Here is a 72,089-nt window from a genome sequence, read left to right as displayed (position 1 = left end):
ACAACATAAACTGTATTGTAACAGTCATTTTGAAACATAATATAAACTGTAATGTAACAGTTGGATGAAACATAATATAAACTGTACTGTAATAGTCATTTTGAAACATAATATAAACTGTAATGTAACAGTCCGTTTGAAACATAATATAAACTGTAATGTAACAGTTGGATGAAACATAATATAAACTGTACTGTAATAGTCATTTTGAAACACAGTATCAACTGTATTGTAACAGTTACTTTGAAACATAATATAAACTGTATTTTAACAGTAGGTTTGAAACACAATATAAACTGTATTGTAACGTAGCAGTCGGTTTGAAACACAATATAAACTGTATTGTAACAGTCGGTTTGAAACATAATATGAACTGTATTGTATCAGTCGGTTTGAAACATAATATGAACTGTTTTGTAACAGTCGGTTTGAAACATAATAAATACTGTATTGTAACAGTCATTTTGAAACATAATATAAACTGTATTGTAACAGTCATTTTGAAACATAATATAAACTGTATTGTGACAGTCATTTTGAAACATAATATAAACTGTATTGTGACAGTCGGTTTGAAACACATATAAACTGAATTGTTTGACTGGTGGCATAGCAGTTCAGACGTCTTTTGTCCTCGTCTTGTCGTGTCCTGTATATATATATATTTACAACTTTTTTCACATACATTTTATTTTTATTTTCCATCAAATCATCTTCAAAACACTCTCCTGCAACCCGCCTCACCAATTTATATTTATAAAAAAGTATTATTTACCTCAAATCTGTAATCCTCCAAGAAGCTAGCCAGAAACTCCAAGAAGCTAGCCTGAAACTAGCCAGAAGCTAATCCAGAAGCTAATCAGAAGCTAGTTCAGAAGCTAGTTAGCTTCTTTACTGGCAAATCGTTAGTATTCAGCTAACCACGGTTTGTGGTCATCAGCTATCCTTTAGCTCGAAAATCTATCGCCAGTTCTGTACGGCGCAGCGCGGCTCGGAACGGAACATACCGGACCAATTTTTCTCTCCATGTCCCTGGATTTCGACTGCTCTCTGGACATTCATACCCGGATCTCACAGCTAGCTAGCTGCTATCCGTGTGACTATCGGCCTTCATCGATTCCGGAGCAAACATCTATTATTCCGGAGCTAGCCAGCTCCGTCAATCACTCCTGAGTTCCATCAATCACTCCTGGGCTGCAGTCACCTATCCGGACCCGTTTTACTGCCTACGCGGAGCCCCACCGGGCCTTCACAACTGGACTGCCGACGTTATCTACCCGAAGGAGATCCGGCTGGCTCCTCCGTCGCGACGTTACCTGAACGCCCATCTGCGGCCTGCTAACCGTTAGCTGTCTTACCGGCTGCTATCTGAATAGACAATCGGACAATTTATTTATTTTTATTATGATCATGTTTTCTTCTTGGGCCTCTATAACTATATCTATTGTTTTTATTTTTGTTGTTGTTGTGTGATTTGGATTAATCCCCTCTACCACACGGAACCCCACTAATCTACTGACGGAACGCAAGAGGTGGCTAACAACAGACCTCCATCCTATGCTAGCTTGCTACCGATGGCCTGGCTAGCTGTCTAAATCGCCGTGACCCCCAACCAACCACTCCACTCACTGGACCCTTTTGATCACTCGACTAAGCATGCCTCTCCTTAATGTCAATATGTCTTGTCCATTGCTGTTCTGGTTAGTGTTTATTGGCTTATTTCACTGTAGAGCCTCTAGTCCTGCTCACTATACCTTATCCAACCTATTAGTTCCACCACCCACACATGCAATGACATCTCCTGGTTTCAATTATGTTTCTAGAGACAATATCTCTCTCTTCATCACTCAATACCTAGGTTTACCTCCACTGTATTCACATACTACCATACCTTTGTCTGTACATTATACCTTGATGCTATTTTACCGCCCCCAGAAACCTCCTTTTACTCTATGTTCCAGACGTTCTAGACGACCAATTCTCATAGCTCTTAGCCGTACCCTTATTCTACTCCTCCTATGTTCCTCTGGTGATGTAGAGGTGAATCCAGGCCCTGCAGTGCCTAGCTCCACTCCTATTCCCCAGGCGCTCTCTTTTGATGACTTCTGTAACTGTAATAGCCTTGGTTTCATGCATGTTAACATTAGAAGCCTCCTCCCTAAGTTTGTTCTATTCACTGCTTTAGCACACTCTGCCAACCCGGATGTTCTAGCTGTGTCTGAATCCTGGCTTAGGAAGACCACCAAAAATTCAGAAATTTTAATTCCAAACAACAACATTTTCAGACAAGATAGAACTGCCAAAGGGGGCGGTGTTGCAATCTACTGCAAAGATAGCCTGCAGAGTTCTGTCCTACTATCCAGGTCTGTACCCAAACAATTTGAACTTCTACTTTTAAAAATCCACCTCTCTAAAAACAAGTCTCTCACCGTTGCCGCCTGCTATAGACCACCCTCTGCCCCCAGCTGTGCTCTGGACACCATATGTGAACTGATTGCCCCCATCTATCTTCAGAGTTCGTGCTGCTAGGCGACCTAAACTGGAACATGCTTAACACCCCAGCCATCCTACAATCTAAACTTGATGCCCTCAATCTCACACAAATTATCAATGAACCTACCAGGTACCTCCACAAAGCTTTAAACACGGGCACCCTCATAGATATCATCCTAACCAACTTCCCCTCTAAATACACCTCTGCTGTCTTCAACCAAGATCTCAGCGATCACTGCCTCATTGCCTGCATCTGTAATGGGTCAGCGGTCAAACGACCTCCACTCATCACTGTAAAACGCTCCCTGAAACACTTCTGCGAGCAGGCCTTTCTAATCGACCTGGCGGGGTATCCTGGAAGGATATTGATCTCATCCCGTCAGTAGAGGATGCCTGGATATTTTTTTTAAATGCCTTCCTAACCATCTTAAATAAACATTCCCCATTCAAGAAATTTAGAACCAGGAACAGATATAGCCCTTGGTTCTCCCCAGACCTGACTGCCCTTAACCAACACAAAAACATCCTATGGCGTTCTGCATTAGCATCGAACAGCCCCCGTGATATGCAGCTGTTCAGGGAAGCTAGAAACCATTATACACAGGCAGTTAGAAAAGCCAAGGCTAGCTTTTTCAAGCAGAAATTTGCTTCCTGCAACACAAACTCAAAAAAGTTCTGGGACACTGTAAAGTCCATGGTGAATAAGAACACCTCCTCCCAGCTGTCCACTGCACTGAAGATAGGAAACACTGTCACCACTGATAAATCCACCATAATTGAGAATTTCAATAAGCATTTTTCTACGGCTGGCCATGCTTTCCACCTGGCTACTCCTACCCCGGTCAACATCACTGCACCCCCAACAGCAACTCGACCAAGCCTTCCCCATTTCTCCTTCTCCCAAATCCATTCAGCTGATGTTCTGAAAGAGCTGCAAAATCTGGACCCCTACAAATCAGCCGGGCTAGACAATCTGGACCCTTTCTTTCTAAAATTATCTGCCGAAATTGTTGCCACCCCTATTACTAGCCTGTTCAACCTCTCTTTCGTGTCGTCTGAGATTCCCAAAGATTGGAAAGCAGCTGCGGTCATCCCCCTCTTCAAAGGGGGGACACTCTTGACCCAAACTGCTACAGACCTATATCTATCCTACCGTGCCTTTCTAAGGTCTTCGAAAGCCAAGTCAACAAACAGATTACCGACCATTTCGAATCTCACCATACCTTCTCTGCTATGCAATCTGGTTTCAGAGCTGGTCATGGGTGCACCTCAGCCACGCTCAAGGTCCTAAATGATATCGTAACCGCCATCGATAAGAAACATTACTGTGCAGCCGTATTCATTGATCTGGCCAAGGCTTTCGACTCTGTCAATCACCACATCCTCATCGGCAGACTCGACAGCCTTGGTTTCTCAAATGATTGCCTCGCCTGGTACACCAACTACTTCTCTGATAGAGTTCAGTGTGTCAAATCGGAGGGTCTGCTGTCCGGACCTCTGGCAGTCTCTATGGGGGTGCCACAGGGTTCAATTCTTGGACCGACTCTCTTCTCTGTATACATCAATGAGGTCGCTCTTGCTGCTGGTGCGTCTCTGATCCACCTCTACGCAGACGACACCATTCTGTACACTTCCGGCCCTTCTTTGGACACTGTGTTAACAACCCTCCAGGCAAGCTTCAATGCCATACAACTCTCCTTCCGTGGCCTCCAATTGCTCTTAAATACAAGTAAAACTAAATGCATGCTCTTCAACCGATCGCTACCTGCACCTACCCGCCTGTCCAACATCACTACTCTGGACGGCTCTGACTTAGAATACGTGGACAACTACAAATACTTAGGTGTCTGGTTAGACTGTAAACTCTCCTTCCAGACCCATATCAAACATCTCCAATCCAAAGTTAAATCTAGAATTGGCTTCCTATTTCGCAACAAAGTATCCTTCACTCATGCTGCCAAACATACCCTTGTAAAACTGACCATCCTACCAATCCTCGACTTTGGCGATGTCATTTACAAAATAGCCTCCAATACCCTACTCAACAAATTGGATGCAGTCTATTACAGTGCAATCCATTTTGTCACCAAAGCCCCATATACTACCCACCATTGCGACCTGTACTCTCTCGTTGGCTGGCCCTCGCTTCATACTCGTCGCCAAACCCACTGGCTCCATGTCATCTACAAGACCCTGCTAGGTAAAGTCCCCCCTTATCTCAGCTCGCTGGTCACCATAGCATCTCCCACCTGTAGCACACGCTCCAGCAGGTATATCTCTCTAGTCACCCCCAAAACCAATTCTTTCTTTGGCCGCCTCTCCTTCCAGTTCTCTGCTGCCAATGACTGGAACGAACTACAAAAATCTCTGAAACTGGAAACACTTATCTCCCTCACTAGCTTTAAGCACCAACTGTCAGAGCGGCTCACAGATTACTGCACCTGTACATAGCCCACCTATAATTTAGCCCAAACAACTACCTCTTTCCCAACTGTATTGAATTTTTATTTATTTATTTATTTTGCTCCTTTGCACCCCATTATTTGTATTTCTACTTTGCACATTCTTCCATTACAAAACTACCATTCCAGTGTTTTACTTGCTATATTGTATTTACTTTGCCACCATGGCCTTTTTTGCCTTTACCTCCCTTCTCACCTCATTTGCTCACATTGTATATAGACTTGTTTATACTGTATTATTGACTGTATGTTTGTTTTACTCCATGTGTAACTCTGTGTCGTTGTATCTGTCGAACTGCTTTGCTTTATCTTGGCCAGGTCGCAATTGTAAATGAGAACTTGTTCTCAACTTGCCTACCTGGTTAAATAAAGGTAAAATAAAAAATAAAATAAAAATCTTACTACATTTGCACACACTGTATATTGATTTTTCTATTGACTGTATGTTTGTTTATCCCATGTGTAACTCTATTGTTTGTGTCTCACTGCTTTGCTCCATCTTGGCCTGCTCACATTTGTAAATGAGAACTTGTTCTCAACTTGCCTACCTGGTTAAATAAAGGTAAAATTAAAATAAATAAAAAAACATAATATATACTGTATTGTAACAGTCATTTTGAAACATAACATAAACTGTATTGTAACAGTTATTTTGAAACACAATATCATATCAACTGTATTGTAACAGTCAGATGAAACACAATATAAACTATATTGTAACAGTCAGTTTGAAATACAATATAAACTGTATTGTAACAGTCGGTTTGAAATACAATATAAACTGTATTGTAACAGTCATTTTGAAACACAATATAAACTGTATTGTAGCAGTCGGTTTGAAACACAATATAAACTGTATTGTAACAGTCAGATGGAACATAATATAAACTGTATTGTAACAGTCATTTTGAAACACAATATAAACTGTATTGTAGCAGTCGGTTTGAAACACAATATAAACTGTATTGTAACAGTCATTTTGAAACATATTATGAACTGTATTGTAATGTAACAGTCGGTTTGATACATAATACAAACTGTATTGTATCAGTCGGTATGAAACACAATATAAACTGTATTATAACAGTCGTTTTGAAACACAATATAAACTGTATTGTAATAGTCGGTTTGAAACATAATATCAAGATCGACAAGTACCAAGTCAAGTCTCAAGTCCTAAACTTTGAGTTTTGAGTCCTAAACAAGTCATGTGCTCTTATCCAAATGTAATTCCATTTCATATTTTTAACAAGAGTAATAGTTTGTATATTACATTAAAGCGAATCATGAATGCTTTTAATAATATCTACATATTTATTACTTTCCAAATAAACTTGATATTTCCATGGAAATACATGGGTAGGCATGAGAAAGACCCCCCCCCCAATAGTGATCGACTATCGAGGATCGCTATGGGGCGCAATCGGGCGATCTAGGCTTGTACACAATTGCCCGACCTTAACACACACACACACACACGCACACACACACACACACACACGCACGCGCGCACACACACACACACACAGACACTGTCTCTCTCTCTCTCTCTCTCTCTCTCTCTCTCTCTCTCTCTCTCTCTCTCTCTGTGTGTGTGTGGTGTGTGTGGTTACAGTAGGCTAATGTATGTCAAAGGTTTTAGGAGCAGCAGTAACATCAGGCAGGATTTAGGCTTCCAACTGCTTGGCCAGTTGTAGCTCAATCTTGGGTGCAATGATCACGTTCCCGCACTGACTGACTGTGTGGAGGCTCATTGATTTAACATTACGTTAGTCTACATGCTACTAGCAAAGTTATACATTTTATAGCTGTCTGCTATATTAGCCATGACATACCGTTCTTTGTGCAGCTTCAAATGTCGAACAAAGTTGTAAATTGTTGCGCCTCCGTCTGTAATTTTCTTTCCGTATGTTTTGCAAGTTGCAATCCGTTTTTGTTGATACGGCATCGTCTTTATATCCGAAAATAATACATTTGGGTATCATTTTTCCAAGGGCTCCATCTGAATTCATACATCGACGTTCCTCTGCACTGCCACTCACAACTTTTTCTCAGCTGGCACAATTTGATTGGCTGCTGTCTGATTCAAACTCTAATCTGTTATTAAATGAAGAGTTGATGCGCTGCACACTTTGAAAAAAAACATAATTTTTAATATTTGGGCTATCAAGTCAGGTCGAGTCAAAAGGCTCAAGTCCAAGTTAAGTCACGAGTCATTGGTGTTAAAGTCAAAGTTGAGTTGCAAGTCATCATATTTGTGACTTGAGTCTGACTCGAGTCCAAGTCATGTGACTCGAGTCCACACCGCTGTAAACTGTATTGTAACAGTCGGTTTGAAACACAATATAAACTGTTTTGTAAAAGTCTGTTTGAAACACAATATAAACTGTATTGTATAATACACACAAGCTGACTGAAAGGAAATTCATAGCCTTGGGTGTGACAACGGCAAGGTAGCCTAGTGGTTAGAGCGTTGGACTAGTAACCGGAAGGTTGTGAGTTCAAACTCCTGAGCTGACAAGGTACAAATCTGTCGTTCTGCCCATGAACAGGCAGTTAACCCACTGTTCCTAGGCTGTCATTGTAAATAAGAATGTGTTCTTAACTGACTTGCCTGGTTAAATAAAGGTGAAATTTAAAAAAAACAACAATGCCCCTCCAAGTTCACCCAAGACACAATAGTTGAACATGTACAGCATCATCATTTGGACAGAGATGATATTGTTTAACTAATAGTCTCTGCTTGTCTCTTCCAGATGGAGCATCTATCTGCGTGACCCTTTACTGTTGTCTCTAGTGGGGCTCGAGACATGGGCTTCGAACACCACCTGAACATCAACATGCACAACCATCAAGATACAGTACGCTGAGAAGACAGATACAGAACTCTACTATTTATAATCAGCATGCATATATCTGTTCTAGATACACAGAAACCACCAAATACACACTAACATCCTTTGAATCAAGTCAGTTTTTTGTATCATTGTGATTTAAATCTGTAAGTTGTAAAACTGTTTACCATGTCTACTCACTGGGATGTAGAAGTACAACATTATTTATTCTGAATTGTAAAAGTCTGTATTGGTGTATTGGATTTTGAATTAACCTGTCCTTAGAATACAGCATAACATCTGAAGGGAACCCGCAGGACACATTGTCTTTATCTGACATTGACTGAATTTATAGAAAAAGTAAACATCAAAGGGAATATTTTTGTACTTTCTCAAATCATTGTATTTTCTCAATGAACAGAATAAAATATATTCAAGAATATTTTGTTTCTGAGTTTTTTACAGTATGTCTACAGTACTGTATATACCTTTGACATGACTAGATCCTCTGTGGGATCAATGTGAATTGGGTGCTGATCAAAATAAAACAACATGGCTGACATGGCTGTAGCAGTTCCTGATTGACCCTGACATTGCTGAGAATCAAACATACAGTTTGCATACAGTACAAATAAACTACATACATGTTACATTTACCTTGTCAATGTGTTACCATATTATGTCAAATTAGATACAACTGTAAAATCTAAAATGGAAAAGATACTAGCTATGCTCACTACCTGAAGCACCTTGACAACCAGGGCAAGCTTTGTAGCCTTCTACACATTTTGCGTTTGTGTTTGCTAGCAGAATGCATCTTCTACTTTTTCCCTTCTCTGTCACAATGTTTGCCTTAATTTTGTTGTTTTGTTCTACGTGAAGAAGGTTCAAAGTTTTCATTCCCACTTCCTCTGTTACCTGCCTGTCTCTTTCCTTCTCCTGACAAATAATATCTCTCCTCACCTGTCTCCCAACCCCCACTTCCTCTGTTACTGGCCTGTCTCACTTCTTCTCCTGACAAAATGTTTCTCTCCTCACTTTTCTCCCTTCCCTCTGTCTCACTCATCATATATCCTTCTCCTCCACTCTCTCTACTTTTTCTCTCTCCTTCTCAATCCCATTAAACCTTTCCCTCCCTCCCTCCCTCCCTCCCTCCCTCCCTCCCTCCCTCCCTCCCTCCCTCCCTCCCTCCCTCCCTCCCTCCCTCCCTCCCCTCCCTCCCTCCCTCCCTCTCTTTCTCCTCTGTCACCCTCTCCCCATGTTAATTTCCCTTACCAACCCTTCCTCTCTTTCTTTCTCTCTCTCTCCCTCCTTCCCCTCTTTTCACTCTTTCTCAGATGTCAGATCAGAGTCTAGTCTTCCATTCACCCTGTCATCACATTTTTCACACAGTACTATCCCTTAATTGGGCCTGTATCATCATATCGTGTAGAGTACCTGGACGCTGTAGAAGATGAAAGATGGCCTCTATCTTTTCCTTACACACACACACACACATTTATGCACACACAATAGTGTGTACTAACCACACTAACCCCGCTAAAGGGGACCTGGCATAAGCTATCGTCACACACATACACACATGCACGCACACACACAGAAATACGCATACACACCTGGAGTGGTCAGATGAACATAATAGGGGAGACATGGGATCTTTGTGTTATACCCTGAACACTGTAACACCTTCAGTTTTGACATAAAGTGCAGTTGGTGTGATTGTAAGAGCATGACAGGTGAGTGAGGAATCTGAGTTTTTCCAATATCATTTGTTTCATCTTTCACTGGTTCTGTGAAGAGACATAGGATGACCTGCAAGCTAGTGTCATACTCTGTTTTTAAACACTCTTCTCAGATCAGGATCTTAAAGATTGTGGAGGTTATGTTTGTTCAGATGCTTATTCTATATAGTCTGTTTCTTTGTGAGTGTACAGATATGACACATTAACAGTCTAAGATGCACTCTCTACCGAGTTCCAAACTGCCTCTGGAAGCAACGTCAGCACAAGAACTGTTAGTCGGGAGCTTCATGAAATGGGTTTCCATGGCCGAGCAGCCGCACACAAGCCTACGATCACCATACACAATGCCAAGCGTCGACTGGAGTGGTGTAAAGCTTGTCGCCATTGGACTCAGTGGTTACGGGTTCTCTGGAGTGATGAATCATGTTTCACCATCTGGCAGTCTGACGGACAAATATGGGTTTGGTGGATGCCAGGAGAACGCAACCTGCCCTGAATGCATAGTGCCAACTGTAAAGTTTGGTGGAGGAGGAATAATGGTCTGGGGCTGTTTTTCATGGTTGGGGCTAGGACCCTTAGTTCCAGGGAAGGTAAATCTTAATGCTGCAGCATACAATGACATTCTAGACACTTCTGTGCTTCCAACTTTGTGGAAACAGTTTGGTGAAGGCCCTTTCCTGTTTCAGCATAACAATGCCCCCGTGCACAAAACGAGGACCATAGAGAAATGGTTTGTTGAGATCAGTGTGGAAGAACATGACTGGCCTGCACAGAGCCCTAACCTCAACCCCATCGAACACCTTTGGGATGAATTGGAACGCTGACTGCGAGCCAGGCCTAATCGCCCAACATCAGTGCCCAACCTAAAGCTTTTGTGGCTGAATGGAAGCAAGTCCCTGCAGCAATGTTCCAACATCTAGCGGAAAGCCTTCCCAGAAGATTAGAGGCTGTTATAGCAGCCAAATGGGGGATCAACTCCATATTAATGGCAATGATTTCGGAATGAGATGTTCAACGAACAGGTGTCCACATAATTTTGGTCATTTAGTGTATATATACAGTACCAGTCAAAAGTTTTGACCCAGTTACTAATTCAAGGGGTTTTCTTTATTTGTACAAGTTTCTACATTGTAGAATAATTGTGAAGACATCAAAACTATACAATAACACTTATGGAATCATGTAGTAACCAAATGAGTGTTAAACAAATACAAATATATTTTATATTTTAGATTCTTCAAAGTAGCCACCCTTTGCCTTGATGACAGGTTTGCACACGCTTGTCATACTGTAGAACGGTAGAGAGGTAAAAAGACAGTATGGCGCATAGGGGAGAGTGGGGTAAGTTGAGCCATTTTTTACATTTAGCATTACTCCATCAGGGGAAGTATAGTATTCTTTCTGGCGAAGATATCATCTACATATAGTTCAGGATGTTATGTATCCCTGGAAATAATCAGAATGAATGTAACCATTACAGTTTTGAAAACATAACTTGTCCAAAAAAAGTGGTCTCTTGGCTTTACACAGGGTATAGGATAAGCTGAGCGGCGGGCCAAAGTTAATAAGCCGCCTACAAATTTCTGTAATGAATTAAATATTACCACTACCTTTTAAAACCAGGTCTATCTTTATTTCCCAAACACATTTCAACACAATCACAATCGCTTTTTGGTCTTTTAATCCCTTTAAGCATCTTTTAACACACGTTTAAAGTGTTTTTCTTCAGCCAATCATGGATTTCCTTTTCTTCCTTTATCACCAGGAGAAAAACACCTGAGTCAATCAGGAGAGACCCAGAAGGAGAGACCCAGAAGGAGAGACCCAGAAGGAGAGACCCAGAAGGAGAGACCCAGAAGGAGAGACCCAGAAGGAGAGACCCAGAAGGAGAGACCCAGAAGGAGAGACCCAGAAGGAGAGACCCAGAAGGAGAGACCCAGAAGGAGAGACCCAGAAGGAGAGATCCAGAACATATTCAGTAACATATCATCACAGACATTCTGTGAAATCCAGTATCCAGTATGAATCGTCACCATGTGTATTTGGGGCAATTCAGGTTATTTTAATTTAGTGATACCAATTTGTGCCTAAATCGCATGCTGCCTCTTTATCATGTAGATATATTATTAAATAGATTTTTTCCAACATTTCTTGATGATCTTTATTTATTATATTTTTTTAATGATCATTTATTTTGTGTACCTGTTTGACATTTTATTGCATTGATAGGAGCTAGTAACATAAGGATTTCACTGCACCCTGCTGTATGCAACCAATCAACTTTGATTTGGGCTGCAGGTAGCCTAGTGGTTAAGAGCATTGGGCCAATACCTGAAAGATTGCTGGTTTGAATCCCAGAGACGACTAGGTGAAACCCTAATTGCTTATGTAAGTCGCTCTGGGTAAGAGTGTCTGCTAAATGACTCAAATGTATTAAAAAAAAGATTTGATTTGAAGTGAAGTGATGCATATTTATCCTGATGGTCTATTTTGAGCAAATAAACCAAGACTGAGACCATGCCAACTGAATAGCTGAATGTTGTGCTGTTGGTCGCTCTGACCTGATAATTGTCACTAGGATGATGGTAACAAAACAGAGGCTATGTTTCTTGCTGCTTGGTGTCACGTCACCAGCCCCTGGGGCCCGCTTTGTTTTCCCATCATGCCCCTGTGGCCTGCTGGTTGGTTTAAACAAGAACTGTTCTTTTCTGCCTTTCAATTAAACCGCACCCCGCGGCACCCACCGACACTGTCTCGCTGCATAGAGCAAGAAAGAGGGCGAGAGCGAGAAAGAGATCCGTTTGTTGGTGGTGTGCTTTGCTCTCTTGGGTTTTCAGGTCCTTGTAAGCAAACATGATCTCACTGAGTTGTTCACTGACCAATAACATCAGCAGTGGGTTGCTTGTACCTGTGAGGTTACAGTTATCCAGATGGTCAGTTTTCAACTGTGGAAGAATGTTATTGTTGGAAGTAAAAGGTCAAATAACAGTATGACATACTTTGTAAAATTAGCTTGGTTTGAATCTTTGAAGCCTCTTATCATAATACACATGAAACATTTAAATTAATGAGGCCAATATCAACTTAGCAGATAGTAAAATGGAAAACATGTTCATCGTAACTGTATAATTGTCCAGCGGTTTATCTGTTGGCCATTCAAATTGAGAGAGAAATAAAAACATGCACTACCTCCTGTGTATTTACTATACTCTCTCTGCTTCTCTCTCTGCTCTCTCTCTCTGCCTCTCTCTGTCTTTCTCTCTCTGCCCATCTCTCTCTCTGCCTCTTTCTCTCTCTCTGCCTCTTTCTCTCTCTCTGCCTCTCTCTCTCTCTCTGCCTCTTCCTCTCTCTCTGCCCCTCTCTCTCTTTTCTTCTCTCACTGTCTCTGCCTCTCGCTCTCTTGCTCTGCCTCTCGCTCTGTCTCCCTCTCTCCTACCCCAGTATCCCATGGTGACTAGGCACAGGTCAGGCTCTTCCTTTCAGAGAGGAGGACATGGGGGTTGAGACCAGGCACAAAGGCAAAGCGTCTAGACGTCGTCCCACGATCCTGACCCCAGATTTAGACCCCGGGCCCCAAGGTCCCAAAAGACTATTGTCCTCTTATTTACAGATACTATTTCCTGCCTGACTGACACCACGACAAACACAGTTACTTCCTAACTTCAGGATGCTTTTCAACTTGGACTCCGGGCATGTGTCATAGGAGAAATAAGAATTATTACAAAGGACCTAGAATATTGGCAAATATATGAATTTTCAACATAATATTACTGTCATGCCAATTGCATTCAGTTATTTCCAAATTCACTAGAACAGTTAAAATTGTAGATTTAAACTGAAAAGCATTTGGTTGGTGTTCAAAAAGTTTAGAATTCTAATTGTGATATGAATTTTAAGATTTTGTTGGTGACTGTTGTTAAGGTTTGCTGTGGTACGGGTGGGTGCCTGCCTGGTGTGTCTAGAGGTGGGGGTGGGGATGTGTCTGGGATCAGAGTATGGTAGGGGTATTATAAGAGTATGTATACGTTGACAATGGATTGGTATTGGGTGCTAGCTTGTATGTGTGTCTGGCGTTAGGGTTGGGGGTGCAATGATTTAGGGACAGGAAATCATCTGCAGCATAATAGATTAGCATACAGCCTCAGACAGGCTTGGGATAGAGGCGTTGGACAGGCATTAATAGATGAGACAAGAGCAGGCCACTTCTTTTCAGTGTCCCACATGGGAACGTGGAGCCAATGCACCTCCTTCTAGTGTCTGTGCTATCCTACAGGCCCCTCTGCATGGCTGACTAGTATGAAAATCCCATCACTGTCTGGAGGTCTTGCATAGGAGGAAATAGCATGTGCAGAGGCCTTAATCATTTTTAAATATTAAAACTAGACAATAATAAGTTGATATCTGATTCAGACCCCTTGACTTTTTCCACATTTTGTTACGTTACAGCCTTATTCTGAAATGGATTATATTTAATCTACTCTAAAATTGATTAAATTGCTGGATGGGGAGCATTGCTGCACTGCTATTTTCAGGTCTCTCCAGAGATGTTTGATCGGGTAGTCAGGGCTCTGGATGAGCCACTCAAGGATATTCAGAGACTTGTCCCGAAGCCACTCCTGCGTTGTCTTGGCTGTGTGCTTAGGGTCATTGTTCTGTTGGAAGATGAACCTTCGCCCTAGTCTGAGGCCCTGAGAGCTATAGAACAGGTTTTCATCAAGTGTCTCTATGTAGTTTAATCCATGAATCTATTGCCTCGATCCTAACTAGTCTCCCTGCCAATGAAAAACATCCCCACTTCATAATGCTGCCACCACCATGCTTCACTGTAGGGATGGTGCTAGGGTTCCTCCAGACGTGACGCTAGGCATTCAGGCCAAAGAGTTCAATCTTGGTTTCATCAGACCAGAGAATCTTGTCTTTAGAGTTTGCCTTTTGGCAAACTCCAAGCGAGCTGTAATGTGCCTTTTACTGAGGAGTGGCTTACGTCTGGCCACTCTACCATAAAGGCCTGATAGGTGGAGCGCTGCAGAGATGGTTGTCCTTCTGGAAGGTTCTCCCTTCTCCACAGAGGAACTCTAGAACCCTGTCAGAGTGACCATTGGGTTCTTGTTCACATCCGTGACCAAGGCCCTTCTCCCCCGGTTGCTCAGTTTGGCCAGGTAGCCAGCACTAGGAAGAGTCTTGGTGGCTTAAACTTCTTCCATTTAAGAATTATGGAGGCCACTGTGTTCTTGGGGACCTTCAATGCTGCAGGAATGTTTGGGTACCCTTCCCCAAATCTGTGCCTCGACACAATCCTGTCTCAGAGCTCTACAGACAATTCCTTCCACCTCATGGCTTGGTTTTTGCTCTGACATGCAATTTCAACTGTGGGACCTTATATAGACAGGTGTGTGCCTTTCCAAATCATGTCCAATCAATTGAATTTACCACAGGTGGACTCCAATTCAGTTGTAGAAACATCTCAAGGATAATCAATGGAAACAGGATGCACCTGAGCTTAATGTCGAGTCTTATAGCAAAGGGTCTGAATACTTACGTAAATAAGGTATTTCTGTTTTCTTTGCAAACATTCTGAAAACCTATTTTCACTTCGTCGTTATTGTCACGGCTGTTGAAGGAAGTGGACCAAGGTGCAGGGTGGTCAGCGTACATTTTCTTTTATTATAAAAAATGACGCCAAAAAAACAATAAACACTACAAAAACACACCGTGAAGCTACAGGCTGTGTGCCATAAACAAAAGTCAACTTCCCACAAAGACAGGTGGGAAAAAGGGCTACCTAAGTATGGTTCTCAATCAAAGATAACGATAGACAGCTGTCCCTGATTGAGAACCCTACCCGGCCAAAACATAGAAATACAAATAATAGAGTACAGAATACCCACCCCAACTCACATCCTGACCAAACCAAAATAGAGACATAAACAGGTTCTCTAAGGTCAGGGCGTGACAGTACACCCCCCCCCAGACTGCGGTCCCTCGACGCGGGCCCCGGACTGGGCACCCTCGCTGCGGGCCCCGGACTGGGCACCCTCGCTGCGGGTCCCGGACTGGGCACCCTTGCTGAGGGCCCCGGACTGGGCACCCTCGCTGCTGGCCCCAGACTGGGCACCCTCGTTGCGGGCCCCGGACTGGACACCGTCTCTGAAGGCTCCGAACTGGAGACCATCGCTAGGCTCCGGACTGGAGACCGTCTCTCGAGAGGCTCCGGACTGAAGGACGTCGCTGGAGGCTATGGACTGAAGGACTTCGCTGGTGGCTCCGGACTAGAGGCCGTCGCTGGAGGCTTCGTGCCATGGATCCTCACTGGAGGCTTCGTACCATGGATCCTCACTGGAGGCTTCTTGCCATGGATCATCACTGGAGGCTTCGTGCCATGGATCATCACTGGAGGCTTCTTGCCATGGATCATCACTGGAGGCTTCGTGCCATGGATCATCACTGGAGGCTTCGTACCATGGATCATCACTGGAGGCTTCGTGCCATGGATCATCACTGGAGGCTTCTTGCCATGGATCATCACTGGAGTGGAGAGACACACAGGAGGCCTGGCTCTGGGAGCAGGCACAGGACTCAGCAGGCTGGGGAGACATACAAGAGGCTTAGTTCTAGGCGTAGGCACAGGACTCACCAGGCTGGGGAGACATACAGGAGGCTTAGTTCTTGGCAGAGGCACCGGATACACTGGGCCGTGGAGGTGCACTGGCGGTCTCTAGCGCAGAGCTGGCACAAACCGTTCTGGCTGGATGCTCGCTTCCACCCGGCAAATGCGGGACGCTGGCACAGAGCACACCAGCCTGTGAATGCTCACTGGAGACACCGTGCGCATTACCCCATAGCACGGTGCCTGAGTAATCACATGCTCGCCACGGTAAGCACGGGGACTTGGTTCAGGTCTGAATCCTGACACTGCCACACTCCCCGTGTGTCCCCTCCCAATTTTGGGGGGGGGCTGCCTCTCAGGCTTCCTTGCTAGCCATGTTCCCTCATAACGCTGCTGCTCTGCTTTAGCTGCTGCCTTCGCCTTCCTCTCTGCTTCTACCTGCTCCCAGGGCAGGCAATCCTTCCCGGCCAGGATCTCCTCCCACGTCCAGGATCCCTTGCCATTCAAAATGTCCTCCCACATCCATTCCTCCTTACCACGCTGCTTGGTCCATTTGTGGTGGGAAGTTCTGGCACGGCTGTTGAAGGAAGTGGACCAAGGTGCAGCGTGGTCAGCGTACATTTTCCTTTATTAGAAAAAATGACGCCAACGAAACAATAAACACTACAAAAACAAACCGTGAAGCTACAGGCTATGTGCCATAAACAAAAGTCAACTTCCCACAAAGACAGGTGGGAAAAGGGCTACCTAAGTTTGTTTTCTCAATCAGAGACAACGATAGACAGCTGTCCCTGATTGAGAACCCTACCCGGCCAAAACATAGAAATACAAATAATAGAGTATAGAATACCCACCCCAACTCACACCCTGACCAAACCAAAATAGAGACATAAACGGGATCTCTAAGGTCAGGGCGTGACAGTTATGGGGTATTGTGTGTAGATTGATGAGGATTTTTTTTTTAAATCCATTTTAGAATAAGGCTGTAACGTAACAAAATACATCTGAATATTTTCAGAATGCACTGTATCTGTTTACTCATCTTCAAAAGACCACTCTGGAAGCACAAGAGAGTTGTACACAGTTTAGCTTAAAAACATGAACATATTGGTTAGAGCTCTAAATGTTGGACTAATCTCCTGCATATAGATACACAACTCCATGTTGTCACGTCTTCCATCAACCCCTCCTCTAACTGACTGACCCGTCTTTTCTGAACAGTCACATTATAGAACACCCCCTACAAATGTCCTCTTTCCACCCACAGTCATGCATTACTTGTCTACATCTAGCTAATGCACCCATAGCCACACCAAACATGTCTCTTTTCTACATCTGCTGGGAACCAAAGGAAGACTACAGCAATGGCAGAAAGATTTACAATATGCACCTGGCCAACATATTCAGACTTATTGCAGAGAGGAGTATGTGTTCTTGTCAGAAGGCTGTGGTATAGAGGGAGGGTGGAAGGCATGGAGACTTGGATACCTGACTGTGACAGCCAGGTGCAGAAAGAGTGGACACACCACTCTAAAACTAATGTCTAAAGCTAATGTAAATTATAATTGAACATGACACACACACGCACACACACACACACACACACACATAAACCTATCTAGTCAGAAAAGAGCCTGTGTCGTGTCACAGTCTTACGCCATCCATTTCCCTTCCTCCACACAAACAGAGTCAAGGGAGGGCTTGAGTCATCCATGATTACGGTAGTATTTATAGAAGCCAGAGTCAAGAGCGGGCCCTGGGTCTCTCCCCTCCTCGCAGTCAGTCAAACGCAGTAGCCAGCAGTCCAGTGACTCACCATAGTCACAAAACACATCAGCCCAGCGGTGACATCACCCGGGCGACACACAGAGTTATTGCGCAGAGAGATGACATCACTCTGGTCCAGGCTGAACTACGGCCTGGGATTACAGTATGTGTCATGTCAGTGCAGACAGCCATGGCGATGCCTCATCTGCTGCAGATGAAGAGGAGAAGGGTTCAGCCCCAACCTATCATGGAGGTTCTGCCACAGCAGGGTTGAAGTGATTTCCTCCCGAGCACAGACTCTGAACACACTGGGAAGGCGATGAACAGTCATTCAGATTAAGGACTATTAATTGGTAGTTTATGCATTGGTATCATCACGTGCAGTTTACCTGATTTGGCACATTTTATTTCTTATGTTTATGTTACACAACGATAAAGTGACAATAAATACTCAGTTAAAATATTTGTGTGACAATTGGTATTGTATTTACTAAAGCGACATTCTCCACCAAATTGCTGACTTTGTTGCTGACTTTGATTTTGTACGGCACACAATCTAATATCAAAAAGTAAATTTCATAAGCAAACAATTTCACAAATGATTTCAGCTACTGCCATTTATCCTCGGGCAAGTTAAGGCTGTATGTGTTTGTTTAGACATGGATGAATGGCTGTTCAAGTTCAAGTTTGGAGGACAGACAGAGGACCAGTTCATACAAGCACTCCTCCCATCACCCCTCCTCACCACACACACACACACAGGCACACGCACACACACATACAGGCTCTCAGGCCTCTGTGTTGTTGATGTTTTAACATTTCAATTCAGGGGGCTAGAAGTCCTGCAGCTGCCCGTCTTGCTCGGGTGAATAGGGGGGGCTTTTTTTTGCGGCAGGAGTGCGAGGGACCTGTGAATGCTTTCCCGATGAGAGATGAGGCATATTGAAAACTATATTAAATTACCCTGATTAACAATTTAGCCAGAAACAGGCGAGCCGTGGGGGCGCTCTATGGGGAGGCCTGGGGGCTATTCATCCCAACAGCACCAGGGTCGAAAGGTGCCCCAAGTTCACAGGGTCTGGCCCTTTGTTATGCTAACGCCCAATCCCAAATCAGTCGCCTGCTTCACGGCCAGACACAAGCACTTCCCTGAGAACTTTCTGGAGTCATCATTCCACTGTGTGCCTTTCCCCCTCCTTTCCCCTGCACAAACGTGAACATTTGATTTTTTATGGATGTATGCGGTGATGTGTGTGTGTGTGTGTGTGTTCATTTGCCAAATTGATGAGCAGATGCATCAAATGATCACTATCTTATCATCTTACAACTGGAGAAATCTAGCATAATAATAAATCATTGTTACTATGTTATTACATACTACACTTTTATCCCGCTTTACTGTTCTTCTTCTAAAATTGTGCCTCAGTGCATCAATATATAGCCTGCAATATAAGCCTGTTATTGTACGTGCTTCAGTCAGCATCAGCCTCATTTATTGTCAAAGATTCTGATGCTGTGCATATATTATCAGCTTAATGAAGTTTATGATGCTGTGCATACATTATCAGCTTAATGAAGTTTGTGATACTGTGCATACATTATCAGCTTCATGAAGTTTATGATGCTGTGCATACATTATCAGCTTAATGAAGTTTATGATACTGTGCATACATTATCAGCTTAATGAAGTTTATGATGCTGTGCATACATTATCAGCTTAATGAAGTTTGTGATACTGTGCATACATTATCAGCTTAATGAAGTTTATGACGCTGTGCATACATTTTCAACTTAATGAAGTTTATGATACTGTGCATACATTATCAGCTTAATGAAGTTTATGATACTGTGCATACATTATCAGCTTAATGAAGTTTATTTTCATAAATTTGACATTTGATTTTAAAGTGTAGAGTATAGTCATTTGTTCCATCGTGTCCATTTACTGCATGGTCCTGTAATATATCCTGTAGTATATCTACAAATGATTGACATCCTATACCTCAAAACTTGTTTTTAAATGATCACATTTCCCAAATCGCATGAGCAACAAAGCACAATAATTTACATACATAATGAATACAAAATACTGTAAATCAATATTTAATTATTGTTCCAGGTTGATTTGGCCTGCTGTTGACTGAATAAAAAAATGCTTACCATGGGACGGGAAGAGAGGGGAGAGGGAGTATTAATTTATACAATTAAATATTTAATTTTTGTTGTGGAATAGAAACAATATGCTAGATAGTTCTTAACTTTAAAAAACGTAAATATCCAGTGAATATTCAAGTATTGAGGAAATCGTTGTCGGATATTATTTGAAAGAGACACGAGTCAAGAGTAACATTTAGGCCTATCATATTGATTTATTTTCTTTATATTTCCGTACCGTTATGTCTCCGGGGAGAGGTGATCAATAGCAGTTAACAAGCAGGGGTTGATAAGGTAACATATTCGAGGTCAAATGTCAAATGATGGTCAAACACCCTTAACCCCAAGGTCAATGTCTTTCAGAAACATATTGTTACAATCGATTCGGGTCTCAATAAACTGCAGTTTGAAATAACTTTCGTATTAGGCTGCTATAGACTATCAAATGCAAAAGAGCATCACATTTATTAAAATACATGAAACATTTAGTCTATTCCATAATTAGCCTATAAAATAAATAGGTCTCTCTCTCTCTCTCTCTCTCTCTCTCTCTATATATATATATATATATATATATATATATGTGTGGGTGTTTTTTATAGGCCTAAATATTTTTTTTAAACATATCATATTGCTTATTATTTGTTTTCATTGAGAGCATTGGAAATATTGACTGTTGTGGAAGACCAACTGCCCCTAATTATTTAAGCCTAACGCAAAACTGTGCGTCTTTTCACATTGACATTATGAAACATTTATCTTGATAAAATAGCCTATCTAAAATAAATAACCTACTTTAAAGCAGCCCATAAATGTAATCTATAATTTAAATTTAACTAATTCATTTGACTGGCAAGACACTTGACAAATGTACACACACACACACACACACACACACACACACACACACACACACACACACACACCAGACACATGCCAGACACACACCAGACATACACCAGACACACATCTCATGCACTTACTCCTCCTTATACAATCAGTGCCAAGTGAAGTGAATTAAGTTGGCAGGTATTATCATAAATCCATTAATAACACAATTCATGGTTTACTATATTTGAATAGGCCTATTCGTACATGTAAGACATATGGACACTGTACATAAATGTTGTTTCTATTTACAAAACAGCACAGAGGTTCTACTATTACATTGGATTTAAAAAAAATGAAATTGTAGAAATAAATATGGAATTAGATGGCATTTGGGCCGAGCTAAAGCATAAAGAAAATCCTCATCAATGCAAATGAGTGTCCAGAACCTGGGGAACCCTGCGACCCAGCGCTCCCAGGTCGCTGAGGGGACAGGCTTTCACCTCCAAATCCTGTTGTTTTACAACGAGCTACACCCGCTCCCCATAGTCAGCCCAGAGAGTCTGCTCTATCCATGGTTTAAGAATCACTTCAACGACCCCACACTCTGACTGCCGCCTGAGAAAATAAGACACTTCTAATTCCACTGGCGTAATTAGCTGATTATAATGAAGTCTGTCTCCCTCCCAACCTTTCCCTCCCCCCACCCCCTCCATCTCTTTCTCTGTCAATCACAAGTACACCAATCATTGTCATTACAATTAGTACAATTAGGGCGTACCTATATTAAGCTATATTTATATTATTGTAGAATTCTGTCTTCAAAATAGCATAAAATGACTGTTGGCTGCACTCTAGAGTCTGGGCTGCTAATTTCACAACTATTTATCTTTAGAAAATGCTGCTTGGTAAAAAGCGAGCCATTGTTGTTTTACACTGCACATTTTGGAGTGGGTACGCCAACAGTCAAAGCAGGACACAGGGTGGCTGACCTCGCTCCAAGCACACTGGCACCTCCCCTTCCATTAGACAGATACTTTAGAAGGTGGTTCTGCAGGCGAGAGGGGAGGTGAGGGGAGTGAAAGGTGTGGGTGTATCCTAGCATGGGGTCGCTCTGACCCAATGGACCCCTCATAGAGCCCACTCAGGCCTAGCCCTCCCCCTTTTCAGGCCCTTTTGGATGGCCCCTTAATGCACCCAACGAAAGAATTCAGTCATATTAAAAGGAGTCTTACAGAATCACCACCCCAAAAAACTAAAAACAATCCAGCAACAATCCAGCTGATTTCAAATCTCTTCTGCGCTAGGATACACTTGTGCATCCTCCATCGGAGGAGGCTATCGAGGAGAGTAGCAAACTCCTCCGTTCTCCTACTAACTTGTGGCGACCATTTATCAGTTTCCTCATGGAGGAAATGGAGGACAGAGGAGTCGAGGAGTGGACAGATGTATCCAATTGAGAATCTCATATGGTCCAAGGAAGGGCATTGGAAGGTCCATGTTGCTGTGTTGTAGGATCTAAAGTCAACAGGGGTAATATTCACATATTAAAATAGCAGCAAATCAAAATAAAATAAAATGTTATTTGTCACGTGCCGAATACAACAAGTGTAGACTTTACTGTGAAATGCTTACTTACAAGCCCTTTCCCAACAAAGAGGTTAAAAAGTAAGAAAATTAACAAATAGATAACAACAAAATAACAACAGTAATAGTAGCAGCTCATAATATCAAAATAACCCACATGTTTCAATTGCTACAATTAGCTAATGATGTCTAACCTATAGCTTCAGCAAATTTCACAAAACATTTGTGAGAAATCATTTGGTACATAACAGTCAAAACAACAACCCAGCAACATTCCATCCATCTCCAAGCAACGACAATGGATTTGTTCAGCAAGAAAAGTCAAGAGACGAAGGGCCTGTATATGAGCTCACTGGTATAGACTACAGTAGTCCTACTAACATTCAGGCATGGTAGAGGTGGAGGTCTGGTCGATCACAGCACAGAAACAACCCAGACTGTCACACAATAATATGATTTAGAAGGATGTATTTACTTTCTTACTAAAATACAAGTAGAGTACATTTCTGCATGTGCAGCTTCTGCCATATTGTCAAGCAGAAGCGTGTGTGTGTGTGTGTATGCTGCACTGCTATGGCAAATCCAATGTATGCAGCACTACTATATTATTCTGTTTAAGTCAAAAGCTCTCGGTTTGTGTTAAGCAACACAATGCATAAATTATTCAGTAGTATTTTCATTTGCATGTCATTTGCATTCTTGTAGATTAGATTGAATAGGGAAGGAAGCGCTACACCAGACAAACCGTTTTCAGTGCCGTCGGTGAGCAGTTGACAGGGTTTTTTTGTTTGACTTTCTTCAACTCCAAGCTAGTATATTGCTGAGATCAATCGAGTGCATTTCAAACTGTTATTTGATTAACGAAAAAAGCCCTGCCATTAAAAATGAAGTGTGACATTGTGCAATGTGTGTGTTGGATTGAATATGCAGAGGTTATACTGTAATATTTCTATTATCTTTATTTATCTGGCAGGGCTCATGAGGGGGACCTCAACAGAGCAGGAGACACTGAGGAGATGACACATGGATTAGAATCATGGGTGAAACTCAACAGCACACACTGGATGCTGACTAATATGCTTCAGACAAAAATAAAACTACAGTTGAGATTTGGGCTGAGTTCCAGAACAGAACTCCTCTGCTCCAGAGAGAATATGGTCCATGTTTATAACAATGATAGAGCATGTATGGGCACTTACAAAATGGACACAATACAATACAGAGCATGGCTTTTTATTACGAATGTAAAATGTTTTTGAAATGTATGGAGTCACCATGTCACAGTATATACAGATGTAGGATCTTAATTTGACCTATATTGTCACAGAAAAAGAATCCTGCAACAGGATTTTAACATTTATTCCATAATGTTGCTTGATTAGCGGTTAGGCTATTAGCTGGCCAAAAGTAGGCTCCATGAAAAGTGCAATACTGTTATTATAACCATGTGTTAGTGTGGGTTTTGAGTTCATAAGCATTTCCTGCGGTGCAAGAAGATCATCAGTAACAAAAGAGCGATCAAATTACGATCCTACATCTGTACTGTCAGAAATGTATTACATTTTGAATAACCATGCCCTACCGTATAAATGAAATATGTACACAGCACTTGTGGTGAATGCATATCACAATATTTCCACAATGAATTGCTTTCTCTGTGAGCTCACTTCAGGCCTGAAGCCAACACGGGGAGATGAGCGATGTTTCAGATTGTGAGAAGAGAAACGCACTCCTCCTGTGTGTGTTTGTGTATGAGCACTTACATCTGTATGCCACTGGGGGCTGGAGTGATGCATCATGTGGGTAGGGATCCCTGCAATGAGAGAGGAGGGCTCTGGACTGGCGAATGGACACATGCGCATGTGCAAATACATACACAGGCATGCGCGTGCCCTCAAGCTGGCTGCACACACCCATACGGATGCACATTCTCACACACAATGCTTCCTCCCCATCCCCCACCATGTCACATCAATGGTAAGCATGACACAAGTCATTTTTGTGACTGCAGAGGCGGCCTACAATTAATCACTACAGATATTTAGATTGCTTTTAGATTGCGAAGTTTAGAAACAAGTGTAGACTTGTCGATAACTCAATACGCAATGACTGTAGGCCACAGTGTATCAATCCATATTTTAGCGACAGGATGCCAGATTGTTTAGGCTAACTTACCGTACCGCCTTTTCTGATTAATCAGGCTGCAATACACAATTAGTTGGTATATACAGCCTGAAATGAATGAATGCAAAATTGTGTAAATGTTCTTTACAAGCCAGAATGTTGAATAAAATTACTTTTTACCAGTTGATATTTCTATCCCCTGGCACATGCGCAATTGTGTGTATGTACTTCGTCTTGTGCACGTGCCTTCGGTCATGTGTTGGCATGGGTATGCACACAATGCATGCATAATAACTGAGGTGAGCAGGTGTTTACAGGGTTTTGCACATGTGCCAGGGGTAGAAACAACTTCAGTACAGGTGCTCTAAAAAGTCAGGCAATACCTTTGCGTGGTTATTTTGTCTCAAATTTCAACCATCTGAAGGACCAACACCACGGACAACCGTTCGAGTAAGTTCAAATGTAATTCTATTCAACATTCTGGTTTGTACAGAACATTTACATGATTTTGAATTTGTTAGTTTCAGGCTGTATATACCAATTAATTGTGTATTACAGCCTGATTACTCAGACTAAGTACCGTCTTGTACTAGGTTGTATCCTGTCTTCCCCTACTACATATCTGAAATAAATCCTCTGGTCTGGTGGAAACATGCAGTATTGTATTTGTGTTGCGAACGGATCTAGACCTGGGACTCCGGGTGGGCTTTTTATGTCTCTATGTTGGTTTGGTCAGGGTGTGATTTGGTTGGGCATTCTATGTTCCTTTTTCTATGTTTTGTATTTCTTTGTTTTGGCTGGGTATGGTTCTCAATCAGGGACAGCTGACTATTGTTGTCTCTGATTGGGAACCATACTTCGGTAGATTTTTCCCACCTATACTTTGTGGGTAGTTATTTTCTGTTTAGTGTTTTCTGCACCTGACAGGACTGTTTCGGTTTCGTTTATTCTCTTTGTTATTTTGTTATAGTGTTCAGTTTAAATAAAAAGCATGAAAACTTACCACGCTGCGCTTTGGTCCGATTCCTCTTCTTCAAACGACGTTACATAATCAGGTAAAGCAGAAAACCAGCAGCACTTTGGACTCCCATGGTAAGATTTGAATACTTCTTATTGTTGTTATCTTGAACACTGTGTAGCATACATATGTTAATTGACCATAGGCTATTGTTGTCCTATTTACACTGTTGATGAAGGCTATTTCTAAGTCAAATGTACTACAATTCAGAAATACAAAAACACAATTTACCCTAATGGATACTTCCAACACTAGGCCAATCTCTGATGTACACTACATGACCAAAAGTATGTGGACACCTGTTCGTCGAACATCTCATACCAAAATCATGGGCATTAATATGGAGTTGGTCCCCCCTTTGCTGCTATAACAGCCTCCACTCTTCAGGGAAAGCTTTCCACTAGATGTTGGAACATTGCTGCAGGGACTTTCTTCCAATCAGTCACAAGAGCATTAGTGAGGCCTAGCCTGAACCATGAAAAACAGCCCCAGACCATTATTCCCCATCCACCAAACTTTACACTTGGTACTATGCATTCAGGCAGGTAGAGTTCTCCTGGCATCCGTCAAACCCAGATTAGTCCGTTGGACTGCTAGATGGTGAAGTGTGATTCATGTCCAATGGCGGCGAGATTTACACCACTCCAGCCGACGCTTGGCATTGCGCATGGTGATCTTAGGTTTGTGTGTCGGCTACTCGGCCATGGAAACCCCTTTCATGAAGCTCCCGACGAACAGGTCCTGTGCTGACGCGTGCCGGTCCCATTCTGTGAGCTTGTGTGGCCTACCACTTTGTGGCTGAGCCATTGTTACTCCTAGACATTTACACTTCATAATAACAGCCCTTACAGTTGACCGGGGCAGCTTTAGCAGGGCAAAAATTTGACAAACTGTCTTGTTGGAAAGTTGACAACCTATGATGGGGCCACGCTGAAAGTGACTGAGCTTTTCAATAAGGCCATTCTACTGACTTTGTCCATGGAGATTGCATGACTGTGTGCTCGATTGTATACACCTGTCAGCAACGGGTGTGGCCGAAATAGCTGAATATACTAATTTGAAGGGTTGTACACATAGTTTTGTATATATAGCACCTCTACCAGACTGAGGCCGTAATGCCAACATGTTTCAAGCAGACCACCATAGTCCATGTGCCCAAGAAAACTAAGGTAACCTGCCTAAATGACTACCGACCCGTAGCACTCACATCTGTAGCCATGAAGGTCTTTGAAAGGCTAGTCATAGCACACATCAACACCATTATCCAAGAAACCATAGACCCACTCCAATTGGCATACCGCCACAACAGATCCACAGATGATGCAATCTCTATTGCACTTCACACTGCCCTTTCACACCTGGACAAAAGGAACACCTGTGCGAGAATGCTATTCATTGACTACAGCTCAGCGTTCAACACCATAGTTCCCTCAAAGCTCAATACTAAGCTAAGGACCCCGGGACTAATCAAATAAAATCAAAATCAAATCAAATTTATTTATATAGCCCTTCTTACATCAGCTGATATATCAAAGTGTAGCACGTCCGGTGAACAGGTCAGGGTTCCATTGCCGCAGTTGAAACTGGAGCAGCAGCACGGCCAGGTGGACTGGGGACGGCAAGGACTCATCATGCCAGATAGTCCTGAGGCATGGTCCTAGGGCTCAGGTCCTCCGAGAGAGAGAATTAGAGAGAGCATACTTAAATTCACACAGGACACCGGATAAGACAGGAGAAATACTCCAGATATAACAGACTACCCTAGCCCCCAGACACATAAACTACTGCAGACTAAACACCTCCCTCTGCAACTAGATCCTAGACTTCCTGATGGGCCGCCCCCAGGTGGTAAGGGAAGGTAACAACACATCCGCCACACTGATCCTTAACACGGGGGCCCCTCAGGGGTGTGTGCTCAGTCCACTCCTGTACTCCCTGTTCACTCATGACTGCACGGCCAGGCACAACTCCAACCTCTCCCTCAACGTGATCAAGACTAAGGAGATGATCGTGGACTACAGGAAAAATAGGACCGAGCACGCCCCCATTCTCATCGACGGTGCTAGTGGAGCAGGTTGAAAGCTTCAAGTTCCTTGGTGTCCACATCACCAACAAACTAACATGGTCCAAACACACTAAGACAGTTGTGAGAGGGCACGACAAAACCTATTCCCCCTCAGGAGACTGAAAAGATTTGGCTTAGGTCCTCAGATCCTCAAAAGGTTCTACAGCTGCAACATCGAGAGCATCCTGACTGGTTGCATCACTTCCGGGTATGGAAACTACTCGGCCTCCACACTATCACTGGGGCCAAGCTTCCTGCCATCCAGGACCTCTATACCACGCAGTGTAAGAGGAAGGCACTAACAAAATGTCATAGACTGTTCTCTCTGCTATCGCACGGCAAGCGGTACCAGAATACCAAGTCTAAGTCCAAGAAGCTTCTAAACAGCTTCTACTCCAAGCCATAAGACTACTGAACATCTAATCAAATGGATACCCAGACTACTTGCATTGCCCCCACCCCCCCTCCTCTTTTATGCTACTGCTACTCTGTTATTATCTATGCATAAGTCACTTTAACAACTCTACCCACATGTATATATTACTTCAATTACCTCGACTGACCGGTGCCCCCCTTGTATATAGCAACTGCTATTGTTATTTTACTGCTGCTCTTTAATTATTTGTTACTTTATTTCTTATTTTTTTGTATTTTTCTTAAAACTGGATTGTTGGTTAATGGCTTGTAAGTAAGCATTTATTTCATTGTAAAGTATCATATAAACAGAGGGAGGGGCATTCAACCTGTCCAACTGTTTATAGACCAATTAGGATCTACGTATATCCTTCACAACCAAGGGACAATGGAAAGACTCACCATAGCTATGCACAACTCAACACAACACAAGTGGTGAAAGGTAAACACAATGTGGAGTGGACAATGTGGTTGCTAAAAACATTGTTTAAGAATAGCATCGTAGTAACAAAGATGCATACGAAATAAACTACCAAAAAGGGTGGTTAGAAAATTACACCACGGGGTTATTGGTCCAACCAGTTCAAGTTAGTCATCAGAGGCCAGTTATAAGAGGCTAAAGTAGGCACAGGAGGAGTTTTGACCAGGATGAGAGTAGCTTTGTCTAGATGGATGCTATTGGAATCCTCAGGGAAATTCCAGATGAATACAAAGCTATGAATCAAATATGTGAAGGCTTTACCACTACATTATTTTGGTGGTTGACAATAAATAAAAATGTGGATTGGATTAATGACATCTATTATAATCAACAGCGATTCGTGAATGATACTGGGGATGCAGTAAAGTGGTTCTCTGACCAATTATCCGCCACCTCCCTCATGACCTGGTAAAATAGACTGACTCTCGATATGTTATTGGCAGAAAAGGGCGGGGTATGTAGAATGATTGGGGTTCATTGCTGTACGTTTATTTTTTTAAATAACACAGCTCCAAACGGATCAGTGACCAAGGCCCTGGCAGGTTTGACCACATTAGCTCATGAGTTAGCAGAGAACTCTGGGGTGGATACTTCCCTGACAGGGTGGTTCGATAGCATGTTTGGGAAATAGAAAAATATTGTAAGTACTGTATTGTGAGCTGCTTTCACCTGTATGAGTGTTGGTTTTGTGTGGATGCTGTTTGGTCCCATGTGTGAGAGGTTTGATCACCAGAACTCTAGAGAGGTCGATGACGCAACAGATGGTGAGATACGGACCGATTCCAAGCTCCGACCAGTGGGATGACGAATACAGGCCTCCAGGCCTAGGAGAATGCTCTGTTTCTTTTAACCACGAGGAGCCAATGTTAGATGAGACTATCTGTAATGTTTAGACAGACTGTTCCTTTCATGAAAATTATGATGAAAATCCTAACAGGAAGAGTTATAATTGGATATAGGCCTAGAACAGTCATTGATGAGTATCGAATGTAAATACCGGTATTGGTTTGGTATATTCTTGTATAACATTTATGTTTCCATATAGTGTTTGATATATCAGTGTGTATTATTTAGTCATTAAGGGTGGATTGATAAAATAATTTATATGTTTAAAGATAATGATTAAATAATTCCACTCTGAAACCATATAATTGTATGAAATTTATTAGAATCATAAAACTATAATCTGATGATGTGTGTAGTTTTAGTCAGAATTAGAACAAGGAACTTTTGTTCCTTTTTAGTATGTAAGCAGGGTGCAAGTGGGAAACAAATGATAAGAGGAGCTATCGACAGACGAGTTGTACTACTGTGTTCCTTACAGGACATTCTGTCTCCACCCATGGAGGGGAGAGACTGTTAGGCTTGCAGAAAATTATGAAACATGTTGCAGATTAAAGAAACAATGTATATGTGTATTGGAAAAACACTGACTGTCTGAGCAAGGCATAGATTAAGATTTGAACTTGTTTGTGTGTTATAAAGACTGTTTGCATTTTTGATTTTGGAAAGTTCTCTGAATAAACTGTACTAACCTTGTGCATAAGCTGAGTCTTTGCCTAATTATTCTTAAACCCATGGTTCAACCTCGGGAATTAGTCAAAATGTATTGATTGTTAGTTATTATCATTGGGATTTTCTTGACAAACACCCACCCTTAGCACGCGCTCCAGCAGGTTATTGCACTGGTCATCCCCAAAGCCAACACCTCCTTTGGCCACCTTACCTTCCAGCTCTCCAGTTCTGCCAATGAATGGAATGAATTTCAAAAATCTATGAAGCTAGAGTCTTATATCTCCCTCTCTAACTTTAAGCATCAGCTGTCTGAGCAGTTCACCAATCACTGTACCTGTAGTACACAGCCAATCTGTAAATAGCACAGCGACTACCTTATCCCCATATTATTACTTACCCTCTTGCTCTTTTGCACCCCAGTGTTTCTACTTAAACGACATCATCTGCACATCTACCACTCCAGTATTAATGCTAAATTAGAATTATTTTCGCCTCAAGGGCCAATTTATTGCCAACCTCCCTACTCTTCTACATTTGCACACACTGTACATAGATTTTTCCTTTTATTTTGTGTTATTGACTGTACGTTTGTTTATGTGCAACTCTGTTGTTTTTGTCGCACTGCTTTGCTTTATCTTGGCCAGGTTGCAGTTGTAAATGAGAACTTGTTCTCAACTGGCCTACCTGATTAAACAAAGGTGAAATTAAAATAAAATTAAAGCAACTATAGTATAAATCAATTACACTTTGATACAAAAAGGGAAAAAAGTACTTTGCTGCAGCTGCCACCACAACATCTATTTTTATGTGACTAACATTCCATCTCTATGGTACATTTGATAACCTTTGCTATGAACGCTAACAAGCCGACCTTACTGAAGCATATATCACTAGTTGGCCTATTACTCTGTGCTGGCATAGATCTACTACTCACAGGGATCATATTAGAATCCCTCCCCTTTCATCCATCCTTCTCTACTTTCTTCACTGCTTCAGCATCAGACAACTTCTTGTCACCTCAACAGCCCTCTCCTGCACCGGACACATCTGATCCCCAGCAACATGGGAACCCCAACAGTTGACACACTTTTTCCCCCGAAACTACACATTCCTCTGTCCCTCTGTCCTCCTGCACATTTCCCACATTCTGAAATCTCCCTCCTACACACTGCCGTGACATGACCATAAATGTGGCACCTGTAACACCGCAATGGTTTCAGCACGAAAGCTTTAACAGCATAACTCAAATATCCTAACATGACTTTGTTGGGTTAAGACTGATTCAATGCTCCAAAGAACAGACTGTGTCACTTCTGTTTCACCACGCTCCCCACAAGCAACACAAACACCAGGAATCTTAATCTTCAATTGCTCCACCTCCATACTTAACGCTACAGAAATCACTCCCTTCAATGGTGCACTGTTCCTAAAAGCAAGATACAGATCAAGTTGCGTCACACAGAGTGCCCACTCCCTCTGGACAGAGGAAACACAAACTAACATCACAAGTCCACTTCGGGTTACCTTCACCGACTCAACAGCGCCCAACATCTTTTCCACCAAACCTGATGCCACATATGGATCAGCCAAAAGGTCTGGATCCACTTTCTCCAAAAATCCCATTCCCACTGGACCAAACTCATCTTTATCATAACCATGTCTATCGATGCAAGGCTCGGGCTCCAAGCTCCTCACCACACCTTCCACCTAACTTAAATGTCCCTCATTCAATTCCATTTCACCTCCAGAACTCAGGTCTGGCACACGGCTCTCTATGTTTGTACGTAACCTCATTCTTCTTCGACACACCAGCTCCCCCTCTATCGTCATCCCCACCAGATTCAAACTCAACCTCTGCTTTCCTCACTCTCTTCTTCCCCTTCCTCCTCTTTTTCATCCTTCCCTCTCTGAAATCCAACTTCCCATATCCATGTCCCAGAACTAATCTTCTCCCGGCTTTGCTAGCATCCCAGTTTCCCATCTCAACTCCATGATGAAAGATAAATTCCCCAAAGCAAAACTAAATAGCATGTTTGAAGGAGAACAAAAATGTTTGAAAAATTTAACAGAAAAGACAAAACAGAGTATTATAATTCATATTTATGCCTTGGAAAGCTGTGGTGTCATTTAACAACAAGGAACCGATTTAATAAATGCACTTCATTTGCTGCTGCAGCTGTAGGGAGAACGTGGGATCAGTATCATGTTAAATGTATTCACAATTGTAAATCACCAATGCACAAAGGTAAATCACTTTCCACAAATGTAAATCACCAATCCACACATGTAAATCACTTTCCACAAATACAATTCACTATCCACAAACAAACACCTTTTGAGTTGTAGTTGTAAATCGATATAAAAATATATATATAACTGCAGATATGCAGGTCATTTCCAAGGGCCTTAAGTAAAATGACTGCCATAAAGACAAAAAAAGTTCTCACGCATAAAAAGCTATTTGTAGTCGTAGAAAAAAAGTTGATCCCATTGATGCTGTTGTTTACCTGGATCACTGCCGAAAAGGAGGTGGTCAAATGGGTTGAGTGTAACCGGTGTGAAATGGCTAGCTAGTGACCGCTAATAGCGTTTAAATCGGTGACATCACTCGCTCTAAACCCTTGAAGTAGTTGTTTCTCTTGCACTGCAAGGGCCGTGGCTTTTGTGGAGCGATGGGTAGCAATGCTTCGAGGGTGACTGTTGTCAATGTGTGCAGAGAATCCCTGATTCAAGCCAAGGTTGGAGCGAGGAGAAGGGTGGAAGAAATACTGTTACAAAGTCTGATCCCATATCCCCTACATCTTCCTTCGACCTTTTGCATGCCTCTCCTAGGGAAACGGTTAGAGCCCTCAGGAATATTTATCTTAATGCGCATCGTGTGGAGAAATATGGAATAATCTAGGGCTTGGGTTTCGATTATTTACGTTGGTTACACATATGGTTAACATATTATGGTTACCATACTATAATTTCTGCAGCCTTGAAAGGCAGGCATCAACATGACCAAACGAGAGGCTGCCAGCGATTTATATAAATCGCTTTCTATGGATACAAACCTTTTTTCTATGAATACAAATCGCTTTCTATGCGTGATAACTTCTTGTCTTTTTCTTGTCCTCAAATCCCTGTCAAAAGTCAGGTGACCTAAGCGCTTCCATGGACCTAAGCGCTTTATGGAGTTGCAGGTTTGCCATATCTGTCATGTTTGCGCATATCTCTCCTACGTGCAAATCTGTATGGCAGTCATTTTACTTAAGGCCCTTGGAAATGACCCGCATATCTGCAGTTATAAAAAAATATATAATGCAATATATCAATTTGAAAATGCAAATCAAAAGGTGTTTGTTTGTGGATAGTGAATTGCATTTGTGAAAAGTGATTTACATTTGTGGAAAGTGATTTACATTTGTGGATTGGTGATTTACACTTGTGGATTGGTGATTTACATTTGTGGATTGGTGATTTACACTTGTGGAAAGTGTTTTACATTTGTGGATTCAAATCTAACTTTATTTGTCACATGCTCTGAATACAACAAGTGTAGACTTTTCCTTGAAATGTTTACTTACAAACACATAACCAAGAGTGCAGTTCAAGAAGAGTTAAGAAAATATTTACCAAGTAGACTATAATAAAAAAGTAACACAATAAGAATACCAATAATGAGGTTATATAGTACCGAGTCAGTGTGTGGGGGTACAGGTTAGTTGAATAATTTGTACATGTAGGTAGGGGTGAAGTGACTATGCATAGATAATAAACGGTGAGTGGCAGCAGTGTACAAAAGGGAGGAGAGGGGTGGTCAATGTAAATTGTCAGGTGGCTCTTATGGCTTGGGTGGGGGTAGAAGCTGTTGAGGAGCCTCTTGGTCCTAGACTTGGCTCTCCGGTACCTCTTGCCGTGTGGTAGCAAAGAAAACAGTCTATAACTTGGATGACTGGAGTCTCTGACAATTTTATGGGCTTTCCTCGGAGGTCCTGGATGGCAGGAAGCTTGGCCCCAGTGATGTACCTGGCCGTTCGCACTACCCTCTGTAGCGCCTTACAGTCGAGAAGTTGCCATACCAGGCCGTGATGCAACTGGTCAGGGTGCTCTCGATGGTGCAGCTGTAGAACCTTTTGAGGATCTTGGGACCAATGTCAAATCTTTTCAGAATTGGTGATTTGCATTTGTGAAAAGTGATTTACATTTGTGAATACATTTGACATGATATTAATGCCATAGAAGACTGAGAGGCGGGGGAAATGCACACACACATTCAGTAGCAGCCGGCGGAGCTGCGAGCAGCACAGCAGAGCAGGCACATACACAAACAGGGAAGTCACTAAATCAAGCAAAAGTCGCTGGGCAGCCTTATACATTTGTTGCTATAGACTTTAACCAATAAAATTCGCTGGAGGCGTCTGAAAAAAATCGCTAAATCTAGCGACAAAGTTGCTAAATGGCAACACCATCCCCCAGCTCTAAAATAAAAGTCACGTGTACCTTTAAGTTTTCCGTTTTAGGGTCCATAATGCCGTAATAAAATCAATATAATACAGTAGAACGTATGCAATATCTCACTGTTCTTGAATACGGTTTTAAATACAGTGCGCAAGTGGCTGGTAAAAAGGAAAATAACGCTCACATCCGTCATACTGTAAACTGGCATATCCAATGACGCCTATTAGCATGACCTCTACTCCAGTTGAAAACGGTTTCCACTAGTTACCCCAGCCACAAAATATTAATTGGCTTTATCGTAAAAATGTATGAAAACAACCATTTGCTTTTTGGTTTTAATTTTGGGGTTAGGCTTGAGATTAGCAGTCTGGTCAAGGTAAGGGTTAAGATCACATTTTAAGAAGATAAATTGTAGAAATAGTCGGGGTTTATGACTTTGTGGCTGTGTCACCTAGTGACGACCGTTCAAAACACTCGGGAACCGAGGTTGAATGAATGGATCATTTAAATATAATTGCAGCAACCGGGAAGCAGTTTGATTTACAAATTCATTACTCTTAAATATGACTAACTTTAGAAAAGGCTTATGTGCTCCGCGACGCTCGATTTTCGACTCGGGGAGCTTAATGTGACAGGTGTCGGCGTTGAGTCCTTTTCAGCACCACTGCATCAACATGGTGAGTATCCTGCTATGGCTGCAGTAGCTAGCTGTTAGCCGTTAGCTTGATATCAGAACTAATACAGCTGCACTTCAGCAATGGTTAGCATCTTGATATAGGTAGAACATGCTAATAGTGTTTCACAACCAGTTGTAATATTAGCTAAATGTGCAGTCCCTCTGCGTTAGCTAAGTTAGCGAACGTTAGCTTGGCATCTCCCTTGCTAGTTAGTAGCTAACGTTAACTAGCTAACGTTAGCTACTGTGGGTAGCTACCGACAGGTAGTAAAGCAAATGATCTAATATCACTAATCAATGTTTTTATCCATCGTTTTCTGACAACTGCTTAGATTGCTAATTTGGCGCTCGCGATGCGCACTAAATAGATACGTGCTGGTTTGCTAGCTTCACGTTGTTTATGTCGCTCCCTGAGAACGTTCAAGTAGGGAAAGGTGTTTTTCTCACATCCAGACGACTCGTTTTGACCTCAGATTGCCCTCCGTGAGGTGGTATGCTTTAGGGTTATTTTCTACCTATTCAGAGCAAAATGTATACACTGTAAAACTGCTTTTTGATGAGCCATACACGAATGCGGGACAGTGTATCTTATAATGTTAGGGTACTGGTATTGTTTGCAAAATCGCCAGGGCAACCGGTTAAGAAGAACTTTTGGCACTGGATGTTCAAAAGGATGCAACATAAAAGCAGGAGCAGATGCCATAGCATCCCTTGGCATGTTATAAAAGTCAAATGCACTACCAAAGACCAAAACGGTACAATTTAAAACATTTTGAAGGGGAAGATGGGCCTACCCTCTCTGGTTTAAATGTAAATGGACTCTTGATGTCCATTTAATGTTTAGGTGAATTGGGTGTTATCATAAAGTCTCCTAGACTATAGGCCTAGGTTTGCTGAAATAGATTAGATTCCTAATTTAGTAGGCTACACCAAAGCGGCCTCATCTTTTATCGAAATGTCTGTAATTAACTTGCCTGACGACTCAAGCGGAATTCTTCTGCTGCTCTACGATTGGCTACATACATCACTCTGAGACTGTGATCATTGAAGTCGTTTGTGATAATGTCAAAATGAGCATTGTTGTACAACACAAAGTCATAAGCGACTGGATAATTTCTAACCAATCAGAATATCAAAGCCAATGACATATTTTCAAAATGCTGCTTCACCCATATGTGTTCTGGCCCAACCCATCGATTTCTGGACCAATCAGAATGGTTAGAATGTGTTTGCGTTCTAGAAATTGTCGGGATGAACTCCGATCCAGACTCATTGCAGAGAAGAAACTAACGTCCGTGGTCGTGGCGTTGTTAGCCATACAAGTAATTCATGGCAATTTAAAAAAGGGACTTGGAGGAAAGCACTCATGTTTTTGTGTAATGGAAGCACAGGTGTGAGATATAGGAAACCTGTTCAGTGTCACTAAGGATGAACTCACTCACTATATTTGGTGGTTTACATGCCAGTTATAAGAGGTTTATAACAGAGATTGTCATGGAGACCATTTCTAATGCAATTTGTCTTATGATGCCTAGGCTTTTCACATTGGACATTTATCAAATCAAATCAAATTTTATTTGTCACATACACATGGTTAGCAGATGTTAATGCGAGTGTAGCGAAATGCTTGTGCTTGATGACGAGCTTGGAGGGTACTATGGTGTTGAATGCCGAGCTGTAGTCGATGAACAGCATTCTCACATAGGTATTCCTCTTGTCCAGATGGGTTAGGGCAGTGTGCAGTGTGGTTGAGATTGCATCGTCTGTGGACCTATTTGGGCGGTAAGCAAATTGGAGTGGGTCAAGGGTGTCAGGTAGGGTGGAGGTGATATGGTCCTTGACTAGTCTCTCAAAGCACTTCATGATGACGGATGTGAGTGCTACGGGGCGGTAGTCGTTTAGCTCAGTTACCTTAGCTTTCTTGGGAACAGGAACAATGGTGGCCCTCTTGAAGCATGTGGGAACAGCAGACTGGTATAGGGATTGATTGAATATGTCCGTAAACACACCGGCCAGCTGGTCTGCGCATGCTCTGAGGGCGCGGCTGGGGATGCCGTCTGGGCCTGCAGCCTTGCGAGGGTTAACACGTGTAAATGTCTTACTCACTTCGGCTGCAGTGAAGGAGAGACCGCATGTTTCCGTTGCAGGCCGTGTCAGTGGCACTGTATTGTCCTCAAAGCGGGCAAAAAGTTATTTAGTCTGCCTGGGAGCGAGACATCCTGGTCCGTGACTGGGCTGGGTTTCTTCCTGTAGTCCGTGATTGACTGTAGACCCTGCCACATACCTCTTGTGTCTGAGCCGTTGAATTGAGATTCTACTTTGTCTCTGTACTGGCGCTTAGCTTGTTTGATAGCCTTGCGGAGGGAATAGCTGCACTGTTTGTATTCAGCCATGTTACCAGACACCTTGCCCTGATTAAAAGCAGTGGTTCGTGCCTTCAGTTTCACACGAATGCTGCCATCAATCCAAGGTTTCTGGTTAGGGAATGTTTTAATCGTTGCTATGGGAACGACATCTTCAACGCACGTTCTAATGAACTCGCACACCGTATCAGCGTATTCGTCAATGTTGTTGTCTGACGCAATACGAAACATCTCCCAGTCCACGTGATGGAAGCAGTCTTAGATAAACTATTAGGCTACATTGTAATCTGTGATGGTCAGTGGGACTGACTCAGTCACTGATTTGCCTTTTGTGAGCTCGCTGCTCTCAAGTTTGCTGTAGTAAGCCGTTTTAACGGGATGCACTGTGGCACAGTAGTAAATAATATGGATAATAGCCTAATAATAATCAATCAATGTACGTGTAGCACACCATGATTGTGTTGTTCAAAAGTGGCATACAGTGCCTTTGGGAAATATACAAATCAAAATATTTTTTCATATTTGAGATTCTTCAAAGTAGCCACCCTTTGCCTTGATGACAGCTTTGCATACTCTTTGCATCCTCTCAACCAGCTTCACCTGGAATGCCTTTCCAAAAGTCTTGAAGTAGTTCCCACACTTGTTGGCTGCTTTTCCTTCCCTCTGCGGTCCAACTCATCCAAACCATCTCAATTGGATTGAGATTGGGTGATTGTGGAGGCCAGGTCGGTCATCTGATGCAGCACTCCATCACTCTCCTTCTTGGTCAAATAGCCCTTACACAGCCTGGAGGTGTGTTGGGTCATTGTCCTGTTGTAAAACAAATGATAGTCCCACTAAGTGCAAACCAGATGGGATGGCGTGTCGTTTCAGAATGCTGTGGTAGCCATGCTGGTTAAGTGTGCTTTGAATTCTAAATAAATCACAGACAGTGTCACCAGCAAAGCACCCCCACATCACCCTTGTCCTCCATGCGTCACGGTGGGAACCACACATGCCGAGATCATCCGTTCACCTACTCTGCATCTCACAAAGACACAGCAGTTAGAACCAAACATTTGGATTCATCAGACCAAAGGACAGATTTCCACCGGTCTAATGTCCATTGCTCGTGATATTGGTGTCTTTTAGGAGTGGTTTCTTTGCAGCAATTCGACCACGAAGGCCTGATTCACACAGTGTCCTCTGAGCAGTTGATGTTGAGATGTCTCTTTTACATTTATTTGGGCTGGAATTTCTTAGGCTGGTAACTCTAATGAACTTATCCTCTGCAGTAGAAGTAACTCTGGGTCTTCCTTTTCTGTTGCAGTCATCATGAGAGCCAGTTTCATCATAGTGCTTGATGGTTATTGCAACTCCACTTTCAAAGTTCTTGACATTTTCCTGATTGATTGACCTTCATGTCTTAAAGTAATGATGGACACTGTCATTTCTCTTTGCTTACACCACAACTGATTGGATCAAATGCATCATGACTACCTCATGAAGCTGGTTGAGAGAATGCCAAGAGTGCATAGCTGGCATCAAGACAAAGGGTGGCTACTTTGAAGAATCTCAGATATAAGATATTTTTTTCTGGTTACTACCTTATTCCATATGTGTTCTTCCATTGTTTTTGTTGTCTTCACTATTATTCTACAATGTAAAAAATACAAAAAATTTAAATCCTTGAATGAGTAGGTGTCCAAACTTTTGACTAGTACTGTATGTAAATGTGATATTTCAGTTTTTATATTTTTTATACATTTGCAAAAATCTCTTAACATCTTTTTTTGCTTTGTCATTATGGGGTATTGTGTGTGTGTGTGGATTGATGAGGGAAAAAATACATTTTAGAATAAAACTCTGTAAAGTAACAGAGTTTGGATAAAGAAGGGGTCAGAATACTTTCCGAATGCACTGTAGGCCTACACAGAATTCTTTGACCACTTTTTGATGAGATTGTATGTTGTCTCTTTGAGTCCATATTGCTAGTAGTGAGAAACATTTTCTGTGAGGAGAACCTTGAAGCTTCCCACAACTGCCAGCTTAACTAGGGAGCAGGGGGCACCCAGGGCTTCCCTGTCTGGGCTCTTGTTGTTTTCAGGGGCAAGGTGGCAGGCCTTCAGTTGGGTGTCTCCCATGTGTAATCACAGCCAGATAGCTAGGTGAACGGAGAGAGAGGATGGATCTTGGTGGCATTTGGTGTCTGGCTCTGCTTTTGGAGGTGATAATTAATATCATATGGGAGAGTTATAGCTGCTATGCAATATGTTATGGGTTTCTGTACAGTGCTTTGTGACATCAGCTGATGTAAGAAGGGCATGATAAATATATTTGATTATTGCCTATGTAATATGCCCAACAAAAAACTCTGAAGTGTGCTATTCAAAGGCCTATATTCACCAACACACATGTGCTGATATCACTAAGCCCACTTACTAGGGTAAAAGTTGGACTACCCTACAGTGAGGGATAAAGTAGCAGCACACTTCTAGCCAACCTGTTAAGGAAATATTGATCTGTAAGGGTTGAAATTGAACCCCCTGTGCTAAAGCTGGCTATCACTGTCAGCTCTCCACTGTTGACTGCTGCTTGTTCTCAGCTGAGCATCATGGGTGCTGAGAGTCAGACACTAATTTTTGTATTGCACTGAGGGCATTTTGTGCAAGTACCTCAAACGTGCCAATAAAATGCTCTCACTTCTTTGTTACTGCAGTTGTATATCATAAGGGAAGAAGTAGGGCTGTGGCTGTCATGGTAATTTACCTTTTAATTAACATAAACACGTTTAGCATCTCCTGACTTCCATGCATAGCCTACAATCCACTGATGGAGACCGTTGGAACATTTAAAAAATTCTAATAAATCCATGTAATATAGCCTAAACCTTCACAATAAATCCATGATCTATTTTAGACAGGTCTAAAGAAGCATGATATGAAGAATAGGTAGCCTATTTCAGAAAAACAGAATAGCATATTCTGAGATGTCCTTGTTAGGCCCTGATCTGGCTATGCCATATGGCTGTGAGCTACCCTAGTTCATTAAGCAGACAAGATTTGTTTAGAATTCCGTGGCATTATTTTATAGTATAAAGAATACAATTGAACAAAGCTGAATAAAATAGAAAGGATTTTTTCTCCAAAAGATTTGAGGGAGTGTGCACATGGGCTATTCTGTGTTGAGCGGTTAACAAAGAAACATGTCCTCCTAGATGATTAATTTAGAGTTATTTATGTAACTTTACTTGTGATACAAACCTTAGGCTATATGTTTTGATTTTTAAAACATTCTAAGGCTGCATGATGATTTGAAAATAGTATCATGCTCTATTTCTTGCGCAGCCTGCACACTATCAGTCTCATTCACAATCATTTGACAAGCACTTGATGATTATCTCACCCATTAGACTATTCATAATTTAATCTGGGTTTTACATATAGCCTATAAGTGGAATAATGTTTTATTTAGAATGGACCACCAAAAAAAAAAAAATAATCCGTAGCCTGCAATTAAATTGAGGTTAGGTACCAAAATTATATAGCCTACTCCTGTCTACACAGTAATAATTAAAAATACTAAAGCATGATTTGGCCACAGAGGATCATTACCTGTTTTAAAAAATAAATAAAAAGTTGTGCATTGTTTTTAATCGTATTACCTACAGTCGGAAGGAAAGCAGCACGCTCAATATGGGTAGATTTTTGTTGAGTTGTGACTGTCTGTGAAAAGTAGAGAGGCCAAGCCAGGCATATCGCAATAGTTTGGAAAGCAAATGGTTATTGCTGTAAAAAGAAGACTGCTACATTGAACTATGGATGAATTTTCTGACTTTGGGGGGTGGGGAGTGTGCTCTTCTGTATTGTACAATGTATAAATCAGAGGAGGCTGGTGGAAGGTGCTACTGGAGGATGGGCTCATTGGAATGGTTAGAAGGGCATTAATGGAACGGTATAAAATGCATCAGGTGGTGACACGCATTTCTGCGTGCCTGGCAGATACAGTGGCAAGAAAAAACATGTGAACTCTTTGGAAATACCTGGATTTCTGCATAAATTGGTCATAAAATTTGATTAAAGCAGCCCCAAACCATGATGCCACCATACTTTACAGTTGGGATGAGGTTTTGGTGTACTGTGCTTTTTTCTTTCTCCACACATAGTGTTGTGTGTTCTTTCCAAACAAATCAAATCATCTGTCCGCAGAACATTTTGCCAGTAACATCCAGGTGCACTTTTGCAAACAGACGTGCAGCAATGTTTTTTTTAGACAGCAGTGGCTTCTTCCGTGGTGTCCTCCCATGAACACCATTATTGTTTAGTGTTACATATGTGTCTACATATCGTAGACTCGTCAATTGAGATGTTGGCATGTTCCAGAGATTTCTGTATGTCTTTAGCTGACACTCTAGGTTTCTTCTTAACCTCATTGAGCATTCTGCGCTGTGCTCTTGCAGGACAGCCACTCCTAGGGAGAGTAGCGAAAGTGCTGAACTTTCTCCATTTCTAGACAATTTGTCTTACTGTGGACTAATGAACATCAAGGCTTTTAGAGATACTTTTGTAACTCTTTCCAGCTTTATGGAATTCTAATCGTAGGTCTTCTGAGATCTCATTTGTTCGAGGCATGGTTCACATCAGGCAATGCTTCTTGTGAATAGCAAACTCATATTTTGCAAGGCAGCTCTAACCAACATCTCCAATCTTGTCTCATTGATTGGACGGACCCCAGTTTTTTAAATTTAATTTTACCTTTATTTAACTAGGCAAGTCAGTTAAGAACAAATTCTTATTTTCAATGACTGCCTGTTCAGGGGCAGAATGACAGATTTGTACCTTGTCAGCTGGGGGGGTTTGAACTTGGAACCTTCCGGTTACTAGTCCAACGCTCTAACCACTAGGCCACGCTGCCGCCCCCGCTGACTCCAATTAGATTTTGGAAAAGTCTAGGGGTTCGCATGCTTTGTCCAACCTACACTGTGAAAATTTAAAATTATGAATTCAATATAGATAAGAAAAATAAAATGATTTGTGTGCTTAAACTATGTTTGTCAATTACTGTGACTTAGATGATCAGATCAAATGTGAAGACCAATTTATGCAGAAATCCAGCTAATTCCAAAGGGTTCACATACTTTTTCTTGCAACTGTATCTCAGCTTGGATGTTGGCCCACCACCTCAAACTCAACCTCGACAAGAGGTTGTTGTTCTCTGCAAACCTCAAAGCAGTGACTCGCTCGTGCAGTTTCATGCTCTGCAACATCCGTAGAGTACGACCCTACCTCACACAGAAAGCGGTGCAGGTCCGAATCCAGGAATTTGTCATCTCCCATCTGGACTACTGCATCTCACTGTTGGCTGGGCTCCCCACTTGTTCCATCAAACCTCTGAAACGTATCCAGAACACTGCAGCCTGCCTGGTTTTCAACCTTCCCATGACACCCCGCTCCTCTGCCCACTCCACTGACTTCCAGTTGAAGCTCGCATCCACTTCAAGACCATGTTGCTTGCCTACAGAGCAGTAAGAGGAACTGCCCCCACCCCACCTTCAGGCTATGCTCAAACCCTTCACCCCAACCCGAGCACTCCGTTCTGCCACATACTGGTCTTTTGGCCCTCCCACCCCTACAGGAGGGCAGCTCCCACTCAGCCCAGTTCAAGCTCTTCTCTGTCCTCGCAATAGATTAAGTGAATAATCTCAAAGCACAATTACCGAAGCCTTTTGAAATGTTCAACAACTCTCCTACACAATACATAGCAGAAAGCGCAACATTATGAACTACAATACCTGGGTTTTTAGGGAAAAAATCTTACCTTTACTGTCATGTTGTGGTCATGAGGATGAGGAAGGTGAATTGACATTCAGATGAACAAGTAACCTAGCTAGCACTCTTTCCCTGTCCCTGTGTCAACTCAATTGTTGGTCACTGTAGAAGTCGGCCTACCCTTCCCAAATTGATATAATCTAATCAAAAGGTCAACAAAAGACGTATTCCCATTCTTTGCTTTGTAGTGAACACTGTTTTAATCAGACATATTGCATGTTACAGAAGAATAAAAGGCTATTGTGTTTTTAATATGAACAGCCACACCACTATCTCCAAATTGTGGGAACTCTGGGACCAGTAGTACCACCCTGTTTGTTAATGGTACACTGCAAAGAGGGTATTATTCCATGTAGGCCTACTTAAGCCCACCACTTCCATCCTGTATAGGTTTGGCTAGGCTATAATTAAGCCCAAATCGTCTATGCTGTGCCAATACTGGAAGAGAACATGCATACTAAGCCAAGTGAATTATGCTCTCATCAGAAGAGAAGGCCACAGGTTGGATCTCATACTCATGGTCTAAATGGCTGTGAATGTCAGTGACTGTTAAGAGCAGGGATATTGTTAAGGAGTTGATGACTGACAGCACCTCTCAACCCTCTCATTCCGTAAGGTATTTTCATGTAAACATGGAGCCATCGATTTAGCCTATCTGTGTGTTTCTCTTGGTTTTGAAACAATCCTGTCTTCTGTGACGTCTTGCCAGCGCTGTTGTTAGATCCCCTTCGTTTGCATCGCTTCTGAGAGACTTCTATATGGAGGCTGGTGTGCAATTTGAGATGGATCATTTGAACTAGAGGTTGACCAATTATCATTTTTCAACGCCAATACCGATTATTGGAGGACCCAAAAAAAGCTTATACCGATTAATCTGCCGATTTTTTTTTATTTTTTATTTTTTAAATATTTTTTTATAAACTTTTTATTTTTTTAAATGAATTAATTTGTAATAATGACAATTACAACAATACTGAATTAACACTTTTATTTTAACTTAATACAATACATCAATAAAATCAATTTAGCCTCACATACATAATGAAACATGATCAATTTGATTTAAATAATGCAAAAACAAAGTGTTGGAGAAGAAAGTAAAAGTGCAATATGTGCGATGTAAAAAAAGCTAACGTTTCAGTTCCTTCCTCAGAACATGAGAACGTATGAAAGCTGGTGGTTCCTTTTAACATGAGTCTTCAATATTCCCAGGTAAGAAGTTTTAGGTTGTAGTTATTATAGGAATTATAGGACTATTTCTCTCTATACCATTTGTATTTCATATACCTTTGACTATTGGATGTTTTTATAGGCACTTTAGTATAGCCAGTGTAACAGTATGGCTTCCATCCCTCTCCTCGCCTCGAACCAGGAACACATCGACAACAGCTACGCTCGAAGCATCGTTACTCATCTCTCCTGAGAGATATACCAAGTATACCAAACATGAGTATACCAAACATGAGGAACACCGTCCTAATATTGAGCACCCCTTTTTGCCCTCAGAACAGCCTCATATCGTTGGGGCAATGACTTTACAAGGTGTTGAAAGTGTTCCACAGGGATTCTGGCCCATGTTGACTCCAATGCTTCCCACAGTTGTCATATTGGCTGGATGTCCTTTGGGTGATGGACCATTCTTGATACACACAGGAAACTGTTGAGCATGAAAAACCCATCGGTGTTGGAGTTCTTGACACACTCAAACTGGTGTGCCTGGCACCTTCTACCATACCCCTTTCAAAGGCACTTAAATATTTTGTCTTGCCCATTCACCCTCTTAATTGCACACATACACAATCCATGTCCCAATTGTCTCAAGGCTTAAAAGTCCTTCTTTAACCTGTCTCCTTCATCTACACTGATTTGAAGTGGATTTAACAGGTGCCATCAATAATGGATCATGGCTTTCACCTGGATTAACCTAGTCAGTCTGTCATGGAAAGAGCAGGTGTTCCTAATGTTTTGTACATATTAGAATATAACTTGATCTGTTTTCCCTCCCTTAGGGTGTGATTGGTGTGCAGCTGGTGGTTACCATGGTAATGGCCAGTGTCATTCAGAAGATCATACCTCATTATTCCTTCGCAAGATGGCTGCTCTGCAGTGGAGGGTAATGTAGAAGTCTGTACCTGCTGTTTTTGTTTCTGATGGTGTCTGTAAGAGCCATGATTTAATCTCCTCACTGGTTTACCCTTCAAACTAATTCATTTCAAAGGGTGCTTAACAATGTGGACCAGAGTGTTTGCTCAACTTCTAAACAGTCTCTCTGTTTACAAGTTGTCTGCTGAAAGCAAATGTTCTGAAAACACAAAAAGCATTAAAAAAACAACATAATTAGTCATATTGCATAGACCAAAGGGCATCATCAGCTATTGGGACGACCCAAGAGGACTGGGAATTAAAATATAGCGCCCGTCTCGTTTCCTATAATTAGCGCCAGATGTGTTTTTGAGTAAACAGCTCCTCAGAACACTTAATAATTAATCAGTGCTTTTTTCAGGGGGCTTTTGAAGCATAAAAAAAAAACTTTGACGCAAGCTGGAGGCCCATAGTGTCGCTCCAGAGAGATCCGCAATTAAGTTTCCCCTAATAAACAAGGCAGCAGTAAACATGTTGTGCCCTACAAATGATGCAGCACCCCCTTGGGCCAATTGAGGTATCCTGTGTGACTAAAACATTTCAGTTATCGTGTGTAACCACAGATTATCCATTATTTTGACCAGATACTCAAGTGGCCACTCTAACAATGAAAATAAATGTCTCCAAAAATGGAAGGCAGTTAGCCTTGGTACAAGTCGCTTTAGCTAATCCTCTCCCTTTACACCATGTGATGTGCCAAAGAGACTGGCCTTTCTGCCATCTTCAAATATCAACATTCTATCATTACTGTGCTCTGGGAGAACAGCGGCTTTGATCCTGATTCGATCACCCTCACAGCTATCCTTTCAATCACAACAATTATGCAAATATTGGAACTCATCACTTTCTCCACAGAACACAGTTGTATATGGTTGCTAAGCAACCATTTTTTGTTTGTCCAGATAATACCAGTTTGTCAAAAGTTGCTAGCTCAAGTCTACATTTTTTAGGGAAATACATCCTGCAATTCCAACCACAAAATATCTTAGTTTTAAGACTAGTTTTAATACATTTAGCCTTTTTGACTTTTGTTATAAATTCCAAATACATTTTCAAGTCTCCACATGTTGTCATGGAAAATATGTTATTTCCAACAACCAATGAGCAACTCCACCATAAATCTAGTGCATATTAAACGTTTTCGGCAGTGACAAGGACTGGAATGTTAGCAAAAGAGACTGGGAGGAGGCAAGATCAGGTAGGACCATTCTAGCCAATGAGGGGCAGATACGTGTGTGAACAACAGGCATCTCCGATTTAACATATTTTTTCAAAAAGTTCCCGGGATGTGATGTCTTACTTATCAGTACACTTGTAACAACCTAAGTACTACGAAACTTCTCTTTGATCAAATAAGCCACACGTAGGAAATAATCCATTCAATGTTTTGTTAGCCAAATTCGCCACTTTCATTGATAGGTGTGTGTGGAAAAACGCTCCATGCTTGATAAGACATATTTTGGGCCCAGTTATCCCTCTCTATCTTCACCTCTTCCTCTCTGGTGTGACTCGCAAATTTCAGTTAATCTCTATAGCTCTTGCCTTGGGCCAATCAGTGTAATTTTATAAATGCCTGATCTCTATGGCAAGATGCATCATTAGGGCTCCTGAGTGGTGCAGCAGTCTAAGGCACTGCATCACAGTGCTAGAGGCGTCACTACAGACTCTGGTTCGATTCCAGGCTGTAACCCAACTAGCCGTGATTGGGACTCCAATAGGGTGGCGCACAATTGGCCCAGCATTGTTAGGGTTTGGCAGGGGTAGGCCGTCATTGTAAATAAGAATTTTGTCTTAACTGACTTGCCTAGATAAATAAAGGTTAAATAAAAAAATTCACCAAGTTTTCTGAAAATCAGGACAGTGGTGTTTGCTATATCGTGTGTGACTAACGTATGAATGAACGGACAGACAAATGGATGGACGGATGTACATACGGGGAGAAGGATCCACAGTAAGTACACAAAATTAAATCTGAGCCCTCCACCCCTCCTTCCCTTATGCCTCTCAGAGCTTGTGACAAGTGGGTTTCTAAACAAAGTTAGAGGTTGTATGAAATCTTAGTCTTCAAAAGGCTGCGCTTAAATTGACTCTTATTTTTAAGTCCGGTCCTCAAGGAACACAAAAACTAGCCTCTTTGCTGTCAGGAGTGTATTAGTTGATTTGAATATGTTAAGATGATTTGAGGGTTTTCTTTGTCCTATGTGTGTATTTTGTGAGGTAAAGGATCTCAAATCCAGCTCATTTGCCTTTGTGATGGTCCTAATCATGTTCAATCATGTAGGCCTGGAACGACAAACTATTGTCCTATAAATCATAAACGCCTACTTTTTGAAGGCATTTTCCTTTTTTTAAGTATGATGATGGATTATGTCACCAATACTGGGTCCTGGAGGGTCACAGCCTATGTAGAATCGCCTATATTGTTATTGCACAGCACTAAAACCTCCAATCCACTTTACTACTGTCATTGATGATTATTTTATTTAACCTTTATTTAACTAGGGTATTAAGTCAATTAAGAACAGATTATTATTTACAATGACGGCCTACCAAGAGGCAAAATGCCTCCTGCGGGGATGGGGGCTGGGATAAAAAATCTAAATGTAGCACTCTCTGCTATTAATTGGTTAATAGATTGAGGTGTTTCCTTGCTAGGCTTCAGAGTAAAAGCCTGCCTACCCTGTATCCCTCCTGAACCAGGACTGGGGACCACAGGTGTAGTTCTAAAGCTACCTAGATTACTCACTTGTCTCCTTCCTTCCTCTGTCTCCTCTCTCCTTCCCCAGTCTTCGGTGGTACCAGCACCCTACGGAAGATGAGTTGAGGAGCCTTGCTGGAAAACAGCAAAAAACAAAGAGCAAGAAGGACCGGTAAGAAGGCAGACTGAGGAGGGTAGGGGTGGGGTGGGGAGGGGTGGGTGAGGTGGGGAGGGTAGGGGTGGGTGAGGTGGGGAGGGTAGGGGTGGGTGAGGTGGGGAGGGTAGGGGTGGGTGAGGTGGGGAGGGTAGGCGTGAGGAGGGTAGGGTAGGAGTGAGGAGGGTAGGGGTGGGTGAGGAGGGTAGGGGTGGGGTGGGGTGGGTGGGGAGGGTAGGGGTGGGTGAGGTGGGGAGGGTAGGCGTGAGGAGGGTAGGGTAGGAGTGAGGAGGGTAGGGGTGGGGTGGGGTGGGTGAGGTGGGGAGGGTAGGGGTGGGTGAGGTGGGGAGGGTAGGCGTGAGGAGGGTAGGGTAGGAGTGAGGAGGGTAGGGGTGGGTGAGGAGGGTAGGGGTGGGTGAGGTAGGGAGGGTAGGGGTGGGGTGGGTGAGGTGGGGAGGGTAGGGGTGGGTGAGGTGGGGTGGGGTGGGTGAGGTGGGGAGGGTAGGGGTGGGTGAGGTGGGGAGGGTAGGGGTGGGTGAGGTGGGGAGGGTAGGCGTGAGGAGGGTAGGGTAGGAGTGGGGAGGGTAGGGGTGGGGACGGCAGTGGCACAAAGGGGAGCCTGTTGGATCAGGCAGGAATTTAAAGAGGAGTGGCAGACGTTTGAGAAGGGTGGAGAACACAGGTGAGACAACGGAGAGATGAAGCAGATGTGTTTAGGAAGCTTGTTTAAGGCCTGAAGTATTTTTGTTGTTTGTTTTTGCCCGTGAGCAAAGCTAGCCTTTGCTTATTAGAATGGGCTCTGACTATCTTGTGGTAGTGAGTTAAAGGGATACTTCAGGATTTTGGCAGGATTTTTATCTACTTCCCCAGAGTCCGATGAACTCATAGATACCATTTTTATGTCTCTGTTAGGGTTGACCCCAATTAGGCAACTGGTCGATTGTTTGGTCAATATGCTGATGGTCGACCAAGATTTCTTTAGTCGAGCAGTAGGAAACACCTGTCTGATTCGTCTGAGTGCACTAATCCATTGTCGAGGTTGTGGGGATGGCACATTCCATCAGTCTAAGACAGTTGCTACTGAAATTGTATATGGTTGTATTATGTAAGAAGAAAAATATTTTATATTTTATAACAGATGCACTTTCTCACGCGTTGCATAGTGGTCGCTGTCTGTGGTTCTGAAACACATCAGTGCGCTGTTGAATTGTCGCCTTCCTAGACCATGTTGCTATGAACATAATAGCAAAGTTAACCAGCATATTGGTGTTGAGAACAATGCAGTGGAGGCAGCAGCGGAGTTAGGAGACGAGAAAACAGCCCTTGCCTTAATTGTCTAAGAAAAGTGAGGAGAGAGGAAACCCCAAATTAATTAGGTCTATAATCAATAGCCTAACTGTTAAATGTGCCTAGCTTTATTATTCAACCATATTCAGTACCAGTCAAAGGTTTGGACACACCTACTCATTCCAGGGTTTTTCTTTATTTTCACTGTTTAAAAAAAAAAAAACTGTGTGACTAGCACCCGTTGTCTCTCTCCTCCCTCCTCCAGCGTCCACCACAGAGCATCAACAGTGTGTATCTCGCTGTCAGTGTTGCTGAAGCGGCAACCTACAGCAAATAAATTGTTAAACAACTGAAAATATATTTGAGATTCTTCAAAGTAGCCAGCATTGCACACTCTAGGAATTCTCTCAACCAACTTCACCTGGAGTTCCCACATATGCTGAGCACTTGTTGGCTGCTTTTCCTTCACTCTGCGGTCCAACTCATCCCAAACTATCTCAATTGGGTTGAGGTCGGGTGATTGTGGAGGCCAGGTCATCTGATGCAGCACTCCATTACTCTCCTCCTTCAACCTGGAGGTGTGTTGGGTCATTGTCCTGTTGAAAAACAAATGATAGTCCCACTAAGCGCAAACCAGATGGGATGGCTTGTCATTGCAGAATGCTGTGGTAGCCATGTTGGTTAAGGTATTTAAATTCAGCAATGCATCCCCATATCATCATACCTCCTCCTCCATCCTTCACGGTGGGAACCACACATGTGGAGATCATCCGTTCACCTACTCTGCATCTCACAAAGACATGGTGGTTGAAACCAAAAATCTCAAATTTGGACTCATCAGACCAAAGGACAGATTTCCACCAGTCTAATGTCAATTGCTCGTATTTCTTGGCCCAAGCAAGTCTCTTCTTATTATTGGTGTCCTTCAGTAGTGGTTTCTTTGCAGCAATTCAACCATTTTAAAGCCTGATTCACACAGTCTCTGAACAGTTGATGTTGAGCTGTGTCTGTTACTTGAACTCTGTGAAGCATTTATTTGGACTGCAATTTCTTAGACTACTAACTCTAATGAACTTATCCTCTGCTGCAGAGGTAACTCTGGGTCTTCCTTTACTGCGGCGGTCCTCATGAGAGCCAGTTTCATCATAGTGCTTGATGGTTTTTGCGACTGCACTTGAATAAACATTCAAAGTTCTTGAAATGTTCCGGATTGACTAACCTTAAATTAAGGATGGACTGTCATTTCTCTTTGCTTATTTGAGCTGTTTTTGCCATATTATGGACTTGGTCTTTTACCAAATAGGGAATTCTTCTGTTTACCACCCCTACCTTGTCACAATATAACTGATTGGCTCAAACAGATTAAGATGGAAAGAAATTACACAAATGAACTTTTAACAAGGCACACTTGAAATTGAAATGCATTCGAGGTGACTACCTCATGAAGCTGGTTGAAAGAATGCCAAGAGTGTGCAAAGCTGTCATCAAGGCAAAGGGTGGCTACTTTGAAGAATCTCAGATATAAAATATATGTTTTGCTTACTACCTGATTCCATATGTGTTCTTCCATTGTTTTGATGTCTTCACTATTATTCTACAATGTAAAAAATAAAGAAAAACCCTTGAATGAGTAGGTGTGTCCAAACTTTTGACTGGTACTGTATGTTGCCGCTTCAGCAACACGGACAGCACGATGTACACTGATGTTCTGTGGTGGTCGCTGCAGGAGGGAGGAGAGAGACAACTGGTGCTAGTCACACAGTCCCTCTGTTTTATTTTTTTAACACAGCGCAGCAAATCTGAGCCAGGCCCAGCACAATGAAATCAATTGCGTCGGATTCCTAGTCATTTGTCTTAATTATTTAATCCAACAGTTCGCTTAAAGCATCAGACAAGCTCAGTGCATATAGTTGATTTGATTTAAACACATATGATATGTCTATATATGGAAAAATACACATTTTTAGAGGTATTTTTGCGAGCCAATGCTAACTAGTGTTGACAGGAAGTCTATGGTTATCTACTAGCATGGACACAGAGGAACTTAACTTGTGACTCTCTACTACAAATGTGGATTGGGGCATGTTGCCTCCTCTGCTTCCTGAATTCACCAATCAACTCAGTAGTATATGAACAGCAGTTTTTTCAGACTCCAACAAAACAAGCTGTAACCCCACACGTCAGGGGTCATGGCGATGCTATGGCGAGTTCTGAAAGTAGGCATGCCATGTAATGTCTTTATTTCTAATCTGTATGGCCGTCAGTGATAAATGATCATATTCCATATCTACATTCTGTGTTACTGCCTTTAGCCTCACAGAAAGCAAGGTGTGGCAATGTGAAATGTTCTGGAACATTTGAGAATTGAAGTGTATGATGCTATCTAGATTCATGCTGGGAGCCATGAGTTAGTCCTAGACCATTCCTTAAGCTTCCATGAGGCAGGTCATAGCTCAACGCCACACATTTGCTTATGCTTCAAAAGACTGATCACTGTCCTTTTGCCTGCTTGTGCCACACATGTCCATTCCTTTTGTTGTGAAGCCCTTTTCTCCAGTCAGGTGCCACAGAATTGAAACGTGTCCAGGGCATGTTTGGCTCCAGTGTCTTGCTGAGGTATTGTCTTCTGAATCCAGCACACACAGAGCTGAGCAAACACTGCCCTGTGTCCCGAAGGCCCACTAGAATGGTCAGTTGGTCTCAGGAACAGTTGGCCCAATCCCTGCCGTGTGCTGCTCTTGCAGCCTGTCCTGCACTTCTCCCCCTTTAGCCCTATGACAAAATATTGGATTTATGAATTATATGGGCCCTAATCCGCACTACAAAAGAGAAAGCATCAGTGCTCAGTACCCCTTGGTTAGGTTGACAATAGAGACTAAGTTAAGGAAGACTAGCCACTTTGATGACGCTAGCCAGTTTGATGCTAGCAGATGCCCAAATGACCTTGTACTTGGGATGTGCAGTTATTTGAATATCTGAACGGACATTAGTATTTCAATACTTGTGAGTATTCGTTTATGAGTTCAAATGTATATAGGCCTATTATAACATTGAAAAGGCTTTTTCTAAATTAAAATATCCATGTGACATTGTTACATACAAGAATCTACTACCATGACATTTCAAATGATTAATTAATAAAACAAAATTGTCAATGTATTTTTTTTTTATGACATGCACGTGCAAAGATGTAAAGAGGCTCAATGTATTGCAAGTGGAGTGAGAGTTCACTAATGCAATGCCAGATGGAATAAATTACGTAATTAAAAGTGTGTGAATTGAGGACTAGGCTACATCGAGCAACCAACAGGTAGGCTGTTTTTTTATTTGAATGGGGTTGGGCAGAAAGCACAGCATGTGGCTTCAATTAGCCTAGCAAGCTATAGCTTAGCTAACTACTATAGCTATCTTCTCTACTACTAGGCTACTCCAGTCAAGACAAGCACTGTTAACGTTATGGGATGATAAATAACATGGCTGTTACAAGTTATCTAGTCTTGGCTGTAGCCGAGTTGCCTTGGCATCTCTCTCCCTCCATCTGCTCAGTGTTGCCCAACTATCTTTCAAGGAAAGTACCGTTATCTGTTGGTTGATCCATTTGTCGCTGGAAGTCGCTAGATGATATCATGCAGCAGTGCTCAGGTTAAATACATTTATTTCGAATATCCCGATATCTGGCAAAATTATACTATTTGAATAGTGGAATTATTTCAAACCCCATCACTACCTTGTACACAAATCAAGTTTGATTTAGTCCAGGGTTTAATGTATTGTTCTTTAGGGCAGCCAGTAATTGGACATGATAGCAGTATATTTGTATTAAGCAGTCTTTGCTGTGCACTTGATTAGATGTGGAACAATGACCACGAAAAACATGAGTACACCTGCCTGCAACATGGGACATGTCTGTCTGGTACTGATTTGGCACTGTCTTTTGTCCCAGGAGGAACAATGGCCACATAGATTACAAGCCTCTGACCATTCCCAAGGACATAGACCTGCAGCTGGAGACCAAGTGCATCACAGAAGTGGATACGTTAGGTAAGAGGCCATATCTACAAACACTATTCAATTATCATCTTATCTTTATGACCTTTGTTTTGTCCCTTGAACCTCAACAAATCTTCATAATTCAGTATTTGTGCACATCTACATTTTCCCCGAAATATCAACATCCCCATCCAGAACTACTGTCATAAATTAACTAACGTATCCTCTTCCCGCTGCTCCTCCTCTCCCCGCTGCTCCTCCTCTTCCCGCTGCTCCTCCTCTTCCCGCTGCTCTTCCTCTCCCCGCTGCCCCTCCTCTCCCCGCTGCCCCTCCTCTCCCCCGCTGCTCCTCCTCTCCCCGCTGCTCCTCCTCTCCCCGCTGCTCCTCCTCTTCCCGCTGCCCCTCCTCTACCCGCTGCCCCTCCTCTTCCCGCTGCCCTTCCTCTCCCCGCTGCCCCTCTTCCCGCTGCCCCTCCTCTCCCCGCTGCCCCTCCTCTCCCCCCGCTGCCCCTCCTCTTCCCGCTGCCCCTCCTCTCCCCGCTGCCCCTCCTCTCCCCGCTGCCCCTCCTCTCCCCGCTGCCCCTCCTCTTCCCGCTGCCCTTCCTCTCCCCGCTGCCCCTCCTCTCCCCGCTGCCCCTCCCCTCCCCGCTGCTCCTCCCCTCCCCGCTGCTCCTCCTCTACCCGCTGCCCCTCCTCTTCCCGCTGCCCCTCCTCTCCCCGCTGCCCCTCCTCTCCCCGCTGCCCCTCCTCTCCCCGCTGCCCCTCCTCTCCCCGCTGCCCCTCCTCTTCCCGCTGCTCCTCCTCTTCCCGCTGCTCCTCCTCTCCCCGCTGCACCTCCTCTCCCCGCTGCCCTTCCTCTCCCCGCTGCCCTTCCTCTCCCCGCTGCCCCTCCTCTCCCCGCTGCCCCTCCTCTCCCCGCTGCTCCTCCTCTCCCCGCTGCCCCTCCTCTACCCGCTGCCCCTCCTCTTCCCGCTGCCCTTCCTCTCCCCGCTGCCCCTCTTCCCGCTGCCCCTCCTCTCCCCGCTGCCCCTCCTCTCCCCGCTGCCCCTCCTCTTCCCGCTGCCCCTCCTCTCCCCGCTGCCCCTCCTCTCCCCGCTGCCCCTCTCCCCGCTGCCCCTCCTCTTCCCGCTGCCCTTCCTCTCCCCGCTGCCCCTCCTCTCCCCGCTGCCCCTCCCCTCCCCGCTGCTCCTCCTCTCCCCGCTGCTCCTCCTCTACCCGCTGCCCCTCCTCTTCCCGCTGCCCCTCCTCTCCCCGCTGCCCCTCCTCTCCCCGCTGCCCCTCCTCTCCCCGCTGCCCCTCCTCTTCCCGCTGCTCCTCCTCTTCCCGCTGCTCCTCCTCTCCCCGCTGCACCTCCTCTCCCCGCTGCCCTTCCTCTCCCCGCTGCCCTTCCTCTCCCCGCTGCCCCTCCTCTCCCCGCTGCCCCTCCTCTCCCCGCTGCTCCTCCTCTCCCCGCTGCCCCTCCTCTACCCGCTGCCCCTCCTCTTCCCGCTGCCCTTCCTCTCCCCGCTGCCCCTCCTCTTCCCGCTGCCCCTCCTCTCCCCGCTGCCCCTCCTCTCCCCGCTGCCCCTCCTCTTCCCGCTGCCCCTCCTCTCCCCGCTGCCCCTCCTCTCCCCGCTGCCCCCTCCTCTCCCCGCTGCCCCTCCTCTTCCCGCTGCCCTTCCTCTCCCCGCTGCCCCTCCTCTCCCCCGCTGCCCCTCCTCTCCCCGCTGCTCCTCCTCTACCCGCTGCCCCTCCTCTTCCCGCTGCCCCTCCTCTCCCCGCTGCCCCTCCTCTCCCCGCTGCCCCTCCTCTCCCCGCTGCCCCTCCTCTCCCCGCTGCCCCTCCTCTTCCCGCTGCTCCTCCTCTTCCCGCTGCTCCTCCTCTACCCGCTGCCCCTCCTCTACCCGCTGCCCCTCCTCTTCCCGCTGCCCCTCCTCTCCCCGCTGCCCCTCCTCTCCCCCGCTGCCCCTCCTCTCCCCGCTGCCCCTCCTCTCCCCGCTGCCCCTCCTCTTCCCGCTGCTCCTCCTCTTCCCGCTGCCCCTCCTCTTCCCGCTGCTCCTCCTCTTCCCGCTGCTCCTCCTCTTCCCGCTGCCCCTCCTCTACCCGCTGCCCCTCCTCTTCCCGCTGCTCCTCCTCTCTTCCCGCTGCCCCTCCTCTACCCGCTGCCCCTCCTCTTCCCGCTGCTCCTCCTCTTCCCGCTGCCCCTCCTCTTCCCGCTGCCCCTCCTCTACCCGCTGCCCCTCCTCTTCCCGATGCCCCTCCTCTACCCGCTGCCCCTCCTCTTCCCGCTGCCCCTCCTCTCCCCGCTGCCCCTCCTCTCCCCGCTGCGCCTCCTCTTCCCGCTGCTCCTCCTCTTCCCGCTGCCCCTCCTCTTCCCGCTGCCCCTCCTCTACCCGCTGCCCCTCCTCTTCCCGCTGCCCCTCCTCTACCCGCTGCCCCTCCTCTTCCCGCTGCTCCTCCTCTCCCCGCTGCCCCTCCTCTCCCCGCTGCCCCTCCTCTCCCCGCTGCTCCTCCTCTTCCCGCTGCCCCTCCTCTTCCCGCTGCCCCTCCTCTTCCCGCTGCTCCTGGTCTCTGCAGCGTTGCACTACTTCCCAGAGTTCCAGTGGCTGGTGGACTTCACGGTGGCAGCCACAGTGGTGTATCTAATCACAGAGCTGTACTACACTGTGGCCCAGCCCTCAGGAGAGATGAACATCAGTGTGGTGTGGTGCCTGCTGGTCCTTGCCTTTGTCATGTATCCTTCAGTCAATACATTGTTCAATACATCCTTCTCTCTTTCAATCACTCTTTTTTATATCAAATCAATTTGACATTTGTCGAGAGGATGTTGAAGGTTCAATTTGATCTCACCTAGTAGCACCGTCAAGCCAAATCCCAAAATGTTGGGTTAAAGACCTAGTAAAAGAGTTTCAGTAGTATCCCACACACACACACTGAGAATAATCCCTTCTGTTGCTGGTTAACAGAAAAAAACCTGAGCGAGAGCCTTGATTGTTTCCAGGCTCCATTTCAGTAGTCAGGGAGCATCAGGAGATCATCAGGAGAGCAGGCAGTTAGTGGCCATAAACTGACAGACACGGCTCCAACCACTGCCTGCCACCACCTGTTTCCCCCTACCTGTTACTTTCTTCCACCGACACGTCACTATATCATACGCGTTATCCTTCGCCACAGTCAATCTTTCCCACACTCCCTGTCGGGAACTGGCTGAATGCGGTCGGAAGGCATGTCATTTCCTGCCTACCTGCTGAGGAAGATTGGATGCCCAATTTTCACAGCCCACCAGACTGATTTGCCTGGGAAAAGAAGAGACTTTGAGGTGGTGAGAGGAGGAGGAGGGGGGAGCACGGCTGGATGGATGATGAAGATGATGATGGGGATGCGATGGTCTGTGTGTTAATGCCACACTTGATTTCAGATTCCCATCTCCAGCAAACCTCTCGGGGTGGTAAAGAGCCAGAGGCTGCAGCCAGGCACCTGCTGTGTTAACCTCGACTTGACGCATCTGAGCCATGGAATGGAATCTTAAAACGGCTAAGTTTGAATGTATTTAGCAGATAAAAATGTTTTTGTGCAAGTTAGGAAAAACACAGGTTGCAGTGGCTCAGTATTAGAACTCATGATTGTTCCTGAGCTCTGAGTTTCTATAAATGTTGATGACGTTGAATACCCAAACTAATACACATCAAGTAGACGTTGGTTAGCCTAGACTTATCAAGACAATCAGTGATGGTATAACTGGAATGGGCAAAAGCTCTTACAGAAATGCTGCTGCAATATTTGAACCTTACTTTCTGTGGCTGCTTCCCAGATAGTGTTTAGGGGTACGTTAGCAGCAGCCTCACTGACAGCTCTGTCAATGGGGCTGCATTGCTCTTTTGAGAGGCTAGCTCGAAGTTGTCAAGTAACTTTTTAAAATGCAGCCTTTAGTATCCCGTTTGTGACCCCACAGAAAAAGTCCATTGGATTCCCCCATTCAGAATGCACTGAGACATTGGTTTGTGAAATAAAGGCTGAGCTCCCTCTCCGTGGAGAGCCAGGCCAGCTCTAGAGACACAGTCTTTACTTAGCCTACTAGAATCACTACAGCCAGACACAGCAAAAAAATACCATTCTAGGTCTGAGGAAGCCTGGCCAATTGAACCCCAGGGTAATGTATGACAGCTACTGTTGAGGAGGGAGACAGATGCTAGACTGTGTGTGTGTGTGTGTTGCGGGTCACAATGCAGTAGTGCTTCTGATACATCTGGTATATTACACCATTACTCCAGATACATGTGTAGGATGCAGTCACTTCACCCCTACCTACATATACAAATTACCTCGACTAACCTGTATCCCCGCACACTGACTCGGTTCCAGTACCCCCTGTATATAGCCTTGTTGTTGTTTTATTGTGTTACTTTTTATAATTGTTTACTTGCTTTTATTTGGTAAAGATTTTCTTAACTATTTCTTGAAAGGCACTGTTGGTTAAGGGCTTGTAAGTGAGCATATCACAGTAAGGTTTACACATGTTGTATTCAGCACGTGACAGTTTGATTTTGATTTTTGATCTCTGCACAGCCTTGGTGCACAGCAGAATAATTTTAGGCTATATTTCATGAGTTGTGTGTTTCTGCTGGTGTGTTCCTTAACTCCCGTGCCCCACAGTAAGACTCTGTTCTCCCTGACGGCCTTCTACTTCAAGCTGGAGGAGGGCGGTGAGCGCTCGCTCTGCATCACCTTCGCTTTCTTCTTCTTCGTCAAAGCCATGGCCATCCTCATCGTCACCGAGAACTACCTGGAGTTCGGCCTGGAGACAGGTGAGTGGGCCATGAACCATCTGTCATTACGGCTAGATAGCACTTCTTCAGTCCTGCGCCTGCAACCTATTCATTAGTGCAAAACTTTGCTTCCATATGAATATAACCCTTAGGACTCACAGGCTGGTCTGGCTGTTGTTCCAGCCCAGTGCTAACACATACAATTCAACTCCCCAAGCTAGGTGTGTTAGTGATGGGATAGAATAGCATGCAAACCCTGTGGTTCCCCAGGACCATAGTTGAATCCATTTTTCTAATATACTGTAATTCTTGTTTTTCTGGTATTTGTAGGACAAATTCAAATATAGAGATGTTTTCATTTCCTCCTAGGTTTTGCAAATTTCTCCGAAAGTGCCACACATTTTTTAGAGAACCAGGGGTTGGAGTCCCAGTAAGTAAGAGCTTATTCTATCACTGTGTGTTTTGACACATTAATGTAAAGTAGACTTTAACCCAGTATGACTGTGTCTCTGTTCTTTTCTGTAGGGGTCCCATATCTAAACTCACCTTTAAGCTGATCCTGGCCCTGCTCTGCTCTCTGATTGGTGCATTTCTCACCTTCCCCGGCCTACGATTGGCCCAAATGCACCTGGATGCCCTCAACCTGACCACAGCTAAAGTCACACAGTGAGTTCCTCTCTTCCTTTCAGTCTTCCTTCCTTCCTCAACCAGACCACAGTTCAACAGCTGCTGTTTTCCCATTCCTCTATGAGTTTGCTGCAGTAGTTGTGTGAGTGTTATGTTGTTTTCAGATCTGTGCAGTTAACACATATTGGAGTGGGGAGACAACCTATGAGGACTCATTCACTTTTCTCAATGACTCTTGGATAGGGCAAGGCTTTTGCTGACAAAAATGTGTGACCTATTTATGTTATTCCTGTCTCCCAGGACCTTGCTTCATATCAACTTCCTGGCCCCTCTTATTATGGTATTGTTGTGGGTCAAGCCCATAACCAAGGACTACATCCTGAACCCTACCCTGGGGAAGGAGAGTGTGCCTTTGTAAGTTCACCTCTGGGTTGTTTCGTTTGTCATTTCATGTTTTCCCAGTGCTTTTCAACCACATGTATGGTGATGACATGGCACACCCAAGGTCAAAAAGCCAGGCCTTTCCAATGTTTGTAATATTTGTAATAAGTTGCATCATGTAAAGCAGCTGCCCATCTCCTCTCTTTCCACCTCTTCCTGTCATCCCACTTCTCTTCTTTCCTACCCTCACCTTCTCTCACGCTATTGACTTGGGTTGGCCAATCATTTTTCCTCACACTGACTCACACACTCTTTCTTTCTCTCACACATTGACTCTCTCTGTCTCTCTTCTCCCCACCAGGATGACTGAGGAGACGTACGATACGTTGCGTTTATGGACCATCCTGCTGCTGTGTGTGCTGCGCCTGGCTATGATGAGGCACCACCTCCAGGCCTACCTCAGCCTGGCCCAGAAGGGCGTGGAGCAGATGAAGAAGGAGGCGGGGCGCATCAGCACCGTCGACCTGCAGAAGATGGTGAGTGACATGTTGCAGATCTGAGCAATATGGAGAGAGAAAAAATCCATATCGCAATAAATTGGCCAATGTTCTTCGGAAACAATAAATCAGCGATACATTATACTAAAGTTTTTTTGGGGGAAATTGTTACATTTGGGCAATATGGATAAAAAGTTATATCATGATAAATGTAACTATTTGGCCCAATAACACACAATTTTATGGACAGTTACTTTACATTAGCGGCAGGGATCTAGACAATTTTTTCCCAGTGCCAAGTCAGACAACTGAGATGGTAGTTTACTTTTTGACTCATAGACTATTTCATCTAACATATCCAGGAAATGTATGATTTGATATTTCAATGTGCAACCTGTCAAAATAGGATCCAGAATGATCAGATTTATTTTTGCCTCTTCAGAGAAATGCCGACATCTTTGTGCATAGGCTATTAATGTTGACCAAATAAGGGTTTTAGAATAATCTACAGGAATGTTATGTAGCAAAATTACAGATGTAAGAAAAATGCTTCGGTAACAAGGGAGGCAATGTCTGTCTGTAATTTTCGGTTTATCATCCCAAGCCTAGCGCCTTGAATCGGACAATAATTTGGCCTTGACAGATGGGCAGAGTATGAGAACTCTAAAACCCCATTGTTTTTCAGGATCTAAAAGGGGCTTAAGTGGTGTGGTAATGGGCGCAGTTGAATTTCTGTAAAAAAAAAATGTTTTTTAAATTTTTAAGCCAATTTCCTGCGATTTTATATACAGTACCATTCAAAGGTTTGGGGTCACTTAGAAATGTCCTTGTTTTTGAAAGAAAAGCACGTTTTTTTGTCCATTAAAATAACATCAAATTGATCTGAAATACATTGTTAATGTTGTAAATTACTATTGTAGCTGACGTTTGAACGGTAGTGTACAGTTGAAGTCGGAGGTTTTCATACACCTTAGCCAAATACATTTAAACTCAGTTTTTCACAATTCCTGACATTTAATCCTAGTAAGAATTTCCTGTTTTAGGTCAGTTAGGAACACCACTTTATTTTAAGAATGTGAAATGTCCGAATAATAGTAGAGAATTATTTATTTCAGCTTTTATTTCTTTCACATTCCCAGTGGGTCAGAAGTTTGCATACACTCAATTAGTATTTGGTAGCATTGCCTTTAAATAGTTTAATTTGGGACAAACGTTTCGGGTAGCCTAAGTTGGGTAAATTTTGGCCCATTCTTCCTGACAGAGCTGGTGTAACTGAGTCACGTTTGTTGGCCTCCTTGCTCGCACACGCTTTTTAGGTTCTGAAATGGACATTGTGGAGAACATTATAGTATCCTATCAGTGCATCTGACAGGTCAACACCTCCCATGCCCGTGTTGTAGTCCTTCACAGCAGCTAGAATGGGGACATTTTTTGTGGTCCATGCTCCGGCACCGTCCTTCACACGCCTGACGACGTGATCTCCACTGAAGGACTTGTGGATACTGGAGCACATGACCACCTCTCTGGTATCCATCCACTTCACAAAGAGTAGGCCATCTTCATGGATCCATCGCGTGGTACCCCCCCTCCCGCTTAGGCATGTCGTTCACCTTTGTCTTTGGAAAGCCCACTCTGTTGGTCCGAATGGTGCCACAAGCCCACACATCCTGCTTCCTCAGCTCAGTAAACAGGGTAGGGCTTGTGTAGAAGTTGTCCACAAACAGTTTGTAGCTGAAAATAGGTCTTGCAGGCCTCAACGATGTTGGGGTAGAGAGGTTTGATTTTGCACAGCCTATCAAACCTTGCTGTGCCTCCTTGTCATTCTCCCCATCAACTTCTGGCTCTCTGATATGAAGCGCCTGTGAACGTGTCAGAAACCCTTTACAAGACATGACAGTCATGGGGAAATGCAGTTGATAGAGAGCTGACGTTTTCCAGTAGTCCCGTAGAGTTTTCAACTTCACCAGCTCCATGTAAATGACCATTGAAAAGTAGCAGAAAAGGGCTGACAATGGTCTTCCATGCCTCTTTCTTTCCTGCCTGCTTCTTAGCCCCGTACTTATTGGTGTTCGACACCAGGGAATCAACAACTGACGAGGTGAAAACAGTTGAAAAAGTTGAAGAGGGCTGTACTTTGCAGTAATGTCTAGTTGAGGTCCTGGCTGCCTTTTGGGTCTAAAAACTGGTGGATTTGGTTCCACATCATCTTCTAACACAGAGTGCCAACGACCCTCTGGCCCTCTGTCTGCAGGTTTCTCTCTTCCCCACCTCCTCTTCGTTGTCACTGACTTCACATCTCTAGATGGCCGTGTAAGTGGGCTGCCGGAGACAGCGGGGGTCCGGCTGGATGAACCAGCTTCAGAGGGAGATGGACACCTAGACATTGGCGGCTCATAATCAGAATCACTGCCACTGTGAAAGATTTTTTAAATCAGTAACAATACTTTCATGTATGAGCCCTGTATCAACGCATAAAATAAACAGATATATATAGAGTACAGGGAACATAATCACTATGGTGAAATGCTGTTCCATTCCATGTTTATGAAAAAAAATAATATCACACACACAGTATAGCCAATGTGTATGATATTTTTATATATTGCAAATAAAATAAGAAAATAAACAAACAAAAATCTAAAATGAATATTTGATATTATTAATTTCAAACAATGACATTAACATTAGAATTTACCAATCCAGCATGGATTGCAGAAACATGTCTTCCGCCTGGGAGTCAAAACTAGCTTTGCTGAAAGATTCATTTTCCTGAAGCAACTGTCTCGCTGTCTCTATCTTTTTCCTCTATAATTTGGGTTAAATCTGTATACCTAGACTTTGTTTTAGCTGTTCCTGATTTATTCGCCATAATTTAAATATTTAAACTTGTTGAAAATGGTATTGAATATTTACTGCTATGCGTAACACTCGTGGCTCGGTCAAGTAGGATTTGCAATGGCGAATGAACCTCTTTTACGCCAGAGTTTACGACAAAGGCTGGTCTTCGAACGTATAACCATTACATATTGCCGTTTACCTCAGCTCATTGGCTATCTTCCAAGCTAGATTTCAAGATGATCAGTGGTCATTGGGCCAAAATACAGTCAATCAACGATAGACCGGTCCTACCATAGGTACGCAATGAGGTCATTGATTGGTGTCTTCAAATCGGTTTGTTTCGGTCAATACTTCCCGGGAAAAGAACCATCACGTATGGTTGTGTTAGTAACAACCAGAGGATTGCAATGAAACCAACCATGACTGGATAAACGTTTGTTTATTGTGTGTAATTACCACGAACGCTTCGTCCAAAGTTGAATGAGACGGAAATCACGACGCAAGCGGTTTACAAATGTTTCATGTTAGGCTATAAAAATGGATGTCATCAAACAAAATGAACATTCACTGTGTAGTTAGAACACTTGGCATTGCCACCAGAGGAAGATCTTCAATGGTAAGCAATTTATTTTATTGTTATTTCTGACTTTCGTGACGCTAATGCTTGGTTGGAAAATGCTAGTAATACTTGTTAGGTGGGGCGCCGTCCTCAGAAAATCGCATGTTTGCTTTCGCAGTAAACCATTTTGAAATCTGACACAGCGGCTGGATTAATAAGACGTTCATCTTTTAAATGATGTAAGATACATGCATTTACAAGAATGTTTAATATAACAAATGGTGTATTTAGAATGTTAGCGCTCTGCAGTTTCACCGGATGTTGGCCTGGTGGGACGTTAGCGTCTCACCTACCCTAGAGAGGTTAAGAGGCCCGCCCAAGGATTTCAATGGCACACAAATCGCTGGGTTTGAAGACTGTCTTTACTCTTTTTTTGTGCTTTCCAGGTGGCCCGTATTTTCTACTACCTATGTGTAATCGCACTGCAGTATGTGGCACCCTTGGTGATGTTGCTGCATACAACCTTGCTTCTAAAAACCTTAGGTGAGTTTGGTACCATCATCAGAAATGATTGTCTGTACAGTATATTGAACGTTTTAACAGCAGTCTTTAGCCCACCACTCTGCTAACGTACCCCCCTACTCTCTGTGTTATAGGTGGACACTCCTGGGGTGTGTACCCTGAGGAAGACTTCCCCTGTCCGCTGGACTCTGACCCTGCCATGGTGGCAGCACCAACTGCAGCTCCAGGGCCGGAGGTGGAGGCCCACCTGTCAGTGGCTCTCGGGGGCCTGCGGACAGTGTTCACCCCCCTGCTTTTCCGCGGCCTCCTCTCCTTCTTCACCTGGTGGATCGCTGCCTGCCTCTTCTCCACATCAATATTCGGCCTCTTCTATCATCAGTATCTTATGGCGGCATAGCAGCATTGCCCCAGGGTCAGTGTGGTGTCCCACAAGGCTCTGTTCCAGGCCAGTTCAGAAGTGACTGAGTTGTCATTAGGTGCCCTAATGCTTCCTCCATGGATGACTCTAAACCTTGTTTTTTTACAACCTTGTTTTTGAGAGCAGGATTCACAAATCCTTACCATGAGACTAATGTAAATGAGGGTAGTGATAATATACACTGAGTGTACAAAACATTAAGAACACCTTCCTAGGGGCTGTTATGGTGACCGTATTACCGCCACACTGGCGTTCATGACAGCAGTCAAATTCCATGTGACCATTTAGTCACGGTAACTTGGCTTCTCCAAGCTCTGCTGCTGATGGTCATTAGTAGACTACCAAACCTGCTTACTGCCTGGTACTCAGCACACTATTGTCACTCTGACATCAATGCAAAGAAATTGAAAATCAAACACTCCATGTGAGCCCATGAGCTCATGGGCAACATTTCTATAGGCTATGCAATTGCGTGAGAAAACAGAGTTTTGATGGCCTCTATTTTTATGTTTTATTTCACCTTTATTTAACCAGGTAGGCAAGTTGAGAACAAATTCTCATTTACAATTGCGACCTGGCCAAGATAAAGCAAAGCAGTTCGACAGATACAACGACACAGAGTTACACATGGAGTAAAACAAACATACAGTCAATAATACAGTATAAACAAGTCTATATACAATGTGAGCAAATGAGGTGAGAAGGGAGGTAAAGGCAAAAAAGGCCATGGTTGCAAAGTAAATACAATATAGCAAGTAAAACACTGGAATGGTAGTTTTGCAAAGGAAGAATGTGCAAAGTAGAAATAAAAATATTGGGGTGCAAAGGAGCAAAATAAATAAATAAATTAAAATTAAATACAGTTGGGAAAGAGGTAGTTGTTTGGGCTAAATTATAGGTGGGCTATGTACAGGTGCAGTAATCTGTGAGCTGCTCTGACAGTTGGTGCTTAAAGCTAGTGAGGGAGATAAGTGTTTCCAGTTTCAGAGATTTTTGTAGTTCGTTCCAGTCATTGGCAGCAGAGAACTGGAAGGAGAGGCGGCCAAAGAAAGAATTGGTTTTGGGGGTGACTAGAGAGATATACCTGCTGGAGCGTGTGCTACAGGTGGGAGATGCTATGGTGACCAGCGAGCTGAGATAAGGGGGGACTTTACCTAGCAGGGTCTTGTAGATGACATGGAGCCAGTGGGTTTGGCGACGAATATGAAGCGAGGGCCAGCCAACGAGAGCGTACAGGTCGCAATGGTGGGTAGTATATGGGGCTTTGGTGACAAAACGGATTGCACTGTGATAGACTGCATCCAATTTGTTGAGTAGGGTATTGGAGGCTATTTCGTAAATGACATCGCCAAAGTCGAGGATTGGTAGGATGGTCAGTTTTACAAGGGCATGTTTGGCAGCATGAGTGAAGGATGCTTTGTTGCAAAATAGGAAGCCAATTCTAGATTTAACTTTGGATTGGAGATGTTTGATATGGGTCTGGAAGGAGAGTTTACAGTCTAACCAGACACCTAGGTATTTGTAGTTGTCCACGTATTCTAAGTCAGAGCCGTCCAGAGTAGTGATGGACGTAGTGATGAAGATTAGGGAGGTAAGGCACTAAATAGACCATAGTGGTGAAGTAAATACAATTTAGCATTAACACTGGAGTGATAGATGTGCAGAAGATGAAATGTACAAGTAGAGATACTGGGGTGCAAAAAAATAAATAACCATATGTGGGTGGGCTATTTAGAGATGGGCTGTGTACAGATGCAATGATCGGTAAGCTGCTCTGACAGCTGATGCTTAAAATTAGTGAGGGAGATATATGACTCCAGCTTCAGTTATTTTTGCAATTAATTCCAGTCATTGGCAGCAGAGACCTGGAAGGAAAGGTGGCCAAAGGAGGAGTTGGCTTTGGGGATGTCCAGTGCAATATACCTGGTGGAGCATGTGCTACGGGTGGGTGCTGCTGTGGTGACCGGTGATCTGAGATAAGGTGAGGCTTTACCTAGCAAGACTTTATAGATGACCTGGAACCAGTGGGTTTGGCGACAAATATGAAGCAAGGGCCAGCCAATAAAAGAATACAAGTTGCAGTGGTGGGTAGTGTATGGGGCTTTGGTGACAAGACTGATGGCACTGTGATAGACTACATCCAGTTTGCTGAGTAGTGTCGGGGGCTGTTTTGTAAATTACATCGCCGAAGTCAAGGATCGGTAGGATAGCATGAGGGAAGGATGCTTTGTTGTGAAATAGGATGTCGATTCTAGATGTAATTTTGGATTGGAGATGCTTAATGTGAGTCTGGAGGGTGAGTTTACAGTATAACCAGACACCTAGGTATTTGTAGTTGTCCACATATTCTAAGTCAGAACTGTCCAGTGTCGTGATGCTAGACAGGTGGGCGGGTGCGGGCAGCAATCGGTTGAAGAGCATGCATTTAGTTTTACTTGCATTTAAGAGCAGTTGGAGGCCACGGAAGGAGTGTTGCATGGCATTGAAGCTCGTCTGGATGTTTGTTAACAACAGGGTCCAAAGAAGGGCCAGAAGTATCCAGAATGGTGTCGTCTGCGTAGAGGTGGATCAGAAAACTACCAGCAGCAATAGCGACATCATTGATGTATACAGAGAAAAGAGTCGGCCCGAGAATTGAACCTTGTGGCACCCCCATAGAGACTGCCAGAGGTCCGGACAACAGGCCCTCCGATTTGAAACAGTGATGTATATCTGAGAAGTAGTTGGTGAAGCAGTCATTTGAGAGACCAAGGCTGTGGATTCTCCCGATAAGAATGTGGTGATTGACAGAGTCGAAAGCCTTGGCCAGGTTGATGAAGACGGCTGCACAGTACTGTCTTTTATGGATGGCGGTTATGATATCGTTTAGGACCTTGAGCGGGGCTGAGGTACACCCATGACCAGCTCGGAAACCAGATTGCAGAGCGGAGAAGGTACGGTGGGATTCAAAATGGTTGGTGATCTGTTTGTTAACTTGGCTTTCGAAGACTTTAGAAAGGCAGGGTAGAATAGATATAGGCCCTTAACAGTTTGAGTCTAGAGTGTCTCCCCCTTTGAAGAGGGGGATGAACGCGGCAGTTTTCCAATCTTTAGGGATCTCAGACGATATGAAAGAGAGGTTGAACAGGCTAGTAATAGGGGTTGCAACTATTTGTGGTGGATAATTTTAGAAAGAGTGTCTAGATTGTCTAGCCCAGCTGATTTGTAGGTGTTAGATTTTGTAGCTCTTTCAGAACATCAGCTATCTAGATTTGGGTGAAGGAGAAATGGGGGAGGCTTGGGCAAGTTGCTGTGGGGGGTGCAGAGCTGTTGACCCAGGTAGGGGTAGCCAGGTGGAAAGCATGGCCAGCAGTAGAAAAATGCTTATTGAAAATTCTTGGTTATTGTAGATTTATCGGTGGTGACAGTGTTTCCGAGCCTCAGTGCAGTGGGCAGCTGGGAGGAGGTGCTCTTTATCTCCATGGACGTTTTGGGGTAAGTGCTACAGGATGCACATTTTTGTTTGAAAAAGCTAGCCTTTGCTTTCCTAACTGCATGTGTATATTGGTTCCTGACTTCCCTGAAAAGTTGCATATCGTGGGGGCTATTCGATGCTAATGCAGTACGCCACAGGATGTTTTTGTGCTGCTCAAGGGCAGTCAAGTCTGGAGTGAACCAGGGGCTTTATCTGTTCTTAGTTCTACATTTTTTTTGAATGGGGCATGCTTATTTAAGATGGTGAGGAAGGCACTTTTAAAGAATAACCAGGCATCCTCTACTGACAGAATGAGGTCAATATCCTTCCAGGATACCTGGGCCAGGTCGATTAGAAAGGCCTGCTCGCTGAAGTGTTTTAGGGAGCGTTTGACAGTGATGAGGGGTGGTCGTTTGATCACGGACCCATTATGGATGCAGGCAGTGATCGCTGAGATCCTAGTTGAAGACAGCAGAGGCGTATTTAGACGGCAGGTTAGTCAGGATGATATCTATGAAGGTGCCCGTGTTTACGGATTTAGGGTTGTACCTGATAGGTTCCTTGATAATTTGTGTGAGATCGAGGGCATCTAGCTTAGATTGTAGGACAGCTGGGGTGTTAAGCATATACCAGTTTAGGTCACCTAACAGTACAAACTCTGAAGATAAATGGGGGGCAGTTAATTCACATATGGTGTCCAGGGCACAGCTGGGGGCTGAGGGGGGTCAATAACAACTGAGAGACTTATTTCTGGAAAGGTGGATTTTTAAAAGTAGAAGCTCGAACTGTTTGGGCACAGACCTGGATAGCATGACAGACCTCTGCAGGCTATCTCTGCAGTAGATTGCAACTCCTCCCCCTTTGGCAGTTCTATCTTGGTGGAAAATGTTGTAGTTGGGGATGGAAATTTCTGAATTTTTGGTTGCTTTCCTAAGCCAGGATTCAGACATGGCTAGGACATCAGGGTTGGAGGACTGTGCTAAAGCAATGAATAAAACACACTTAGGGAGGAGGCTTCTGATAACATGCATGAAACCATGGCTTTTACGGTTACAGAAGTCAACAAATGATAGCGCTTGGGGAATAGGAATGGAACTGAGGGCTACATGGCCTGGGTTAACCTCAACATCACCAGAAGAACAGAGGAGGAGTAGGATAAGGGCATTGCTAAAGGCTATAAGAACTGGTTGTCTAGTGCTTTGGGGACAGAGAATAGAAGGAGCAGATTTCTGGGCATGGTAGAATAGATTCAGGGCATAATGTATAGACTATGGTAGGATGTGAGTACAGTGGTGTTAAACCTAGGCGTTGAGTGATGAGAGGTTTCGTCTCCGGAGGCACCAGTTAAGCCAGGTGAGGTCGCCGCATGTGTGTGGGGTGGAACAAAAGAGCTATCTAAGGCATTTTGAGCGGGACTGAGGGCTCTACAGTGATATAAAACAATAAAAACTAGCCAAGCCAGCAGTAGACGAGGCATATTGACATTAGAGAGAGACATAAAGCAAACACAGGTGTTGATCAGAAAAGCTAAGACAACAATGGGTAAATGGCGATGAGTGGGTCAGTTAGGTACATACAGGACCTGAGTTTGAGGCTGGGGCCGACAGGTAAACAAAATGAGGTACCGTGTTATTGAAACAGTCCAGGGGTCATCAGCTATCTACAGTGAGGGAAACAAGTATGATCCCCTGCTGATTTTGTACGTTTGCCCCCTGACAAAGAAATGACCAGTCTATAATTTTAATGGTTGGTTTATTTGAACAGTGAGAGACAGAATAACAACAACAAAATCCAGAAAAACGCATGTCAAAAATGTTATAAATTGATTTGCATTTTAATGAGGGAAGTATTTGACCCCTCTGCAAAACATGACTTAGTACTTGGTGGCAAAACCCTCGTTGGCAATCACAGAGGTCAGACGTTTCTTGTAGTTGGCCACCAGGTTTGCACACATCTCAGGAGTGATTTTATCCCACTCCTCTTTGCAGATCTTCTCCAAGTCATTAAGGTTTCGAGGCTGACGTTTGGCAACTCGAACCTTCAGCTCCCTCCACAGATTTTCTATGGGATTAAAGTCTGGAGACAGGCTAGGCCACTCCAGGACCTTATTGTGCTTCTTCTTGAGCCACTCCTTTGTTGCCTTGGCCGTGTGTTTTGGGTCATATTCATGCTGGAATACCCATCCACGACCCATTTTCAATGCCCTGGCTGAGGGAAGGAGGTTCTCACCCAAGGTTTGACGGTACATGGCCCCGTTCATTGTCCCTTTGATGCGGTGAAGTTGTCCTGTCCCCTTAGCAGAAAAACACCCCCAAAGCATAATGTTTCCACCTCCATGTTTGACGGTGGGGATGGTGTTCTTGGGGCCATAGGCAGCATTCCTCCTCCTCCAAACACGGCGTGTTGAGTTGATGCCGAAAGAGCTCCATTTTGGTCTCATCTGACCACAACACTTTCACCCAGTTGTCCTCTGAATCATTCAGATGTTCATTTGCAGACTTCAGACGGGTATGTATATGTGCTTTCTTGAGCAGAGAGACCTTGCGGCGGCTGCAGGATTTCAGTCCTTCACGGCGCAGTGTGTTACCAATTGTTTTCTTGGTGACTATGGTCCCAGCTGCCTTGAGATCATTGACAAGATCCTCCCGTGTAGTTCTGGGCTGATTCCTCACCGTTCTCATGATCATTGCAACTCCACGAGGTGAGATCTTGCATGGAGCCCCAGGCTGAGGGAGTTGACAGTTCTTTTATGTTTCTTCCATTTGCAAATAATCGCACCAACTGTTGTCACCTTCTCACCAAGCTGCTTGGTGATGGTTTTATAGCCCATTCCAGCCTTGTGTAGGTCTACAATCTTGTCCCTGACATCCTTGGAGAGCTCTTTGGTCTTGGCCATGGTGGAGAGTTTGGAATCTGATTGATGGATTGCTTCTGTGTCTTTTATACAGGTAACAAGCTGAGATTAGAAGCACTCCCTTTAAGCGTGTGCTCCTAATCTCAGCTCGTTACCTGTATAAAAGACACCTGGAAGCCAGAAATCTTTCTGATTGAGAGGGGGTCAATTACTTATTTCCCTCATTAAAATGCAAATCAATTTATACAATTTTTGACAAGCGTTTTTCTGGATTTTATTGTTGTTATTTTGTCTCACTGTTCAAATAAACCTACCATTAAAATTTGTGTTTTCCCTACTGCGGTGTGCACATTGCTCAGCTTATAATATAAAGAAAAAGCCTAATTTATCAACATTTTAAGTTAAACGTGCTGATCTGTTGCATCAGCCTCATTGCTTTTAAAATTTATTTTGATGTGAGTGGTTGTATTCATTTGGGATCTATCGCATCTCATAACTGTCTCAGACTATGTTTAGAATATTTATTTCTTGCACAGAAGGGCAAGTTGACCAATAGAATAGGTAAACTTTTGTGGTACGGTGGATAGCAGATTGACATAGGCTAGTGTTTTTGCCCTTCGTTCGGCCTACTCATCTTGTTGGCTGACGAAATGTAAATGTGGACAGTTCTTCTAACATCTTCAGTATGCTCTTCGGAATTCGATAAGAGGGACGAGCGCAGTTGCGGGTGTCTGTCTTCACTTGTAGCCTACTTAGCTGAGATGCCTGTAAGAAGGACACAATCACATGACGGGCATTGGTTAAAAATAATTGAGATATCTGAGAGAGCCATGTGAGTGAGAGGTGCTTTGGAGCAAGGCGATTGGCAGCCGGGAGAAGGGAATTATAATGATTATGTTCAGCCCAAGGGCATAATGTCCACTTTGGCTGCAAAAGGCATGGGTTTTTTAGGGGGCGTTACTGATGAAGTGTGTGCAGTCTGCACAAGAAACAAAGCAGAGGTCATGCCTTTAATGCATTTTTTTTCAAATCCTCAGTTGCATCATGCAGGCTTAGAATGTATTAAAAATCTAAACATATAGCCCAACCTTTATCACAACTAAGGTTGCAGAAATAACTCTAAATGAAGCATATAGGAGAACTTGTTTCTTTGTTAACCTAACACAGAATAGCCATGTGTGCGCTCTCCCACAGAAATCGTTTGAAAAAAGACCTTTGTGTTTTATTCAGCTACAGTGGGGCAAAAAAGTATTTAGTCAGCCAACAATTGTGCATGCCCCCTCACTTAAAAAATGAGAGAGGCCTGTAATTTTCATCATAGGTACACTTCAACTATGACAGACAAAATGAGGGGAAAGAAATCCAGAAAATCACATTGTAGGATATTTTATGAATTTATTTGCAAATTATGGTGGAAAATAAGTATTTGGTCACCTACAAACAAGCAAGATTTCTGGCTCTCACATACCTGTAACTTCTTCTTTAAGAGGCTCCTCTGTCCTCCACTCGTTACCTGTATTAATGGCACCTGTTTGAACTTGTTA

The 72,089-nt window shown here is 43.6% G+C and overlaps 1 protein-coding gene and 1 long non-coding RNA gene across 5 annotated transcripts in view; both read left to right on the top strand.

Annotated features, from left to right (window-relative positions):
- The window catches only part of LOC112247318, a 78,676-nt gene extending 70,445 nt beyond the window's left edge, over positions 1-8,231 (top strand). For all 3 annotated transcript variants that reach the window (XR_002953050.2, XR_002953052.2, XR_002953051.2), the window contains exon 4: positions 7,712-8,231. This is a non-coding gene — a long non-coding RNA (uncharacterized LOC112247318). The remainder of the gene's footprint in view (positions 1-7,711) is intronic.
- Positions 8,232-34,762: 26,531 nt separating this feature from the next.
- Positions 34,763-64,483, top strand: LOC112247311 (transmembrane protein 161B). Of its 2 annotated transcripts, XM_042320366.1 has the most exons (13): positions 34,763-35,211; positions 44,534-44,592; positions 45,390-45,493; positions 48,309-48,392; positions 53,605-53,702; positions 56,207-56,363; positions 58,283-58,434; positions 58,765-58,825; positions 58,921-59,061; positions 59,323-59,436; positions 59,765-59,939; positions 63,744-63,840; positions 63,954-64,483. In XM_042320366.1, the coding sequence occupies exons 2-13, from the start codon at positions 44,572-44,574 to the stop codon at positions 64,214-64,216; spliced, it is 1,467 nt and encodes a 488-aa protein (XP_042176300.1). In that variant the 5' UTR covers positions 34,763-35,211; positions 44,534-44,571; the 3' UTR covers positions 64,217-64,483. The 2 variants fall into 2 exon arrangements, with proteins under 2 accessions (XP_042176300.1, XP_024271810.1); XM_024416042.2 differs by lacking the exon at positions 44,534-44,592.
- The last annotated feature ends 7,606 nt before the right edge of the window (positions 64,484-72,089 follow it).

The sequence above is a fragment of the Oncorhynchus tshawytscha genome, linkage group LG04 (assembly GCF_018296145.1).
Source record: "Oncorhynchus tshawytscha isolate Ot180627B linkage group LG04, Otsh_v2.0, whole genome shotgun sequence".
NCBI classification, from domain to species: Eukaryota; Metazoa; Chordata; class Actinopteri; order Salmoniformes; family Salmonidae; genus Oncorhynchus; species Oncorhynchus tshawytscha.
This window is presented reverse-complemented; position numbering and strand designations above follow the sequence as displayed.

Coding starts and splice junctions, on each gene's coding strand:
- LOC112247311 (XM_042320366.1), top strand. CDS start 44,572: ATGAGTCTTCAATATTCCCAG. Junction 56,364..58,282: donor CTGGTCCTTGCCTTTGTCAT/GTATCCTTCAGT, acceptor CGTGCCCCACAG/TAAGACTCTGTTCTCCCTGA. Junction 59,062..59,322: donor ACCACAGCTAAAGTCACACA/GTGAGTTCCTCT, acceptor CCTGTCTCCCAG/GACCTTGCTTCATATCAACT.